The sequence below is a fragment of the Lissotriton helveticus genome, chromosome 4_1 (assembly GCF_964261635.1).
Source record: "Lissotriton helveticus chromosome 4_1, aLisHel1.1, whole genome shotgun sequence".
NCBI lineage: Eukaryota > Metazoa > Chordata > Amphibia > Caudata > Salamandridae > Lissotriton > Lissotriton helveticus.
Genome location: NC_136063.1, coordinates 225867830 through 225939918, shown reverse-complemented (window position 1 = coordinate 225939918; position 72089 = coordinate 225867830).

Genomic DNA, 72089 nt, shown 5'->3' with positions numbered 1-72089 from the left:
CCCTATGTTCTCCCCGGACCAGAAAAAAGCATCCTAGGACCAATTTCGGTTTATCATCCCTCATCAGCCAGGCTTGTTTAACTCCAGTGGCATGGCGATCATGGGACACATGTCTGGGTATACCCATCACACTTAGAGCGACAAATGCAAAAAGAACAATTGATGGACGGAATGCTGAACAATGTCCAACATTCACCCCCAATACAAGATTTGGGACTAAATCCATAAATTATTTGCTCACTATGCCATTACAGCTTGGAACCCGCCATATGCAAATCAGTCTTGGCCCTGCTCCCAATGGGCACAGCCCAGCCCAAACTGCCAGGTCAGGCCCTCCCTGAACCGGAAATAGTCATCCCAGTACCAGTTTCAGGGTATCATCCCTCATCAGGCAGGCAAACTTGGCTCCAGTGGCATCGCAAGCACGGGACCCATGTCTGACTATGCCTGTCCCACTTAGGGTGCCAAATACAAACAGAACAATTAATAGATAGAATGCTGAACAATGTCACACATTCACCCCCAGTACAGAGATTTGGGACTAAATCCATAATTTTGTTGCTCACTATGCCATTCCAGTTTGGAAACAGCCATATGCAAATCAGTCTTGTCCTTGCTCCCCATGGGAATAGCTCAGGCCAAACCGCCGGCCCAGGTCCTCCCTGGACCAGAGATTAGCATCTCTGACCAGTTTTGGGGTATCACACTTCATCTTCCAGACTAGCTTGTCTCCAGTGGCATGGCAAGCACAGGACCCATGTCTGGGCATACCACTCCCACTTAGGTTGAGAAATGCAAAAAGAGCAATTGATGGACAGAATGCTAAGCAGTGTCAAACATTCACCCCCATTACAGAGATCTGGACTAAAGATTCTTTGGTATTTTGTTCACTATGCCATTCCAGTTTGGACGCAGCCATATCCAAATCAATCTTGACCCTGCTCCCCATGGGAACAGGCCAGTCCAAACTGCCATGCCATGTCCTCCCTAGACTGGAAACAAGCATCCTGGGACTGGTTTAAGGATATCATTCCTCATCATGGAATTCCCCCAGGGTCTCTCCTTTGACGACGACATGGTATCTGAGATACTCATAGCACCACCACTACTGAGTAAAGGGCTCTACCCCGGGCAACACCCAGACTAAGGATTGGAGCACACTAACCACAATGAAAATACTCTTGTAAAGATTACATTACACGGTCTGCATTTGACAGAATATCTGAAGTGCCAACATTCCCTCTTGGGAGCCTAATCATGGGGAACATGCTACGCATCTTCATAGAGGACAGGGTCTTCAGATGGGAATGGTCCCTGGTAGCAGGGAAGTGTACCAGGGACTGTATTATCCTTATCATCAATACTGCCAAACGTTTTGCTGATGACCTTCTCAGTAAGAACACCATGGCAGAGAACGCCCTCAAAGCCACGATCCAGATCAGTGTGCAGATGTTCTGGGAGCAAAGATTTCTTCCCAAACAACTTGGCAAATGCTACTGGTGGTTTAACGCCCCCCCCTCGAATGCCCCCCAAGTTCACTGAGCTATTTATCGAGTTAGTCAGTGAACTCCGCTCCCGGTTTCAGTGCATCTTGGTGATGTGGGATTTTAACTTTCACTGGGATCAGATGCCCACAGACTACTGTGCCAAACAGTTGAATTTGGCACTGTCTACCTTGGAATTCAAACAACTCGTAAACGCCCCCACCCATGCCATTTCGGCGAGGACGGAGGCCATGCCCCTTTCCTAGGCCACGCCCCCCGACGCCACCCTATAAAGCGCTGAATACAAGCGCTACGAACCCTGACAGACCTGTGCTCTTGAGGCGGAAGCCGAGAGCGTTTTACCTTGCTTTTAAAAACATTTCTTTGTGGAAACCTGTCACTTTATTGTGTTTGCACTTGCCTCTTAGGCTTTCTTGCCGATCCCGTGCAGTGGAGTTAGCGCTGCCGCGGTCCTCACCACCAACAATATTTCCCCGCTGCCATCTCGGCGAGGACGGAGGCCACGCCCCTTCGCTAGGCCACGCCCCCGACGCCACCCTTCCACGCCTACAAATTATATGCATCTTCCAGACGCGCAGCGGACGAGCGCAGCGGGCGCGCTGCCAGCGCGCCAAAGGCGAGCCCGTCTGCGCCCGTCCGCGCCCGTCCGCGCCAGGCCGGGCCCTAGGGCACGCCATGCTAGCCATTTTATTTCATACTCATCCCAATCCCTGAGAGACCTACAATATTCTGCCACCCCGCCGTCTCCAACGGCCCTCCGCCGTATACACACAGCCGGCCTCATGCGCCCTGACCAATACCATCTATGTGGACGCACTCCATCAGCTACGCCAATCAGGAACACCGCCTCCATCAGGGTGTCATATTTGAACACTCGCTCTTTAGTGAAACACTCGGAGGACATTTTCATCCTGTTATCCAATACCAATCCTGATATGCTCTTGCTCACGGAAACGTGGTTAACATCAGAGTCCCTCCCAGATATCCCAGATATCTTGGCTGCCCTCCCCCCTGATTACTACATTCTTCACGCCGACCGCCCCGGCGATCGGCCCGGCGGTGGGGTGGCAGCCATCATATCTAAATGCTTGGCCTCTATCTCCTCTTATTCCCTCCCCCTCCCTGAGGTAGACAACTTACTCATCAGTGTGCACACTGATACCGGCATCCTTACCTTTCTCCTTTTATACCGGCCTCCTCAGTCTATGCCATCTTTCTCTACCATCTTGTGTGAACAGTTGTCTAATCTACTGACGCTGCACTCCAGCTTTGCCCTCTTCGGCGACCTAAACTATTGGTTTAATGACACCAACGCTGGCCCCCATGCCACAGAGCTCTTTAAAACTCTCAATAGTTTGAATCTTACTCAACAGGTCACCCAACCCACCCACAATAAGGGCCACATCCTGGACCAGATTTGGACCTGTAATCTAGCCTTCTCTCCGCCAGACATATTCCCTTGTGTCTGGTCCGACCACAACCTAGTTGACACCACCATCACTGTCCCTCGCACTAGGCATCGTAACTCCCATAGGTGGTTTTCCGATGTCCTTAAGCATTAGAAATTAAAAACGCGCCAGTTTGAACGTACCTGGAGACGCGATTATTCCGACTTAGCCAGACAATCCTATCTGGCTGCGCGTAAAGAATACAAAGCTGCCATCGGTCTAGCCAAAATGGAGCACTTCTCCAACAGAATCTCGTTGGCGGTCGACAAATCTAAGGAGGTGTTCAGAGTTATGAACGAACTCACTACTGATGACAGAATCCTCACAGCTCAGACCTCCACTCAAGAGGCATGTGAGACCCTCCATTCTTTCTTCTTGGAAAAAATCATAAAAATTAAAAATTCTATCCCTTCCCCTCCCCAGTCACACCCACCGGATACTTCCTCTAACAACCCCTCGACTCTCACCACTTTCTCCGCTCTAGACCCCTTTTCTTTAGCGGAACTCGCTACCCGCGTGAAATCTGGTTCCCCAAACAATTGCTGCCCGCCATATGTCCTGCGGAGTATATGTCTCAACTTGCCAGACTGTATCTTACCTTTACTCAACGGGTCACTCGGCAGCGGCATCGTTCCTATTTCCTTCAAGGAGGCTATTCTAGTGCCCCTCCTTAAAAAACCCGGCACCGACCCCGCGGAGTCTTCGAATTATCGCCCCATTTCCCTCCTTCCGTACCTTTCAAAATTATTGGAGGCCCACGTCACCCGGTGCCTATCAAACTTTATTGAATCTTCTTATCATCTTGAGCCTAATCAAGCCGGCTTCAGACCTGCCCACTCTACTAAGGCCGTCATTCTGGCAGTTCTGGACACCCTCAGGAGCAACGCTGACGCTGGGTCCCCCCAAGCCCTAGTTCTTCTGGATTTATCAGCGGCGTTCGACACGGTGGACCACAACATCCTTCTCCACCGTGTCGAGCAGGCAGGCATCCAGGGCACCGCTCTCGATTGGGTCAAGTCCTTCCCCACTGGAAGAACACAGGCGGTTCGCCTGGCACCCTACACTGCCAAAAAAATTGCCACGTCCTGTGGAGTCCCTCAGGGCTCCTCCCTCTCGCCGCTTCAATTTAATTTATACCTCCGGCCTCTGTATCAATCACTTCAGAAATGGGACATTATTGTTTATAATTACGCCGACGACTTACAGATTATCCTCCCGCTCAACTCACCTCATGCCATCAATACGTTCCACGCAGTCATGATTCACATCCAAATCTGGATGACCAGAACCAACTGAAGCTTAACCCCGGGAAAACGGAGCTCCTTCTCCCTGGACTCAGTCACGCTTACTGGGGCTCGCAGTTCTGGCCTCCGGAGCTAGGCTCTCCCCCAGTCCCGGCAAAAGCAGTAAAGAGTCTGGGAGTGATCATTGACGCCGAACTTTCTCTCAAAGTCCAAGTGGGAGCGGTAATTTCATCCTGCATGTACCAGCTCCGGAAGATCCGGAAAGTTCGTCACCTACTTCCCCCTGCTGCACTTACCCAAGTTGTTATTTCACTTGTGCTCTCCCGCCTGGACTTTTCTAAGTCCATTTACTACGGTCTCCCACAATTCCTGTTATACCGCCTCCAGGTTGTCCAGAACAAAGCGGCCCGTTTAATCCACAATACCCCCCATATGGCAATCGGCTAAACCTCTACTCCACAGTCTTCATTGGCTCCCAGTAGACCAAAGGGCAGCCTTCAAGGTAGCATGTCTCACATTTAAAGCCCTCCACTGTTCTGGCCCCACGTTTCTGAAATCTCTTATCTGCCCTCACTGCCCAAAGCGGAACCTCCATTCTGCCCACCATCACCTGCTAGTAACTCCCAAAATCAAAACCAAGAAATTCGGCGGTCGCCGTTTCTCCTTTCTAGCTCCCGGGCTTTGGAACCTCCTTCCTCTCTCCATCAAATCCTCCTCTTCACTTCAGAATTTTAGAAAATTGCTCAAAACCCACCTCTTCCCTCCCCTTAACTAGAATTCCGCTATTCTCGTTTCCACCTCACTCACTCACTCTGTCTTTTAGCGCCAGGAAGCCTCGGCGTCAGTGCGCTTTACAAATTGCACCTAAGATAAGATAAGACAAGTGTCACTCCCTCGACCTGGTTTGGACCACTCACCCATCAGCTAGCCTGACGGATATCAGTCCCTGCACCTGGTCTGATCACTTTCTGATCAGGGGCCTGATTCTGCATACTGATTGAGTGGTCCATCCTCCCCCTGAGTGCAAAGTGCTGCCTGGGTGGAAAAAAATAAAAGAATGTGACCTTGTCAGGACCCTGCGTAAATCAGCCCCAATGAGACTAGTACAGTGAAACCTTGCCCAGGAAAGTGAGTCCTTCTCACTCAGGCTGAGCAATGCCTTTACCCAAGTAGCTCTTGCATGTAGGGAAAGTGTGAGGAACAAAGGCAAAGGGACCACCTGGTTCAATTAGGCTTTAAGAGGGAAGAAACAGACACTTTGCCAGTTCGAGAGAGTCTGGCGTAAAGCATATGACCCAGAGGCTCTGTCTGAATACAAAACCGTGTTTGCAAGCTTCAGAAAAGCCATTATAGCCAGGAAAGCGGATGTTAGACGGGTGTTCTGACACCATGGGTCACCCGGATTTTTCGCTTTTTGAGCACCTAATTGTTGAGCTTTTACTGTGGGCGAGCCTCATAAGTTGGGACTCACGAACAGTGAACTCAGGATGTAGGAGACTGCATGGGGATTTTACTTGTGTCCCTGTGGCTTGACCAGGCCACTGCGCAGCAGCTGGAGTAAGGGACACCGGGCTGGTTACATTCAGACACATGTGTACATACGTGTGCACACGTGTAGGGATGCGCAGGTTAGATTCCTAGCGTGTGCAGCCAAAGAGCAGGTGCAGATAAACTAGTGTGGCAGCACTTATGCAGAATAGGATTTATACACTGGGAAGAAACATGCCAGGGAAAGTCAGTGTGTTTTACTGTTTTTCACTTCATTATTCCCCTATGGGGATGTGGAGCCCATGGATTAGATTAACTTTCCTAAGGACTACAAATTCCAGAAACGCACTGAAGTCCACTGTAACGGGTGTGAGAAGAAGTATTCTGCAGAGTCCAAAGTCCTATTTGTACTTTTGGGTCATCCGGAAATGTCACATTTCTCTGAGTCAACCTTAACCAGGGCCTGGCTGAGGGCTGACCTCAGCAGGCTAGGTTAATAACGTTTCTTCCACAAGTTAAGGCCCCCTCTCCATGAAGAGAAGATGGGTGGGTCTACAGGCTCATCAATCAGCAGCTATCACTGGGTGCCAGGCACCAGGCTGCACCAGGGAGGGAAGGCAGTGTGAAGGGAAGGTGCTTCAGAGTCCATGTGGGAGGAGACCCTGGATGACGCCATTTTGAACAAACCCAGAAGCTGGGCAGGAAGGAGGGAGCAGGGGTAGTGAAGTGATGTGTCGCTGTTTGATAGGACAAACAGAGGCTTCATGCCAGCCCCCTCTTTAACTTTTAAAAAGTGCTTGCACAGGAAGAGAAGCTCTCTCTGGGGTGTGGTCCGCAGAGGGAGAAGGTGCTAGAGCCTGGTGCAATGGGCAGTTGGAAGGAGGAAGCCCCTGACTGCCCCCAGGATCCTGAACAGCACCAGGAGAAGAGTCCAGGGACAGTGCACAGAAGCAGGGGCCTCTGCGCAGGAAGAAGAGGGGCCCAGGAGGAGAACAGGTAAAAGGCTGGTGTAGGGAGCAAGTGAAGACAGCTCCCTGAGGAACCCCTCTCTTAGATACCCAGAGGGCAATGGAGAGTGCTCCCACTGGTGGGAGAGCACCACTAGGAGCAAGAAGAGGGCAAGATCATGAAGATTGGATGCCTGGGGGCTGAGATATGCCCCCCAGAAGGTAGGCAAACTTTGACCTCTGAAGATCGGCGACAAAGCGCGTATTACTCCACAGCCCTCCAAGAAGTGCCCCCGGAGTGGGTGAGGTCCTAGGGGCTGCCTCCAACAAGAAGAGAAAGCCGGGGAGCACCGTCGCGCTCCCAGTGAAAATGACCCAAGCGAAGTATCAGGAGCCCACCCTGGCCCCCGCGGATTGTGCATGGAGGTGAGTGCTGTCGCGCCCCGCCTCAAGGAGGTTCGGAGGCCCTGGATCCCAACTCCGGCCTGCGTGGTGAGGTGGAGGCAGGGAGCGCTGTCACGCCCCCGCAAATAGGTCTTTGGGGGCCTGAGACCCCATCCCCGAAACAAAGTCAGTGAAGTTATCCCCCAAGTGGGGCCAGGAGCCCACCCTGGCCCCTGCCGATGAACAGCAGCCGGGGAGCACTGTTGCACTCCCCATGACAAGGAGGCGGGCCTGGGACCCCATCTCCAGGGCCCAAAGTGATCGGGATGGAGGGGAGCACCGTCACGCCCCCCAAAGATGTCCAGGAGCCTGGGACTCCATCCCCAGACCATGAAGTAATGAGGAGGTGGGGGGAGTGCTGTTGTACTCCCCCCAAAGAACCACCAGTGAGGGAGCAGCCTCCACGTCTGCCCACCGGAGCAAGCAGACCAGAATGCACATGCCGGCTCCCACGGCTGCACAGAAGGGTGCGGGCCAAGAGGGAGCTGGCCTGGGCAGCGGGGGTGGGGCTCCATGGGCTGCCCTCAATCCAGCAATCAGCACATGGTGCCCGGGTGGGACAGGGACCCCGCATGCAGAAGAGGAGCGACAGGGGCCCGGGTGGGACTGGGCCCCCACCACCACCCATCGGAGCGACCGGGAGTCGGCTCCCTGAGCCGCAGATTGACTTACCTTGGAGATCTGGGTGGGACCGGCCCCCCCCCCAAACCAGGAGTCGAGGCAGGATGCTGCCCAGGGCAGCAGGGCTCTCCCTGGAGCAGCGGGAGAGCCACTGCTATAATATGCACGGCAAGGGCAGAAGCACCCCATAATGCCTTGCCAGGCTTACAGAAGCTGGCAAGGAAACCTGGAGATTTCGGCGTGTGGTGGCCCCAGGACGACAGGGCCATCGCTGTGTGTGTGCCAAAGTGCAGGGACAGCTGCTGGAGAAGCAAGCACAGTCTCCCCCAGAACAACGTGAAGAAGTCCCTCCCTAAGTCTCATGGGGACTAAGAAGAATTTACCTCTCAAGGGCTCAGCCAGCATTTTAACACTTTCTGGCTGGAACTTTTGTTCTACAGCTGAGTGTGTATGGAGAAATGCATCAAGGAGTGAAGGGCTGAGTTGGGGATGCCTGGAGAAAGGCATCCCCTGGAGGTGAAGAGGTGTATTTGCACCTGTAGTGCATTTACTGATGTTTTTTCTTTTAGAGGGACTGAAGGTAACATGTGTAATGTGAAGTACCTGGGTAAGGTGATGTCATAAGCAAAGTGAGGTTATGTTGTCAGACATTCCTGCTAGGGTCTCTGGCTGTATATGCGTAATCCTGTGATTTCATCTGTGATGCCTTTAGCGGCTGTAATTGCAATGCATTCTAATGATACACAAATGTGAAGAGTACTGTCATTCTAAAGTGTTGCGTAAACATGTATTTGTGATGCTGCGCTTAGGTGAAGAACCCAGACAGCTAGCCCTTAAGATATAGAGGTGTATAATTCATGGTCAGTAGGAAATGCTCAGTTAAATTTGTAACTGTCAAATGTAAATGCCAAGGTATTTGTAGAGCGCGCTGTCACCAAGCGGTTTCCTGGCGCTATTACTCATACCGCTGTGGAACCCTTCCTGGCTTTTCCTGTGAAGTGTCCACTCCTGGGCACCCCCAGAGTGAAGCCAGGCATCCTAGCGCTGTTGGGGCCGGTGTGGAGGTTAAGCTAGCTATTGCCCAGAGTTGCAGCGTGGGGCCCATGATTAGAATAGGCACCGAGGCGAGAATTGTCAGGTCCGAGGAAATTGAGCCCAAGACCCACCGAGGCGGGAATTGAACCCTGGAGCCGGGCCAGAACTCTGCATCAGGGTCTGCCACTCTAACCATTGAGCCACACTCCTCCACAGCCTGGTGTGTGTCACCAAGGCAGGGTTACCTATTTTAAATGCTTGTTGGGATAATGGGGGGGGTCACCACTGGGTTGGTGCCAGTGTGCAGGGCCCTCGCTCCAGATTATGTTCAACTAACTGCATTGGGGGCAAGATGATGTGCATACATGGGTGTGGTGGTACTAGACCCCACCCCCCTGCGGGAGGGGTGGAGATGTTATGCAATGTCACAAAGTAATTCCAACAGCTTATGTACATTTGTAAATTGGTGCATAATTGAGTAGTGTGTGTGTTTAATAAATGTACTCTTACTTTTATAAAGCAAAGTACAGACTGGACAATCAATTATCAAGTGTTTTTTTGCGCACCTTAAAATGGCGATTACTAGCCCACCCCACCTCTCTTGAGTAAGCCTCAGACTGCTCTACAACACTACCCTCTGAGAGTCAGGCGCTACAATTGGGTGTTTGGCTCCCAGTGAAGGACAAATGTAGTCATGTTATTCGTGCAGGCCTCACAAATGCTGCCTTGTTTTTCAACAGCAGAATAATACAAATCTAGGATCCTGGCTGCCGAGAAAAAAACAAAGAGAGACCTTCCAGATTTTAAAGGAGATGAGGCAGTCACAAGAACAGAAACTCACTGTCTGCCCTGAAGACTGCAACAAGTTTCAGTCCTACTTTCTTAACAGAGAACAAACAGAAAGAGAGCTTCCAGATTTTAAAGGAGATGAGGCTGTCACAAGAACAGAAACTCACTGTCTGCCCTGAAGACTTCAACAAGTTTCAGTCCTACTTTCTTAACAAAGTCAATGACCTCTTGAGGGACATTCAACACACTCCCGTCGTCCACTGTCCCCAGGTGGCGGACCCCGTACCTCTTGCCTATGGCAAGCCACTCACCATCTTCCCAAAACTCCATCATGACATCCTGAGCCTCCTAATGGGCTGTGTCAAATCGGGGTCACCAGCAGTGAAGGACTGGACTTTTAAGAACCAGCGGTGCCAGGGAACAACACCTGAAACCTTCGTAGGATACCTGTTCGGCGCACAAGTGACAGAGACACGGGACACTTCCTTCGGCGTCAAAGATCAGCGTTTATTACTGCAGGGATGCAAAAGTCATGGGAAGTACAACAGAGTGTAGGTTCCAAGAGTCTGCTTCCAATTGCAAATGTGGATCGCTCCTTTTATACACATTTTCAGCATTCAATAACGTAACGAACAAAAGGTTACAACTCAGTTCCCACAATAAACTTAAAAGGGCTTCATTCATGGTGTCGGAAACCCGGAACATAATCACAGTAACATTTGTCGGTTCCCAACTGTAAAAGCACATTATCCTGCTGCTATGCACATTCCACTCTAGTTGTAAAAGGACGAGAGTAAGAGACAGGAACAGGTGCAAGAAAGTCAGACAACAGAAGAAGAAGGAGTGTGGAGGTAATATCGGAAGCGCAATCCCAGGATCAAAGGATTCGAGCCGAGCGCATGCAAGGCTGAAACAATAGGCCAACGTGGGAAGATTACCCAGCTGCGGAGCCATCTGTCTCTGCCGTGTCATCCCCCAGTCTTGGGAATCACAGGGTCATGAGGCGGACATTTGCCTGTTCGCTGACTACGTGAGGGCAAGAAACAAAATGGATGCCGTATCTAAAATGGAACCCGAGGGTTCAAATGAAGAAACCTGTAAATAAGACGAACCCTTCTAAGTAGCGTAGCGAAAATGCGTACACCTATTAATCTCGTCATTTACGGTTCATAGATACCACACTCGCTAGCATCGTAACGGTTCTCATTGGTCCTCAGACGCTCCTTTTGCCCTCATGTAGGCAAGCACTAGTCGGAATCATAATCAATTTCGATATTCATCAGATCATTCAAGTGTTGCTGGAACATCATCTTATTCATCAATGTCTCGCTGGTAACAGATGGCCTTCTTATACACGTTGTAGCACAAAGGCCACATAAGGCAGGACCACACTGCACACAAAGACAACACGTGAACAGAAACGTCACAACAACCCCTATAATCATCAGAATTTTCCAACCCCCAGTTGACATCAGACCCCAAAACCATCCTAGAAGCGTCCAATCTCCCTCGTCCACGTGTATGGACTCTGAGATTTTATGCAACTTCGAGATGGCTTGATAAACCGTTGGAGCGTTATCAGGTATGAAAATGCAGCAGCTCGAATGGATGACCTTACACACACCACCTCTGTCTGCTAGTACTACGTCTAGAACCATACGGTTCTGTAGCGTCATAAGCCTATCCGCTTGAAGCTCTGCTGTCAGATTACCAAGGGCGCTTGCAGTTATGTTAGCAGTTGCTTCCACTACACGAGTTAACTGTCTCAGATTCCTGCTATTGACCATAGGGCCCCAAAACGGTAGGAAACCCTTAAAGAAATCTCCTGCTTCTTGACCGGCAGTATCTTCTTTACTAATGACACCTCTCACAACTCTAGTTTTGTGATAATCTGAGGCAACAGTGAAAGTCGGAGGCAAAAGATTTGCGATATAGCAGGTACCCGAGAAGTCATGAGGTAACCACGTATATGCGCGATCACAACATACAAAATAGGTACCCTTGGCAGTCAGAAAGACAGGGGAAGAGAGCATTGGTAAAACGTAAGTATCAACACAAGCACTCTTCCCAAGCTGAGCTCTCGGATTGCGACCAAGACCTTGCAGACAGAAATGACCGAGATGAGGTACGATCCAGATTGGAGATGAGCTTTTAAACTGCCTATCATTCACTGATGTACTATACCCGACCTCACTCAGATCCTTATAAGCTCGCACCTCTTCCTCTGGGATAAGTGTTGCGTCAAAAATATCTCTATTTAAATCTGCAATTGCTATCGCCAAAGACTTGTGGTAAAGGCCAGGACCGAGGTCTGCAGAGCGAGGCTCTCGATGGGGGTAGGAATCTAGTGCACTACGGAACATGGTCTGGAATGCTCGAGCTGACCCCTGGGAGCTATAAGGAAGAACAAAATACGGAATACCCTTATCCATGGTATGTGGCATTAACCCACATACCCAACAATTGGTAGTGTTCATCACCAACTGATGCTGATGTAGAAGTTGAACAAAAGAATTGTTCATAAATTCCGCACGTCTGACCTGTTCATGTTGGGGCAGAAGATGAAAGGAATGTGGAGACATAGTGGAAACAGAATTTAAATCATGAGAAGGAGGAGTAGGTAAAGTAGAAGGCAGCAATGATTGAAAACCAAAATATACTCCACCCACCAGCAGCATAGAAACAGTTAGGAAGAACATAAAAACCTGTAACAAAAAACATTTTTTCCGAAATGTCTTGTGCAATTTGGATCTTTGCGTCACCATTTTCTCAATTTCCAACAGCTTAGAAGACTCCATCTTCTAAAAACCGTCCGTGACGTTCTTGACGCACTTCGTTCTGAGTAGCGATTATCAATCCCCAGGAGTTCCCAGAAATCGACAAAAGTAATCGACCTAGTGTCAGATACCTGCTAAACAGGAGGAAGTACCCGCACGGCCCTACGGTTAACCCAGATGAAAAGGTTTTTAATATGGCAACAATAGAGGTGATGTAGATTCAAAAAAAATAAAAAACAGAATTTATTAGTCTGTTAGCGCGGTCGAAGAAAGTATTGACTTCTTCCGGGGCGAGTCTGCTCTTCAAACAGTGGATCAGACGGCAAAAGAGTGTTCGATTGTCCACGCAATTGTTCAGAACTTGAATTCTCCAATGCTGCTGAAAGAGGGTTAACTTCGGATGGTTCAACAAGGGTTTCGGGTCTTACTGTGTTATCTCCTACAAGCTGCGCGTCACTAAACGGCACGTAACTTAGAGGGACGTAAGTTTCAGATGAGCCGAATCCTTTTCTGATCCAACTATCTGCTGGCAATGGGAGCGGAACTTTCTTGGTGTGGGTGGCATGCACCCAATGTTTTCTCCCTTCCAGCCGAACCGCAGTCCTCGTTGCCAGCAACACCTGGTAAGGTCCCACGAACCTTGGCTCAAGATTTCGTTTTCGTCCAAAGTTGCGGGTAAGAACCCAATCACCTGGTTGGAGCCGATGACCAGGACCCTCTGTTTGTGCCGGTAGAGCCTCAAAGACCTGTTGATGAATCAAACTCAATTTAGCAGTCAGATCATAGAGATAGTCAATTAACATTGGATATTCAAGTCTGTCAAATTCTTTAGGCCTCGGAACTCCCCAAATGTTCGCAGGACGGCCGAACACAATCTCATATGGGCTGAGCCCTACTCGAGAGTGCGCAGTCGCCCTGGTCGATAAGAGAGCTAAAGGCAAAGCGTCGGGCCATGATAGACCAGTCGTTGCCTGGATTTTGGCAAGTTTCAGTTTCAGAGTGCCATTATATCTTTCCACTAAACCCGCAGACTGAGGATGATTAGCACTATGAAACTTCTGATTTATGCCAAGACCACGACATACACTCTTCATTACACTTCCCACAAACTCACTTCCGTTATCTGACCATACAATCCGCGGCATTCCATACCTGGGGAAATATTCTTTGAGTAGAACCTTTGCTGTGGACAGGGCAGTATTATCCTTTAGGGGGTAAGCCTCAATCCATCTGGAGAACGCACAAACTACAACCAAGACGAACTTCAAAATATTGCATCTCTCCATGTGGATAAAGTCTAACTGAATAATTTCAAAGGGACATGTGGGAGGAGCAAAATGACCACGTGGAGTGGGGGTGCCCTTGCCAGGATTATACATCAAACATACCATGCAATTTTTAACCACTCTCTCCGCACATTTAGTAATTCCATCATTCTTCCATACGGGCGACAGCAACTTACATATGCCTTTCGTATTAATGTGTGATGTACCATGAGCCATAGTAACAACAGCAAGCACGTATGCATCTGGTAACATCCATCTCTGCTTTTCCGACAAATCAACCCAACATCCATTCTCGTCTAACTTTCCCGTACTTTCTTTCCACTGAGTCTTTTCCATCTCAGTAGCTTCATTCTGCATCTTCTTCACACTCGCAACTGTGTCCTCACACATACTAGTCTCCGCTGGCCATCTTACTGAACTCGCAACGTACATTCGATTTGTCAGATCTCTAGCCGTCTCCTTCGCAATCTCATCCGCAAACGCATTACCGCGACCAACATCATCCGTCACCTTCCGATGCGCACTACATTTGATTATTGCCACCTCTTTAGGCAATGTAAGTGCGTCCAAAAGGTCATTCACAAGCTGTCCGTGCTGAATCTTCGTACCATGCGACGTCAAAAATCCTCTTTCTCTCCACAATCGACCAAAACTATGCGCCACACCAAAAGCATACTGGCTGTCTGTAAATACATTCACCCGCTTCCCTCTGGACAACACACACGCTCTCGTCAAGGCGATCAACTCAGCCGCTTGGGCCGAATTCTGACTCAATCTCGCAGATTCCACAACCGTACTCAATATTACTACAGCATACGCAGTCGTCACATCACCATTTGGTAACTTAAAACATGAACCATCCACATACAAAGTACCATCGGGATCTACCAATGGAGTGTTTTTCAGGTCAATACGACCCTTCGTCTCCTCTTCAGTTCTCAAATAGCAATCATGTGGTGTTACATCACTTAATTCCATGTCGATCGGCAAAAACGTTGCTGGATTCAACACATTACAACGTTTTATTCGTATATGACTTGCCAAAAGTGTCAACTCATAACCCGATAATCTTGCGCTTGTCAGGTGTTGAGTTTTTGTTCGATTCAAAAGATTGTCAACTGCATGCGGGACCATCACCGTGAGCATATTATCCATGACCAGACCTGCGGACTGTCGAATAGACACCGCAGCTGCCGCTGTTGCTCTTAAACAACTCGGCAATGCTCTAGCTACTGGGTCTAAGGTCAAAGAAAAATATGCACATGGACGTTGTTTGTCGCCAAATTGTTGCGTCAAGACACTCAACGCACAACCATCCCTCTCGTGAACGTATAGTGTAAACGGCTTACTGTAGTCAGGGGTACCTAACACAGGAGCCGAACACAACGCATCACGTAATTCAGAAAAACCTTTCTGACACTCTTCAGTCCAAGGCAAAGGAGTCGGAACATCCTTGCATGTAAGAGCTAACAATGGTTTCGCCAATAATGAAAAATTTGGAATCCATTGTCTGCAGTATGACGTAATACCTAAAAAAGGCACGTACATCTCTCTGGGTTTTCGGCACAGTCATTCGAGCAATCGCTGCGATTCTTTCTGGGGTCAACCTTCTCCCTTCTTTTGACAATAAGTGACCTAAGTAGGTTACTTCTTGACAACAATATTGTAGCTTAGAAGGTGACACCTTGTGATGTAAGTCACATAGGTGCTGCAACAATGATACTGTAGCGGTTTTGCAAATAGCCTCTGTATCAGCTCCCACTAATAGGTCGTCAACGTATTGAACTAAGGCTGCGCCTGTCGGCAACACAAATGCATCAAGCTGACTTTTAAGTGCTTGGCTATAGATCGATGGACTCTCACAGTAGCCCTGTGGTGCGCGTTTAAATCTAAAACTGCGACCACCCAGTGAAAATCCGAATAGGTCTCTGCTTTCCTCAGCGATCGGAATACTAAAGAAAGCATTCTTTAGATCGATTACCGTGAACCAGGAGGCAGAAGCCGGAATCAGGGTCAACAAAGCCGTGATGTCAGGCACCACAGGAAACTGGGGAATCACGATTTTATTTACTTCTCGTAAATCAATTACAAAGCGGTACACAGGAGGTTTAGTTGGATCTGTGCGTTTCAAAATCGGTAACACAGGACTATTACACACATTGCCTCGAGTTTCTTCAATGACATCCTTTTCGATCAGGTCATAAATGATCGCTAATAGTGCTCGCTCACCATCAAAAGAGATACGATACTGTGGTATACGTGGGAAACGCACATTCGATTTCAACTGAACCACATAAGGTGGGATGTTCAATAAGCCTACATCATTGGGACCCGTAGCCCATAACGACGCAGGAAGGGAACTCAATTCCGGTGGGAACTTATCAATTGATAAGTACATAGGAGAGATCGCTCTCTGACCTAATGTAAGCTCCACTCCCGCAGGAGAGCAGTACAAAGTCGCATATAACCGTTTTAACAAATCCAAGCCCAAAAGATTCTCACCACAACCAGTAGATAAAATCAATGGGGCCTCTAGCTCATGAGGACCAATCGTAAGGGACAAAGGGCTAGAGACAGGATTGCTAACAGGGGCGCCAGAGAATCCAATGGAAACATTTGTTAAGCCGGACAAAGGTGCGCCAGGGAGTTTCGAATGCATGATGGAACTTTTCATCGCACCAGTGTCTAACAGAAAAGGCTCAACTACGCCAGATGTAGCAACTGCGACGTAAGGCCCACTCTGATCAACCGGAACTGATACTACTCCCTCTCTCTGTCGGTGGCTGTCCTAGTAGTGGTTACCTGCATCAATCTCATGTTCGACGTAATAATCGTCCACATGATACTGTGCTGATTTATCTGACCTCACATTTCGTTGGTCAAAATAATTATTCGCGTCTGATGGGGTATGAGGGCGCTCATGATTTTGATTTTGAAGGGCACCGCGGCCTCTACCTCGGGGTGCTTGTTGAGGACCACCACGACCCCCTCGTGCCGTGCCGACACACCGTTAAGCCGGTCACGCAAAGCTGGACAATCATATTTTATATGGCCCTCTCTTCTACAATATGCACACTGATTATACCCAAGCGTAGATCTAAAGTCGGAGAAGTCAGATCGTGACTGCATCCTGGAAGATTGTAATTGTGGTCGATATTGCTGTTGCAAATCATTTTGATTTGAACGTGGAGGATACGCTTGCTGTAACAAAACCTTCGTTTTAAGCTCCTTCGTTTTCTTGTCTGAACGATCACTTTCTTCCTTTTCCCTATTCTCATAGTATTGAGCTGTCGCTAATATTTGAGCAGTAGTTGAAACCGCCCAAGCACTTTCTGAATTTTTCAATTTGTTGCATAGCTCAGGCAACAAATTCAATACAAATTTATCAACAAATAACCGTTGGCCTCCCTCGGTGCCCATATCCTGACCACTCTGATCGACAAATGCCTCTTCGAATCTGGTAAGGAAATCGGAGACACTCTCGTCCTTCTTTTGCTTACAAGCTGCTAATTTATCCCAGTTCACCCTCATCGCTGGCATAATCGTTTTCATGAACGTAATGATTCTTTGGGGCAGATCCGTAATTAACTGCTCAGGCTTAGCCCCACCCACTTGTCGGCCATCGGCCGCTATTATTGCAGCCCAATCACCGCCTAACTCATTCGCATGGTTCTCTTGGCGAATTTTCGCCCAAATCGGTTGCGGTACGACATTGCCAAACAGCATGTCGATGTCCGCAAGATTCATAATAGTAGCGTCTACCAGTTGAGACAACTCCTTATAATAACCCGCCGGATTCTTGCGTGGATCAGGCAAGGACTGCTTCACCTGTAAGACTTCTGATCGCTTCCATGGGAGGTGTATCCAAACTCTTTGGAAATGTGGCAGAACCGCAGGATTTCCACCAGGATTACCTGGCATCCATACTGGCGGAACCTCTCTCATAGGATACTGACCAGGAGTCGCTTTCCAATTGTCGGAGTCGTCATCAAACGACACTCGAGGAGGCACTGTGGATCTATAGGCTAACAATCGCTCTAAGGCACGTCGTACCTCTCCACCTACTATCGTACCGTTCGAAAATTGACTCTGAAGTTCAATCATATCGGGCGGTACATCATCTAAATCATCACTATACCATTGTTCTCTCAAAAAGTTACACATTTCTTCGAACACGAATCTCTGCGTAGGCTCATTAAACTGAGAAAACGTGTCGAAAACCATGCGTGGAGGGTAGTTAGCAGGGTGTCTTATCCACCTACGCGCCATATTCGCTAACGTTGCACTCTCCCTTCCACCAGGGATTTGACTTCGTCTCTGGGGAGTTTCAGAAACATCGGATGGAAATAACTGCCCAAGAAGTGGTGAATAGAGGGTAGCAACAGTATTAGGGATACGGTTACGAACAGAAGGAGAAGAAGAAAAAACAACAGGAGCAACAACATTAGAAGTGAAAGTAGGAACAGCGGGGGTAGTCAAGGTAGTTGGAGTAGCAGAAACTAGAGGCTGAGGAGGTACAGGCAAAGGAGCAGTTGGAATAGGAGTAGTTGGAGGGACAAACACAGGACCAACAACGGGTTGAGCAGCAGCCGCTTGAATAACGGGAGGGACAACAGGAGGAACTATAGGAGCCGTAGTATCCTGTGCATAAGGAGGTGGTGATTTCAATAAATATGCTCGCAAAGGATCCTCTTTCGCTTCTTTCGCGTCTTCGTTCTTTTTATCAGAACTAGACGATAAAACCGGATAACATTTATCCACCTTCATATGATGCAGTCTGGTGGAAATTTCTATCTCTTTTTCTACTTTATCCCGCTGACATTGCTGCACGACTTGCATTATCGGAATGATACCCTCTCTTCGATTCTTCTTAAGCTGTTTGATTTCTTTCTGCTTGGCCTCTTTACGCCATAACCGAAGGGAATCAAACATAGCTGGCCTAGCTTTCTTCTTAAATAATTTAGTTTCTAGATTATCTAAAATCTCCATTTCAAAACTTCCGTGTGGTGGCCAACTAAGGACACCATCCTTTCTCGTATAACGGACCCAACAGTCATTATATATAATAGGGCCCACACCATGTCGACTATAGAGCTCATATATCGGAGTTCCAACTGGAGGTATCGGACACGAGTCCTCCAACCGGGAATCCTTGTTGCAACATTTGAAGAAACCAATGAAACCACTACGGCTAGGCATCATGCACACTAACCAAGTATCAAACTTCAAGGGTTACCAAAGTACTAAATCTTCGTGAAAGACAAAACCCTCGGTTTTTGGCAATTGCAACTGTCAAATAACAACTAAGGACCAACAACTAAGCACCACAAATGCAATGGAACCATGCAAACAACTAAGCACCAACAACTAAGGACTGGGAGCGACCCACAAATACTTAACTGAGAGCTCGATGGCGTCACCAGGAAGGCCCGTCTATCGTCTCGCCATACAAAGGACTACGCCAGGCACCAAAACAGGTCGACAGTCAGAGCATCGATCCGTTGCAGCCGTCAGGAGGCGGGAATCTTTGCGGGAAAAATCTTTGGACCACTTATTTCGACAACAGGATCGATGAAGCGGGGTGCACCTTTTCCTCGGAGATTTCACACGAAGTTCCTCGCAATCGTCAGGTTTTGGACCGGTACCGCTGATGTCGCCCCACGTTGGGCGCCAACTGAAGGACTGGACTTTTAAGAACCAGCGGTGCCAGGGAACAACACCTGAAACCTTCGTAGGATACCTGTTCGGCGCACAAGTGACAGAGACACGGGACACTTCCTTCGGCGTCAAAGATCAGCGTTTATTACTGCAGGGATGCAAAAGTCATGGGAAGTATAACAGAGTGTAGGTTCCAAGAGTCTGCTTCCAATTGCAAATGTGGATCGCTCCTTTTATACACATTTTCAGCATTCAATAACGTAACGAACAAAAGGTTACAACTCAGTTCCCACAATAAACTTAAAAGGGCTTCATTCATGGTGTCGGAAACCCGGAACATAATCACAGTAACATTTGTCGGTTCCCAACTGTAAAAGCACATTATCCTGCTGCTATGCACATTCCACTCTAGTTGTAAAAGGACGAGAGTAAGAGACAGGAACAGGTGCAAGGAAGTCAGACAACAGAAGAAGAAGGAGTGTGGAGGTAATATCGGAAGCGCAATCCCAGGATCAAAGGATTCGAGCCGAGCGCATGCAAGGCTGAAACAATAGGCCAACGTGGGAAGTTTACCCAGCTGCGGAGCCATCTGTCTCTGCCGTGTCATCCCCCAGTCTTGGGAATCACAGGGTCATGAGGCGGACATTTGCCTGTTCGCTGACTACGTGAGGGCAAGAAACAAAATGGATGCCGTATCTAAAATGGAACCCGAGGGTTCAAATGAAGAAACCTGTAAATAAGACGAACCCTTCTAAGTAGCGTAGCGAAAATGCGTACACCTATTAATCTCGTCATTTACGGTTCATAGATACAACACTCGCCAGCATCGTAACGGTTCTCATTGGTCCTCAGAAGACCCCTGTCCCCTTAGGGTGTTTATAAATTGCACTCCCGGTGGTAGAGAGCGAGGTCCTTAACTTGATAAATCGGTCACTTGAAATTGCAATGTCCCGACCAACTTCAAGGAAGCTAGAGTCATTCCTCTGCTGAAAAAAACAGGGGCGGATACAAAGAACCTTAGAAACATTAGGCCAATCTCCCACCTTCCTTTTCTGTCAAAGGTGCTGGAACAACATGTGCTGACAACCTCATCACACCACATAGAGGAGAATCAGCTACTCCAAATGAAACCGGCAGCTTTCAATTGGAGAAGCTGGCAGTGACGGACAAACTAAGGCTCATAGTTGACAACAAGAAGCCATGCACCCTGGTCCTGCTAGAACTGTTGGCGGCATTCAATATGGTCAATCACGGGCAACTGTTGTTACGGATCTTGGAGTTGGGCATCCAGGGCCCGGCATTCCAATGGTTTTTGACCTTCCTGTCAGACCGATCCCAAAGGATCCAACTGGCTGACCAGGGGTCTCATACCGGCAAGCTAACGTGCGGTGTCCCCCAGGGTTCGGCGTTGTCTCCCCTTCTTTTCAATGCCTATCTTCCGCCTCTGGTGGCCGTACTGACTTGCATGGAGTGCCAAGTTTTCAATTATGAGGATGATACCCAAATCATCATCCAGATCGACAACTCTCCCACAACCCACGCACGGATGCAGAATATTCTGAAGTACACAGTCAACTAGATGACATCCAACTCCCTCAAAATCAACCCCGATAAAACCGAGGTACTCGCCATTATCACGGATATCAAACCTTGGAGTGACCTCTTCTGGCCACAAGAGCTTGGCATTACTCCCAAGCCAGCCCAAGTTGTAAAAGTCCTAGGCATAAAAATCGATGCCAAGCTCTCCATCTCTCACCAAGTATCTTCTGTGGTGGGAACATGCGTGGGCCTGCTAAGACAGTTAGGGAGACTCGTACCCCTTCTCTCATTCACGGCACTCTGAATGGCAGTGTCTGCAATGATCATGTCACGATTAGACTTTGAAAACTCTCTGTATATTGGCCTCCCGGAGAAGCTGCTAATGAAACTCCAGGTAATCATGAATGATGCTGCCAGACTGGTTTTCAGGCTCCCAAGGCAGGCCCACGTCACCCCCTACTGCAGCAGCTGCACTGGCTTCCCGTCAAGCAGAGAACCAGGTTTAAGGGTCTACGCATAGCCCACAAAGACATTCACGGTCAGGCCCCAGCATACATTAAGAACCGGCTGGTAAACTACATGCCAGGGCGGTCCCTCTGTTCCTTGGATGCTGGCCTGCTGGCTTGCCCGTTTTAATTCTTCATCCAAAGAGGGCAGAGCCTGTTCCACAATGATTCCTCAACTAAGGAACCACCTACCTGCAAGTCTTTGTAAGGAACCTGTCCTCCTCCCATTCAGGAAGAAACTAAAAACACTCCTTTTTATTGAAGCCTGGGGCCCAACCTAAGCCAAGTTTCGATGCACACTCCTGCAGATGTGCCGAGGTTAGGAGCTCTCTCATAGCACTTAGAGACCTTTCAGTGATTATGAGCTTTAGAAATCCCAATTGACAATAAAAAGAACAATCTAGCAGAAATTAACACGGAAATCAACGAGAACAGAGACTATCTACTCAAACAGAAGATCAACAAATTACAAAAAGATATAAGAAAGTTCGACAAGGAACTAGTCTACCCCTACTTAAAGGAGCACTACATGGGAACTAGCGATGTGTCGTCTGATGAGAGTAATACAGCAAGGAGGCGATACTCCTCAACCAGCAGCAACTCCAGCTCCGGGAACAGGGATTATGATGGAAACCGCAAAAACGCACACCAACTTCCTCCATTGTTGGGCTACAGTGGGCCACCTTAACAAAGCGCCCTGCATGGATGGCACTCCTACCAGATGTATCCACCAGGACCTCCACATGCCTTCCCGCTAACTCTACTTTGCCACTCCTTTTTTTGGGCAGAGGTTGGGGCAGAGGGAAAGGAAGAAGAGGCACACAACAGAAGCATGTACAGGGGCAAACTCCAGAGTCGGAGACCTCCCGACCAACCAGGAGCCAGACGACTGGCAAGAAAAACTGATCATCAATCTACCGAGTCCTCACTGAGATGGAAACCACCATCCTCACAACTACATTGGTTCTTTAGAAAGATACAACTTCATGCCTTTTTTCTGGATAATCCACATATGGATGCCACAGACTCAGGCCTATGCAGCCCCTCTATCTTTACTCCCACAATGAGGATGGTTCCGCCCGAGGTCCTTACCTTCAAACAAGCAGTCCTTAAAGATGTGGCATGGCATCCCCGTAAGAATGCCTTCTCCAACATGTCCAAGGCTCAAACAGTAGAGATGCGTCCCATGGGCAGCGACGAATCGATAACCATAAAACCGGCCGATAATGGCGGTGCCATTGTCATCCTTAACACCGTTGACTACAGCATGGAATGTGAATGACAGCTATCGAACTATGATTACTACGCTCCCATTAGGGAAGATCCTACAGGACACCTCAAAAAACACGTTATTTCCATCATCCTTGCAGCAGAAATACAAGGGTGGGTAAGTAAAAAAGAATCCTCTTTCTTGGTCAATTACAATCCCAGAACACCATACTTTTATTCCCTCCCCAAGATCTACAAAGTGACTAGGCCAGCACCAGGGAGACTAATAGTGTCTGGGATTGGGTCAATTTTTGAACCCCTGTCACAGTTTTGTGACCACTTCTTGCAACCTTTAGTTGCCAAAACCCCGTCTTTTCTTAAAGACACATCTGTAGCCTTTAACCCCCTCAAGAGAACCTGGAGGACACCTATGTGGACATTCTCATCACGCTTGATGTAGAAGTCCTGTACACCAACACACCCCAGGAAGCCACCCTGGAGTTAATAGGAACAAGCCTCAGGGCTGAACCTTGGTCCTCAGCCAAACCGATAACTTTAATCATGGATTGTGTCACACTAGCTCTCAAGGAGATCTACTTCCAATTCAAGGACAAATTGTACCACCAGACCCAGGGCACCTCGATAGGAAGCACCTTCGCTCCCAGCTTGGCCTGTCTCCACTTGGCTGACTTCAAGCAGAGACACATCCAGAACAGTGACAACACCTACATGACAAACATTGTTGTCTGGCGTAGATACATCAATGACATCCTCATCCTATGGCAGGGCTTGCGTTGAGTTATGTAAATGGATGAATACCCTCAATCGCTTTCTCAGATTCAGCAGTAATCTATCCACGTCAGAACTACCCTTTCTCGACTTGCTAATCATCCTCCACTAAGGTAAAACATCAACCAAAACATACACGAAAACCACTGATAGTAACAGTTTACTCAGGTACAACAGCCCCCACCCTAAGTATCTGTGGGACAACCTCCCGTTAGGTCAGTTTTTATGACTCTGCCATAACTGTAGTACCCTCAATGAGTACAAAGATTAAGGCCAAGCTCTAAAAACAGACTTAGTAGGCAGACACTACCCCCAAACCATAGTACAAAAAACTTACAAAAGAGCACGCAACAACAACATGGAAGGCCTCCTCAAACATCATCAGAGAGTCCCCTGTGGTGCCATCACTTGTGTCACGTCCTTCACCCCCAATCCAATATGTTAGAAAAAATAATCAAAAAACATTGGCTCATTCTCCACACTGGCGAGCTGTCACCAGCTCCACCATGCTCCACCATCAGATGCACCGCTAACATTAGGGACAACATTGTCCATACTAGACCACTGCCAAAACGCCCTCCACGCCAACTCCGCCTGTGGGGTTACCCCCGATCACAGGTTACTACCCCTGTGGGTCACGTAGCATGTGCCCCCTTACACGCTTCTCCAAGGAAATCATACTGAGTCCCTCTGACACTTGGACCCAAAAGCACCACTCCAACTGCAATACACAGAACTGTGTTTACCTTATCACTTGCCCATGTCAGAAAAGATATGTGGGGACGACGACCAGGGCGGCCAGGATTAGGATCACTCAACACCGAAGCCCACATCAGGTGGGGTAGATCCACATCGAAAATTCTCTCCCATTACATAGAGATGCACCACACTCCTGACGATATACACTTGACGATACCCGAGTCCCACCCCAACATTAGGCATTAAACTCTTTTCAGTAAAGAACAACGTTGGGTTTTCAGACTTGCTACACACATCACATGGCTCAACGTTGATATCCCATGGTTCAAGGTAGGACATTGACAATCTGCATACCCTGACATTTAGAACTCTGGTTTCCTTAATACCTCTTGCCCCTTGATTGTGATTTTTACCTCTAGCTGAATATTGACTGTTAGAACCCAGTCAATATGAGCCACCTCAATGCATCTAGACACACCGGGCTCTTTTAGCTTACCACATTCCGCTTGACCTGCCAGTCCTTTCCTGGGATTTATTTCCACCCCACACTTGTCCTCCAATTACTCCCTGTGTATACCCATGCTCCTCAACATGACTCCCAGTGTGAGCCTTGTCCCAGGTAGCATATCACTGACTGCCCGAGTCATGTCTGCCTAGCACCAGACCTTTACTGCCTCAGCGATGACTGCTACACACCCCACATCCCCACCCAATGGCTCTTAATCTACCTTCTACCCTTTTCCTATTAGGTACATTAGTGAGGGTTTCTATCATTTTGTCTGTGCTGCACCGCTGTTTACACCCATCATGGCGGCCGCTCCATGCCGACATCGGTGAGCCCCTCCTCGGCACTAGTTGCTCCCAGGCAGTACTTAAGACCGTCCCGCCACGTCCGACAACACCCCCAATATCCGGACGTGGTTAGGAGCCATGAGCAGGAGCAGCTAATCCCTAGTAAGTATGGGCCGGGACCTTCCTGGGCCTGCTCTCCTTCCTCGGCGATGACTCTCGTAAGGGCCCACGTGCCCTGATATTTCCCTGTTCTTGGACAATTCCCCTGATTCAGCACCTGCGGCAGCGCTCTTCTGACGGCCCATCTTTGCCTGCATTGGCACGGCCCCTTTCCCTGGCCCCCCATGCTGGACCCTAACGCTTTCTGCATGCACCATACCTTACAACCTCCCCCTCTCCTTCCCCCTCTCTGCTCGTGAGCCCCTTCCTTAATAGGATACTATGGAGGACATGTATGGATACAGCAGCTCTTGTGGCAACACCTCCCCTCTCTGCCTACAATCCCCCCGATACTGAGCTCTTGTGACCACCCTCCCGCCTGCCTCCAACAGGCATTTCCTTTTCACCCTTCCACTTTGTCACTCCCTGGGGACTCTATCCGCAGCACCCCGGACACAAATTCGGGTGTTCCCCTTTCTGCTCTGGGGCCTTCATGCCTCTACATCTACACATTGGCAGGGTAGAGGACAGCTTTCTAGTATCACCACACCAACTGTGGTCATGTCAACGGGGGCATTGCCCCACCATTCCCCACAGGTAAACCCCTGACCGAAAATTGCTCACAGTATGAGGACATCTCTGACTCAGGCTACACATGCTCGCAGTATTTGAATGTGCATGTTTTTATCCCTCTCACAGTTGTGGCATGGCACCCTTGTCACCATGTCACCATTAACTTGTTTTTATTGCAGCGTCTGCTCTTTGCACACTCCTTGAGGTATTGGGCCACTGGCCCTCACAGTATGCTATATATGTGATTACTGACCCTTGTTTGTACCCCTTTCTTTCCTCCTCCATGTGTTACCAGAAGGTCGATGGTTTTTTATTCCCACTCTCCTTTTGCACCCTGAATTTGATATTCTATTCTGCATCCAGGGACGGATCCTCTATGTACAGTGACTTGACTGTTCTTCCTTTGCAGATTAGATGAGATTATTTTCTCCCCAATACTGATGAAATGCTAATTATCCGTATGGAGATTTGAGGCATGAAACATGTCGACCAACTGACCACTCTCGTACTTCACCTTCACCTTTGGCTGCAGCTGGTTTCATTCTCCTAGCCAGCCAAGACTCACATTGTCAGTTTTAACCATAGCATCAGCGTCCAGAGAATAAAGTTATTGTGGACCCTCATAGCTATTTTTAGACACACTCACTCCCACTCTACTCATCTTGCACATGCTCCAACACCCCTTCATCCGGTGTCCTCCGGAAAACAACACTGAAGACCCCTGGCAAAGCGTCCCCCGCCCTCCTGCGGGCCCGTTCGGCATTGCAGCGCCGACCTAATGAGGAGCTGCCCTATGATGAAGCATGACACCTCTTGAGGTGTGTGAGGGCGCTTGTCCTTATAGGAGCTCTCCCCCGTCTTCCTTCCTTTGCCTGAAGCACCCCATTCAGGTCTTCCTCCACAGGATCTGCATACCCTGTTCTGACCTCTATCATCCCTCATCAGCCAGGCTAGCTTGAATCAAGGTGTGTGTTTTAATTGAAAATATATCTATATATGTTTTTAAATATTATTAAAATTATTTCATTTACATTATATTAATGTTATGTGTTAAAATATTTAACATTACTATTTCATATTATATAGACAATGAAAATCTATATTTTTACATTATGTTTACCAATATAAGTGTAAATGATATGTTTGTTCTGATATATTTGTACTTACATTTATACATATAGGCAGTCAATATGTTTGGTATCAATATTTTTGACTCAACATTTGTGAGTTTCGATATTTGTTGTTCCAATATTCTGTCAGACATCCGGGTGCTTTATGTAGAAGCCTATGGTAACCTTTCCCTGTGGAACATATATTTTTCCCATTCCCTCACTGCATTGTCGTAGTTAGGCCTTAGGCCGCCCGAGGCGGCCCCTGCATTTACCGCCTGCTGCGGCCTGATTGAATAGCGGGGGTGGGTCGATAGGGAGGGTGCTGCCTATTCATGCGGCCACGACCGCCGCAGGTAAGAGCGGGGGTGGTCGGAGCAGGTTTCAGGGGGTGTTGCTGATTCTTGTGGCCACGTCAGCTGCCTGTAAGAGCGGGGGAGGTGGGAGGGGGAAAGGCCGCTGTCCCTAAAACTTGTGCCGCCTGGGGCAATCCGCCCCCACCGCCCTCCCCTAGCTACGCTACTGCCTTGCTGCATCCCTTTCCCAATGCACAATATGGCAATACCACAGTCAGCTACTGTTGCTGGTCATGCGTTTGGCCTTGTCAATACTTGTTGAATTGACTCACATCGTTTGGAAAATCCATTATCATTGTCTGGGCATCTGGAATAAAGAAATACCATTCCAAGATGGCTGCCATGCATGTCCATACAGTAGCTCATTTTGTAATTGTTTGTTAGTAAAACATAAGAACATCCACTGCAAGATGGGCGCAAAGTACAGAGGTTCATGAAGGGCATTGATTTTGTAAATGTATTTCATAACATAGGAAAATGAGTTACAAGATGACTCCATGTATGACAGTCTGCAATCCATGGCCATCGGGAACAAAACAAATTGGCAAAGTCAGAAAGGTGGGCACCTGGTGATCAAAGGCAAGCCTTTTGGGATTGCCAGTGCTTATTAACCATTCTGTCTAGCCTACTGGATACCCAAAGTATTAATAGATTGTTCTGGCCCTTCGCAATTTAGGAGTTTGCAGCTATTACGTTACACCCAGAGTCTGCAAATCTTAAACTCCCATAATACTTGTATTGCTTTCATCATTTGTGTATGCAGCTTGACTCCTGAGACACCCCACACCTTGATAGGAAAGGATAAACTCTAGTGTTATGGGATCATACGAGCTTTTCGCAAGACAGTGGTTCTACTTTAAATGTTTAAGATAAAGAATATTGGTGTATTGCTCTTTATATTTAGTTGTCTTCACTTTTCTAATATCTTGAAGAATATCTTGAAAATGTTGAAGAATTTTTTTAATTAAGTATTGTTTTTGTTATGTTCTTCTTTTATATTGTTGCATATATTGGGAACTTTTTACGGGATTTCTACCTGAAATAAAATATTTGTGGTCGATTAAATTTAATAAATAAAACTAAATTAAAAATTGCCCTCTAGCATTGTTTAACTCTCAAATATATTGTTGTTTACAATATTGTTGCTTTACATACTTTTCACACATCTTATAAAGGTCATTTTTTAGACTGTCCAAGCTACCAAAATTTTGAGATGGAGAATGCACGTAAGGGGAACTTTGGTGTGTTTCAGTTGGGTTTTCGGACAAAGTTGTGTGGTAGCTAATTTATTGCTCAATTTAAAAATTAGGCCTAACCCTTAGTCTGCCACATACATTCCTGAAAACACCCCTCTAAAAGTGTTTTAGTAAATACTGTCTTTTCAATCCTAAAAAATGATCTTAAACCACAATTCATGTAATTCCTAGATGAAGTATGACATTAAGGTACAGCTTTAGGCGAGCATATGATTGTTGGTTGTTTGGATGAACTATTTGACATGGATGAATACTTTTCATGTTACAGTTTTAAATCAGAGTCACAGAATAATATAACATAGCTAGGAGAGTACATATAACCCTTAATGGGTCCCCGCTAGAGGTGGTGGAGGAATTTGATTACCTGGGAGTCAGGATTAACAGCAGAACGAAATGGGACTCCCACGTAGCCAAAATGCTCCTAAACCTCAAAAGAGCTTCTGGAGCAATTCTGAGGAATCAGCGCATGTCCATCAGTAGACCCATAGCTCCGGCCCCAGCTGTCTATTAAGGCAAGGTGCTGGCTGCAGCGGTCTACGGTTCTGAACTTTGGGGCTGCGAAAGCATTAAGGATCTAACAAGAGCTGAGAACAAGTTTGTCAGGGACTTAGTTTCCCTTACTCACTCAACACCTTTGAAACCCCTTTTTAACGACACAGGTAAACGCCCAATTGCAGACATAGTACGCCTCCGACCCTTGCTGTTCTGGGTGCGCCTGAGAAGGACACTAGAACTGGAAAACTATGCTAAGGTCCCGGATGAATTGATTGTCCTGAATAGCTCAAACAAGATACCGTGGCTTAATAAACTGAGGCAGTTGATCGTGACCTTAGGAATGGGCGAATTTTGGCATTCCCAGTACCCCCCCCCCCACACACACACAAGCAAATTGTTAAAACAAATTATTGGGAGTGGGTACAGGCTGAGGATTTAAAGAGCATTAAGTGGGGAGTGCTTACTACCAAATTCCTAGAACATAAGCCCACCAGAAAGCTAGAGCCCTTCCTAGACTACATCCAAATCTCAAGAGATAGATCCCTATACTTGAAAATGAGATAATAAATTTATAGAGGGGTGGAAAAGAATGAGGGACCATTGTTCCACCTGCCCAGGATGCCCTTGTTTGAAGGAATCCCTACCCCATTTCTTGTTTGCTTGTAAGGCATAGAAGTAGCCATGAACAAGATGGCTAAAACCAGTATGTAGGGAGTAGGAGTCAGAGACTTTAGGATTGCCCTACGGTTCCTTCTAACAGACATATCATCTCTGTATATGTGTTTGCAGAGTTTCTTGCCAGTGCTTGGTTTATACGCACAAGGCTGTTAAATGACAAGAAAAACTAGATCATGCCTCAACTTTCAATTTATATGTACATTACTGTGATTGCACTTTACCCCTTTGTAACCATTCCTTTTAAACTGTACATAGCTTTTTTATTGTTTTTATGTTATGAAATAACCTGAATACTTTTATATGTAATATTTTATGTTCAGAGATGTTTGTACTTTTATGATATGTATATATCGAATAAAGTATTACAACAATATTACATATCCCTGAATGTAGTTCTATTTAGAAAACAACACAAAATAGCTCGGAATGTTACTGGCAATTACTAAATGAACTCTAGTCATGCTTCAGCTTAATTAAACTACAGAGAATTAAAAGTACAGACTGTCAACGGCATGGGCGTAACGGAGACCCCCCGCAGCTCCCGCGGTGCGAGGGACCCCAAATGTGCCTTGTTTTGGAGCCCCCCACCCCTTCAGCCCTTAAGCCTTCCCATTGCATGCTGGCAGTATGAGTGCAATGGCATGAAATATGAAACAGCACTGCCCTCCCGAGCGGAAATAAACAGAATTGCAAAGCTAATTACTAAATATTGCTGGCAGACAGAGGCACAGCGAAATTGCATGGCAGGGGCGTAAGACAGGCAGAAGTTAGAGGTGCTAAAATATAGGACACAGCAATGTTAAAAGACTTCTCTTTTCAACACTTCTGCTCTATAGCTGAAGCCAATACTGTAACCCGGCAGCGTGGTAATATTCAGTGTTTCTGATTCTCTCTCTTTTGTCTTTACCCTCTCTAGAATTTTACTTCTAAACCACAAATTTTTGGTTTGCTAATCAAGAAAATATTTGTTGTACAAGTTATCAATATTTACTTGAAGTTCTGCTCAGATCTAGCTTTATCTCGCTAAATTCAATTTCAAAGACATGGGTGACCAAGTCATAAAAACTAGTTTTGCACACCTTGGGGATATTCTCAAGAGCGTGTGATAACAATCGCAAAAATTAACTTAACGCAACTTTCAACATTGCAGGAAAATTACGCCGTGTTAACTAAGTATTCACAACACAGCGGTACCATGAGATAGTCACCAGATAATGCATCAAATCAATGCGTTAAAATCAACGCGATGCTGCAAAAATGCGAAACACGCGCACAAATCAGCAAAAACCAGCTACAGGCCTGCAATTCACACATGGCAAGGGGGAAAAATCAACATAAAAGTAGAAAAAAACAAATGCCAAACAACAGCGAAGCACAATGGATGTTGCCGGAGTAAGTACGGAGGACAACCAGAACCCCATAAGTCCCCCCGGAGGACCTTCATGGGACCTTTGGGTCAGGGAAGGCCAAGGAGAAGAAGAGTAGGAAGAAGTGGTTCAGTCCGCAGGAAAACAGGATCCTGATAATGGAGGTGGTAGAACACCATCAACAACTGCTCGGCACCTCCACTGTGTCATTGGCAACCAAAAATGGACTATGTCAGTTCATCGTGGACAAGGTGAATGCAGGGGGAGTGCGGAAGAGGACAATGGAAGAGGTCAAGAAGTGCTGGTATGATGTCAAGCACAAAAGCAATCTGAAACTCGCCAACACCCGGAATGCAGCAATGCAGACTGGAAGTGGGAGTCCTGCACCACAGGAGGAGCTGGATGATATGGAGGAAATGGTGTCCACAGTCATTAGTGGGGAGACGGTGGAAGGCGTTGGGGGACTGGGCACTGCTCAACGTGACCGGACACAACAGCATCAGGGTGAGTAACGACCAGGGACTGAAGGGACTGGGGGAGATGGGCACAATGGCACACATGTGCATTTGAGCTGAGCACATCTGCTGACAAACCTTGCCCGAGCCCCCACTCCCACCAAAAGACCAATGTACCCAAGTATGCAACATCTCAGCACTGCATAAGCACAGAAGTCAAAGGCACATCACTTGAAATAGAGAAGGGGTAGCAAAATCAGAGCTGCATGGGCGACTCCCCCAAAATGCAGCACGCACACATAACATGCAGAGCATATCAACACTGACAAAAATGTGGTACAAACTGCCACATGTCCACAACAGAACACAAGACACAACTGGCTGTAGACACTGGCCAATCACATTTGGCATTGCGACCTTTGACCCTCCTCACAAGCATGTCGCTCCCCACGCCACCACACGGCCGCCAGCTGCCTCGTGTCCTGCTTCCTGCCATCCGCTGTTTCCTGCCGTTTCCCGATCCTTTCCCGCCACTGCGTCTCTGCGGCCCCGCCCCACTGCTCACCATTGGCCACCCCGCTACCGCCTCCCAGCTGCTCCTCCCACCCTATCCCCCTCTTAAGGTGGCCGCGCAGTGGCGTAGGAGCGACCTTTGACCCTGCTCGCTGGCAGGTCGTTCCCCACGCCACCACACGGCCGCCAGCTGCCTCGTGTCCTGCTTCCTGCCGCCCGCCTGTTCCTGCCGTTTCCCGCCGTTTCCCGATCCTTTCCCGCCGCTGCGTCCCTGCGGCCCCACCCCACTGCTCCCCATTGGCCACCCCGCTTCCGCCTCCCAGCTGCTCCTCCCTCCCTATCCCCCTCTTATGGAGGCCATGCAGCGGCTAAAGGCAAGCCCGTCTGCACCCGTCTGTGCCCATCCACGCCTGGACTGTGCCCAGTGCCAGAACCCTGGACCCCGCGAACCCCGCGAATGCCACAACACCAGACTCTGCTACGATGCCAGCACCCTCCACGGACTCAACACCGGCCCAAACCACACCGGCTTCCAAGCCACCCCGAAACGGACTCACAGACCTTTCTCCTGCCACACCTGCAGCTTCACCTGCGACAGAACCACCAAACCCCGAAGGACTGGACCCAACCACCTCCGCTGCATACTCCTCAACAACCGCTCCGCAGGTAAACACGCTGTCGAGCTCTGGGATCTGCTCGACATCTCCGCCCCAGACGTGACCTTCCTGACCGAGACCTGGTGGAACGACTCCTCGGCCCCCGACATCGCCATAGCCATCGCAGGGATCGCGTCAACGGAATCGGAGGAGGAATAGCCATCGTCCACAAGTCCACCCTCAAGGTCGCCACCCACGCAGATGACACTCTCAACACCGCCGAACACCTGCACTTCCGGATCCACACCGACCCCAACACCACCCTCAGAGGAACACTCATCTCCAGACCACCCGTACCCTGAGCCTAATTCAGCGACTCCATCGCGACCTCACCAGCACCCACGCCTCAACGGATTACATCCTCCTCGGGGACCTGAATTTCCTCCTCCAGAACAACAACGACGCCAACTCCACCACCCTGATCGACAACCTCGTCAACCTCGGCCTCAGACAACTCATCACCGCACCCACCCACGCCGCTGGCAACACGCTGGACCCCATCTTCTCCACAGGCAGCCACGTCGCCTTCAACCATACCACCGAACTCCACTGGACCGACCACCACTGCATACATTTCACCTTCAACAAACAAACCACGCACCACTGCACCCAACAGCTACCTCGCCGCTGCTGTAGCAAAGTCACCGAAGACCAGCTGAGCACCACCCTTGCTCAAAACCCACCCACAAACCCTACCAACCCAGACATAGCAGCCTGCAACCTCAGACAGTGGATCGACGACTGCGCCAACACCCTCGCCCCACTCAAGAAACCCTCCAACAACCACGCCAGCAAGAGAGCCACCTGGTTCACCGACGAGCTGCAGGCCTCCAAACGCGCATGCCTGGAAACTGGAGAAGATATGGCTCCACGAATGCACTCCGGACAACCACGCAGCCCACAAGAATGCCACCCGCAGACATCACCACCTCATCAGATTATCCAAGAGATCCTCCTTCAAAGACCACCTGGACAACAACGCACATGACAGCAAAGAGCTCTTCAGCATCGTAAAGGAACTCTCCAACCCCAGCGCCAATGCCATACCACCCTCACAAGAACTGTGCGACTCACTAGCCATCTTCTTCCACCACAAGATAGCTCACATCCATGACAGCTTCAACACCATGACCGTCCCGACTACACCAGACCCCACCTCCCTCGCACAAGTGGCCGGCCAGCACGTACTCAAAATCATCTCCTACGCCGACAACACCCAGCTCATCCTCTAGCTCACCAAGGACCCGCACACCGCCAAAACCAACCTCCACGAGGGAATGAAGGCCGTCGCCGACTGGATGAGAAACAGCCGTCTGAAGCTGAACTCGGACAAGACGGAGGTACTCATCCTCGGACCCACCCCTCTCATCCTGGGACGACTCCAGGTGGCCGACCACACTGGGAACAGCACCAACACCCACCGACCAAGCACGCAACCTAGGATTCATCCTCGACTCCTCCCTCTCCATGTCTAAATAGGTCGGCACCATCTCTTTCTCCTGCATGCTCCCCAGGATCTACAAGTGGATTCCGACCAAAACATGAAGAATGGTGACACCGGCCCTCGTCAGCAGCAGACTGGACTACCTACAATGACTACAACGCATCCAAATCTGATCGTCAACGTCCCCCGCCGCTGCCACATCACCCCCACCTGAGAGACCTACACTGGCTTCCGGTCGACTAGAGGATCACCCTCAAGCTCCTCACCCACGCACACAAAGCACTCCACAACGCCGGACCAGCCTACCTTAACAGCAGATTCAGCTTCTACACCCCCACCCGCCAGCTCCGCTCCACCAGCCTCGCCCTCGCCGCTGTCCCCCGCATCCAACGAACAACCTCCGGTGGCAGATCATTCTCCTACCTCGCCGCCAAGACCTGGAACACCCTCCCTACCCACCTAAGGCAGACCCAGGACCTGCCCGCATTCAGAAGACTCCTCAAGACCTGGCTCTTCGAGCAGTAGTGGCACCCCCTCCCCTCAGCACCTTGAGATCCTCAGAGGTAAGTAGCATGCTTTAAAAGTACTTTGATTGATTGATTGATTGATTGATTGCAAGGAAACGTGAGTCGAAAATGTACAAGTGCAAACACACATCCGTTATTCTGGCAAAATGTCCACTGACCCCCATCAAATAGGCAGCCCCTCTCAAACAGGCAAAATGTTGACAGTCATGCAGTCTGTATGAAAACATGTACAATGCGACAACATATATGTGAACACAATGTTAAACTGCATCTCCCCTTCACATTGCAGAGGGAGAATCAATACCTCCTGCCTGGCAGCCCGAACCTCTCTTCTCTGATGATGAAGAGGACCACCACAGCTTCGACTCTGACGCCCTCCAACAGCTCGTGGACGGCCTCAGCACCACACCTCCAGAAGCAGGGCAGCCCAGCTGCTACGAGGAGACCCCACCCCCTGCACAGACCACACAGCAGGGATCACCCACCACCACGGCTGCCTCCCAGGACTCCCACAAAGTACACATGGCCTTCCAACACCATGTGTTGTGGTGCCAGAAGGATCTGGGTGAACAGGTGCAGGTGGGCTTCGACCTCATGGCAGCCCAACTAGATGCCATACGTGGAGGTCTAAGTCCCATCAGGGACCACCTACGATCCCTAACGGACACCCACAGTACTCTCCATTGCACCCCAATGGACCATGGCTAACATTGCTGAAGCCCTAACTCAGAGACTAGAACAACTGTCTAGTCAGAGTGGCTCTAGTGATGTCACACAGGAGTTGGGAAACATGCGGAGGTTAATGGAGACCATGGAGCTGACGCAGGCAGAAAGAACGGCTGCCACGGTTGAACACCGGCGAGTGGTAGCTGGGTTCCTCAAAGACCTCAAGACCATCCTCATGGCATCGCTGCCACATGGCCTGGAGCTGATGCATGCTGCTGCTACCACTACATCCACATCTCTGCCCCCTGAAGTGTCAGTTCCGCACAGTGCTGGAGAAAGGCAAGCACCACCCACACGTGGGGCACATGAAACAGCAGTGGACGAAGATGCTGATGATTATGCCTTAGTGGTAAGAAGGATGCAGCAGCATTCATCTCCGCCACGTGGCCTGTTTCTGCTTGGTTCTGCCCTCTGCATCATCACCTTCCGCTGTCCCCCAATACACTCTGCAACACTCACCTTGGACCTCAACATGGACTGCCATATTCTGTTTGATTACCAATGACAGAGCAATCAGACTGCGGACTGAACACTTCCTCTTCCTTTGGACTTGTCATTCTCTGAAGGACTCTGGCTGGCCCTCCACGGGCCAACATTGTAATGTGGGGTTTGCATGGCCCTGTACTGCTCCAGATGCAACACTCCACTGAATGTGCATTAAACATTCATGATCACACAGATGTGTTGTGTCAATGGTCTTTCAAGTGTGGGAGTATGGATGAATGTAGGGTCAGTTATTCCCCCTTATGTCCATGTTGCTCATGTTGTGGGACTTGGGTCACAGAGTGAAACATTGCTGATTGCGCTTTAGCTGGTGCTGACACTACAACAGAGACACACGCATTAGTTACATCCTTGTCCAGCCTGGGACAGAACCATGCACAGAGTCCCGCGGTCATTGTTCAGACCCTTACGCTGTACTGGCATACGCCAGGCCAGCCCACTCCACTTATGCTCACAGGGAGGGATGACAATGCTTCCTGTCCAAGGTCTTCGCTGTCTTCTGCTGGTCACAGTTCTCGTTGTCAGCATGCCACAGCCACTCCCTCACGGCTGGTGTACACCCACACCACACCCATTCAGCACACGCATCACAGGACATGTGACCGTGCCAATAAGAAGGGCACACGTGCTTGACGCCATTTCCACTCTCTATCTGGGTGTATCCATGTGGTGTTCATGTAGGCATGAGGGCCTAGTGCCCTGCTACATCACATTCCTCTGGCCTGGAGGTGATATGCTGTCGTTTGCACCACAATACTCAATCATACGGGGTCCATGACTTGCGGGGCACAGACTTGGCGTCATCGGATACACTGCATCTGGTACAGGCACACCTCCACGGGACGGTTATTTTCCGTGCAATGAGGTAGGGGCATCTTAAATGCTGAGTGGGTGTGCAGCCTAAGATGATGCAGCGTCCTGGCGGTCCGGACTACTCAGAAATTGTGTGCCCTGCTGGACTGCAATATAGGGCAGAGCCTGCGGGCAGCAGGGGCCTATCGCCACGTGGCGTTGCCTCCCGGATCACAGAGTTAGTGGCACCTCAAGGGCTGAGCGGGTGTGCAGCCTGTGATGTAGCCGGGTGCACCGGTATGTCCTCTGCCATGACGAAATCAAGACCCAGAATCAAATGTGAGACCTGGTGGCCCGAGGAGCAAGGCTGCATGATGTGGAGGGTGCCATGTCCGCGGACCCAGGCTTGCACCGGCACATGGTGGGCCCTCATTGCTACACCCCGGTGGCGGAAGGTGAGCAGTAAGGCCTGGATGGGCAGGGGCAGGCATGCACTGCTGGGTGGCAGGACGGGCTGGGGTGCAGCTTCCCGGGTGCGCAGGGGCGTGCAGGTGAAGATGCCTTGTGCAATTGTATGTAGTTTGCCAATTTTTGTATATGGACTCTGTTTCAGATGAGGGATCTGTTTCAGATGAGGGACCTGGTGAAGTGCACTACATACCAGCACGTGGTTGGAGACACACCAGTAGCAGCAGGTGAGCAGTGAGGCCTGGGTGCGCAGTGTCAGCACTCTCTCTCCCTGTCCCTCTCTTCTTCCTCTGTGTCTCTCCCTCCCTCTGTTTCAGTCTTCCTCTACCTCTCTTTCACTCTCTCTGTATCTCTCTATCCTTCACTCTCTCTCTGTCCTTTGACGGCCGCATGACACACCTTCTCATCTGGAGGTTGCAGGCTGAGTCCTACAGATTGTCCAGAGGAGTGCCGCTATGAGTCTTTATTGATGTTCGTTTGTGTTTTTTTGAATAAAGTTTTTCTTGTACTTTGAAGATGATTGTGTGACAACACAGGCATGTTACATGTGATTGTGCGACATCAATCGAATTTTTGGTACATGATTTCGTGGAGTTGATTTGCCATGTCTTTGCCCGGAGGAGGGGGTGCCCAGGGGCGGGGTCCTGGGGGTGGTGGCGGTGGGTGTTCCGGACGGGAACACCTACTCTGCATCTCAGATGCAACATTTTTGGCAACTGCACACCAATGCACACACACTTGCATCAAAGTGCAGGGGTGCGTGCATTCTCTGAAGCATAGGTTTTGCTTTGGAAAGGGCCCCACTACGCAAAACTATGCTTTAAGGCTTTTCCTACTTTGTATGTGTGTTGTACAATGCAGAACACATGTACAGTCGATAAGTGAGGCGAATGAAAACATTTCTCCTCGTTATACCTGCCTCAAGCAGTCATAAGATTTTGTCACAAATTCTTCTCTTCCAATGTTTGTAGCTATCGATTAATGTTAATAGCAATGAGTGGTTGCATGGGAACACCCATTCACTAGCCATAGAATGCCCGCTTGTCACACAATAACACAAAGCAGTGCCTAGTGCAAATTTGCACAACTTTGGGATTCTATCTATCGCAAATCAGGATTTGCTTTGAATAGTAAATCCCATCCTAACATTTGGGGATAGGATTGAGGAGCAAAAGTGCAGAACATTAGTAAGAGTAGGATATAGAGTGGATGCAAGTGAGTGAGAAAGAATGAGTATGAGTGTAAGGGAGAGTAAGAGAGTGTCAGTGGGCTGTTACGGTCATGTAAAATGCCTTTTTCTGGAAAAATTAGGATTACGGGTCATACAAAGTCACTTCCTGTGATGTCATTAAGGTCGATGGGTAACTGATGTCACTTCTGCTACACCTGGCATTTTTGTGAATGAGCACCGCTGGACTTTGAATTGGGTTTATGTAACAAAAGTAACACAAACCCCGTTAGCAATCCTTACCAGTGTTTGTAAATCTGGGCCTCAGCTCTTCAATTACTAATTTCTGTCCCACAGCTGGGCTACAAAACTCTTATTAGATATGCACTATAAGCTAAAATATATGCCATTCAGTGAATTGACAAACGTATTGCTCTTGCCTCAACTAAATAAACCTATTTAAATAAACGTGTAAAAAAGTAAATGTGTCTGAAAGAACAACTTTGGATGTCAAATGTTCTCAATCATATTTATTAAAAGTTACAGAAGTTCATTAAGTGAACCAAATTTCATGCACCTAGAAGCCCACAGATGGCTGACCGTAATATATTAGAATATTTGTCTAGACTACATGTGTTTTTTTTTAACTTAAACTGTTTATTTCTTCAGGCAAAGGCATGGAGAAAATGTGCAATGAAATAAAGATTGATGAAATTCACATAATACACCTATAAATCCATTTATATGTGTGTGTTTGTGTGTCAACTGGGATGAGCTATTTGCAACATAGAAATCACATCTATTAAAAAAAAAAAATGGCCTCATGATTTGAGAAGTTGACGAGTTATTCTGAGGGTGCCTGTTAGATATCTCCTGACATTTTAACTTGTAAAAGGTTGTCTAAAATATAACTTTTGTTGGCTTCCAATTGCAGCATAATAATAAAATATAATAATCCACAAGGAACAACAAAAAACACATTATAACGTTTTTGGAATTTAAAATAGCATCCTGGAAATGGGTTATGTGAAAACCCTCAGAGACTTCTCATACGAATTACAGAAACCATGCGTTATCGATAATACTCTGGTATGCCCTTATTTCTTTGATAATATGGAGGCCATGACCCCAATATTACCACAGATTTAGGAGACAACAAATCCAGTTACTGTTGTTAGGTGGGAGTCAGTAAAACGTAGGGCCTGATTACGAGTTTGGCGGTCCCAGGACCGCCAGACTCATGGGGTGTGGTGGTGGTGTCCCAGCCACCGCAGCACACTGTATTACGACTATGGTGGTCAGACCGCCATTGGAATGCCACAACTGCCAGGGATCAGAGAACCCTGGTGTGGCAAAGCGATCTTGAGGCTGCAATATGCTTGGCGGGATCACAGTAGTCCCACCAAGCATATTACAAGGTTCCTCCTGCCATGCTTTTCATGGTGGTTCCTACTCCATGAAAACCATGGCAGAGAGGAAACAAAGGGGGGCCTACAATGCCCCCTTGTGCCTCAGGGTCATGGGGCGAATGCAGGTGGGTACATGTTGTGCACCCTGTGTGCATGCACCCCAGTAACTGCAAGGGTGGATATCACCAGTCCATGCCGTGCAGGTACTGTCTTTGGCGTTCCCATTGTGGTGCCTATTTCAAAGGCACCACTGTGGGATCACCAAAGAACTGTGAGTCTCTGACAAAACAAATCGTAATCTGGTGGGGCGGTGCGCATACAGGTTTAGTGGAGCGAGACCAGCTGCCGGCATGTGGGTACCCCCCTTAGTTAGACTCTTCATACCTGTGTCAAACTTCTGCATTCTGTTTTAATCAGTTCTTAGAATACTTGGCTGTTAGAAATTGGGTTTTTGGTTGGCACATGCTTACACCCTGCCCAAGCAGGAACCACAATCCTACTGTGGGTAATTCAGATATACACTTGAAATTAACCTGTGCTCACCCTCTGGTAGCTTGGCACAAAGCTGGCAGACTTAACTTGAGAGGCAATGTGTAAAGTATTTGTGCAACACTTCTAACAGTAACTTAGTGAAAACACCATAAATAACTCTAGACCAATTAAAAAAAAAACAGATTATGATGTTATAATGAAAACAAGACAAAACGTCAATAAGTGGAAGTCACAATATGAATTTTTAAAGATTAAAAGTGTAAAAAGCGCTTAGAAGAATAAGCGCCTATGGGGGGATTATCTGGTCAAGATGGGCCACTGGAAAGTCAAGGGTCACAATGGAGTGCAAGCTGGATACAGGAGCCAGGCAAGGCCCCCTGAACAAATACATTGATCATGGTCGCAACAGTGAGGTGCGGGGTGCAGATAAGCGATGCATCTTTGTCGATCCCACAGTCGTGGTGATGCGTTGGTTTTTCTCCATGCAACAATTGTGATGCGCTGGTTTTGCAGACAAATTGGCGGAGTTGAGACACATTAGTTCTGAAGCCAAAGAGCACATTTTCTCCACTCAGTCAAGGGGTTGCATCAGTCATCTCTCACTGCAGCAGTAGTGATGCGTTGGTTCTGATGCATCGGTTCTGGATGTGATGCCCTGGTTCCAAGAGCAATGCGCCTGTTCTGTTCCCACAACAGCAACAACCATCGATTCTGCTTCACGCAGCAGAGGATGCATTGTTTCTACTGCAAGCACCGAGATCCACTTCTAGGCACATGAGCAGGAGTTGAGACTTTGATATCCCTGAGTCTCGAAACAGGAGGCAAGCCAGCATTGCATTGGAGATCATTCAAGATTTAAGCAAGAGTTCAGTTCGTCCTAAGCAGGGACAGAGGGTAGCAGGCAGTAGGGGAGCACAGCAGAAAAGCAGTTCTTCCTGAGCAGCAGACCATCAAAATGGCAACTCTTGTAGCAGGACAACAGTCCTCCTTACTGGCAGAGATTCTTTAGAGGTGCCTGGTTTGGTGTGGGTTAAGAGACCCAATACCCAGACCCAGACCCAGTAGTCCCTTTGAAGTGGAGGTGACTTCAAAGTGGGGCTCTGAAGTGCACAGAGGTCCTCCCTTCCCAATGCTGGCTCCAGACTCACTACAAGGGGGTATGCAGCCGTTTGTGTGGGGACAAGACACTGCCCATTCCATGCCATGTTGGCATACTATTGTTTCATTCCTTTCTCTCTGGCCTTTAAGTTTTCAGCAGCTTGCTTTAACAACATGGTCATCTAGCTCCTGAAGGCCAGCATGTATCTAATTACATCCTAGGGTGTTTTCCTGGGAGCTTGCTACCACACTTCCTTCACCAGACTGCGATGTCCCCTTACATTATGACCATACAAAAGCTCAAATGGGGTTAAGCCAACCCCCTTCTGTGGTACCTCTCTGTAAGCAGGGAGAAGGCATGGCAATAGGACATTCCACTTATACCTCAAGGCCTCAGGTGGGTCTTTGAACATGTCCTTCAGGGTCCTGCTGAATCTTTCAACATTCCAATTGTTTGTGGATGGTTGGGGTAGAGAACTTATATGTAACTACACACTCCTTCCACATTGACTTCATGTAGGCAGACATGAGGTGGGGGCCTTGTCAGACACCACATCATTGGGGAAACCCACTCTGGTAAAAATCCCCATTATGGTCTTAGCCACTGCAGGTGCATTTGCAGTCCTCAGAGGTATGCCCGCTGGTTATCTTGTGGCATGGTCTACCAGTAACAGGATATGCCTATTGCTAGAGGCTGTCTGTGGATCCCTAGGCCCTACAATGTCGATGCCCACCCTCTCAAAGGGGGTGACAATGACAGGTAAGGGATTAAGGGAGCTTTCGGCCACTGCCCTGGCCTCCCTCTGGCCTGGCAGGTCAAGCAGGTCCTACACAAGTTATCTGAGGAAATCTTAATATGGGGCCAATAAAAGTGTGGGACAAGTCTAGTAAAGGTCTTGTCCTACCCCAGAAGTCCTGCCAGGGGCATCTAATAAGCCAGGTCTAATAGGAAGCTTGTACAGAATTGGGGAATGACCAGTGCTATTGTTGCCCCATGTACTGGTGCCTTAGGCTCACTATACAGGAGGTTTCCCTCCAAAGAAATATGGTGATTACCAGAGGCATAACCTGCTGTATGGGTTTCAGGCTGTTGCCTCATGCTCTCCAGGTTTGGGCACACTTTCTGTGCCTTACAGATCTCCTCCTTCGTGGGTCCCCCCTCCACTTGCCAGCCAGCAATTTCAAGTTAATCACCAAGAGAGGCAATGTCCTTCTAAGTGAACTTCGGGCAGCCTCCTTTGGTGCACCATCCACCTCAGCTGACAGACATTCAGGGGCTGGTTTCCCATACCCCTTGTCCCTCCCTCTTTTGGCAGATGTCTGGGCCATCCTTCCAGGCTCCATCCCTCCTTGACTCTCTTCATGGGCAGCCATGGGCCTGGTGGTAGCACATATCCACTCAAAAACCCTAACATGTTCAGGTGTGTCTTAAACTCTACTTCCTTGCAAGTACTGTACTCATGGCCATTTTGTAGCAAACAGCCCACGGGCATGACAGGACTCACTGCAACTTTCAGAAGACCTGAGACACTTACCCCACTCAAATGGAACAAGGGCCACTGGATAGTGACCCTCCCAGTTGTCAGCCACCACAATCTGGTGGAATACATTGGGTATAACCTGCTCTGGGGCCACCAGGGGACTCCTTACCATAGTCATGCTACCACAGGTGTCCCTCAGAGCATCAACACCTTGTCCATTGATGGTAACCCATTGCCTATACTTTGTAGTATTTGAGGGCACATGGATTATAGGAACCATCTCATTGTCACACATGGACCCCAGGGTAACCACACTCAACTCTTCCCCCACTTACTCGGAGAAACTCCTCCCCAAGGACTATACTTGCCACCCTTGGTATCTTACCCCCAGTGGGAGTCTGTGTTCTTTTTGGGCACTTGGGATCCCCCTTGTAGTGCCCATACTGAAAACACTCACAGCATTTGGAATTCTTTGGCTGACTCTTGTCAGGGAAGCTCTTCTGGAAGCCAGATTGGGAATGAGACCCTTTTCCCTGTGAAATATTTTATTATTTATTATTACATAATTGTCAAGATAGGACATAACAAGACATTGCCTGTGTCATCAGAGGCAATGTAAAACACCTCATTCATATTTGGAGTGGTTATGCAGAAGTGTTTGCTGATGCATTGTTTCTAAACACCAGAAGGTATCTCGAGCTAGCAGCAATAATGTTCATGATTTGTTGTTCCACGTCACTAGAGTGTCAGCTCCTGTGGTCTTCAAAGAACATTTGCATATATATTATTGTGAGGTACAAGTATTTTTTCTTAAATATTCTGATGTCACTAATATTGTGAGTCAGAATAGTGCAGTTAAGATTATCATCTTTTAAAAATATGTTTTAATAGAGTTGGAAAACAAATATTGTTGTGTTTGGTACCATTTTAATTTATATCATTTTTAAATCTATGTTTTATTGTTTTAGGTTTAATATATTGTTTTTGCTATTCAGATATTTAGTATAATAATTCAATGTTTGGGATGTTGGATTGATAGGGAAATAGAGGAGGAAGTATTTTAAAATGCTTACATTTTTAAGTTTGCTATTTTTAAAATTGTTGCTGCATTATGTTTTTTTAAAACAAATTAATTATGTAAAATTCAAATGTCAATCAATAATATTTTAAATTTTTATTACAGAGTTTTCCAATAATGTTTTTTGTTATCTATTTTGATGAAAGTTTTTGCGACCTGGATAACTAAATATATAATTTTTTTACATTGAAATATTTGAAGTTAATAATTCTAATGCATTTATTGGTTTTAAATGTAGGTGTTTTGTAATTTGTATATTTTTTTTTACTTGGCAATTTTAAGCGTATGCATTCCAATTTTATAATTAAATTTTTTTTTATTTTGTATACCTTTTTGAAATGTAACTTTTTTCTAAATTAAAGTTCTGAATTTGAAAGTTATAGTAAATATTTATATTTTTTTATTTTTTGGTAGTCCTCTCAATTTATTTTTTTATGTTGTGTGTGTCATATGGAATTATTGTCAAAAACAGAAAGCAAATAGGACTGAAGAGATACTTCCTTACCTCTTGTAGTATCCTGAGGGCAGTGGAAACCTGCCCTGCCCTCCGGATGGGGCGGGCCCACGGGGGTAGGCAAGTCTGCAGAAGAGAGCATTAAAAGGGGTGTGCCCTCAGATGGCATTGTACACTGTTTTAGTTGCAGCATCTGATAAGGTATCTCGATATTAGTGCTTGGTTCTATCATATCAAGATCAATAAAGTACAGTCAACCCTTCCCCTGAATCGATGCTCAAGACATATTCTATCTATGTTAGTGCTTTCAAAAGACTGGAATTGAGTGCAGCAGCTGAGAGGTAGAAAAGCTGCAAAGAACCTCCTTATTAAATAAGTAAAACGTAGGGCCTGATTACGAGTTTGGCGGTCCCAGGACCGCCAGACTCATGGGGTGTGGTGGTGGTGTCCCAGCCACCGCAGCACACTGTATTACGACTATGGTGGTCAGACCGCCATTGGAATGCCACAACTGCCAGGGATCAGAGAACCCTGGTGTGGCAAAGCGATCTCGAGGCTGCAATATGCTTGGCGGGATCACAGTAGTCCCACCAAGCATATTACAAGGTTCCTCCTGCCATGCTTTTCATGGTGGTTCCTACTCCATGAAAACCATGGCAGAGAGGAAACAAAGGGGGGCCTACGTTGTGTGTGTCATATGGAATTATTACAATGTAGTCTTTAAAGTTTCATGTCTATTGTAAATGTTTGATAATTGTTCATTTTAAATCCTAAAACTACAGCATTTTACCAATTGTGTTTACATGTGGAGTGGGAATAAGAAATGTAACCACCACACAAAGTCCACCGCTTTCCCTAATGTCATTAAGTTTAGACTTAAAATAGTGAAATCAAGCACTTTTCCTATCGTGGTTAAGTTGGAATAGGAATCTGGAACCCACAAAGACCACAAAAACATTTATCTTCACAAGCACCATAAACAAACACATGGAACAGAATGTGGAGTGACTGCAAGTGACACCATGCCACCACAGCACCAGTTACAGCCTCAACACAAATGCATGAGAACTGTGCTCAGCAATAACTCAGTAACATTTTCCCGGTGCTCCCAGTGTCAACTGCAAACTGGTTTGCACCGAACAAAATAAAACTATAATGAGCCTTTGGAGTGAATACATAGTTCAACCCCCTTCAGAAACACTTAAGTTACTTCTTTCTCTACAGGTTTTATTTGTGTTTCTATTTGCTCCCTCAATATTTTTATTCTATTTGTATCCTCTTCTATAAATACAAGTGTCTGTACTAAATATAATTGATTAATTAACTCTTTTACATGACATATATTGTCCCCTTTATTTCTAGTACCTCCTTTCAAGGGTTGATCTTCAGTTGAGTAAGCTGTCAAAAACAGAAAGCAAATAGGACTGAAGAGATACTTCCTTACCTCTTGTAGTATCCTGAGGGCAGTGGAAACCTGCCCTGCCCTCCGGATGGGGCGGGCCCACGGGGGTAGGCAAGTCTGCAGAAGAGAGCATTAAAAGGGGTGTGCCCCTTCAGATGGCATTGTACACTGTTTTAGTTGCAGCATCTGATAAGGTATCTCGCTATTAGTGCTTGGTTCTATCATATCAAGATCAATAAAGTACAGTCAACCCTTCCCCTGAATCGATGCTCAAGACATATTCCATCTATGTTAGTGCTTTCAAAAGACTGGAATTGAGTGCAGCAGCTGAGAGGTAGAAAAGCTGCAAAGAACCTCCTTATTAAATAAGTTATGTTTCCTAATATCCAGCCACGTGCAGACCTTTCATCTGCTTTGACAAAGCCAGCACAGCCTTTGGAAATGAAGTCTGTAAGATATCAGATTTTTCATTTAGCTTTTCGCTGCACGCACGGTTTGATCAAGGAATTTTACTTTTGTCTGAAATGTGCCAGGGCAACTACAGTCAGATCACAGACTCATCAAAAATGCATGTTTCCCTGTAATAAAGCAACAATGCTAAGAAATTGCAGAGGGCACCTTTTGCTTTTTTTGGAAGCACAGCAAACCGTTTGGACATGAATTATGTACAGAGGAATGGGCTTTGACAATTGCAGAAAAAAATCGCTCACAATGAACTGATGTGATTCGCTTTTAACTCTGCTTCCTTTCAAGCAAGCAACAGGAGAAATAATCCCTGCTGAAAGCCTTTGTAACAAGACTGAGCGCCTCAGAGGCCAGCGGGAACTGAGTTCTGCCACACGTGAGGTACTCTGCTGCACTGCTGGACCCATTTAGGCGCGCGAGGCTCAGCGACCTGTTCTAGGCAGCACTTAGTAACCGCAATCCTAGCTTCCTGCAGTACAAAGGAAGGAGCAATGCCACCGCCACAAGCTTGTCCTCCTCATACATAAGTGGCTGCGCTTGTAGGTGCAGCAGAAGGGACCTTCTAAATGAAGTCCTGAGATGGCTCTATGCAAAAGTTGTCAAGATGGAGGAACATTTACATATATAACTGCAGACACTTAGCATGCGGTACTGCTATGAGCCTGCAGGGCCGTAAGGGAGGCCCCCGCAGCCCCCGCTTTGTGGGTGGGCCCCATGCACCTTAGAGGTCAGAGGGGACCCCGGGCCCCCTAAAGATCCAGCAGACGAGAAAAAAGCTACAGAGGCCGGCCAGGGGCTCATCATTAGTGGCAGAGGTGAATGTAAAAGAAATAATTCACTGGAGTGCCTTTCGTTGGAAACTGAGGGGCTGTTGGAGGGTTAACATTTGTTTGCTCTTTTCCTGCTGCACTTGTACATACAGGGCCTCTGCATCTCTAAGACAGGTCAGCCTCTGCGTTTTTTTTAAGACAGGTCAGAGGACAGGGGAGACAAAGCAGCCTGCGAAGATCTTTGTGTGCCCCACATTTTTCAAGGCACAAATTTAACAGAAAGCTAACTCTGGTGAATAATGTACTTGATGGATAGAGCTGGTTTTTGTCTAGTCTGGTTTGGCTTATTAAGTAGCACAGAAGGTTTAAGGAGCCTGCTGCAATTGTGTAACAAGCAGACCACAGATTAGAATGTTATGGTGATGGCTCAATAGGCTACTGCTTTTCTCACAGAGAATGTGTTTGGTACTTGTTTTTGGTACTTGCAGTTAGTAAGGTACAATCCTCATAATATAGCACAGTGAGTTATGTACCATTATCAAAGAGCGTCATGCAAACTGCAAGGCATAAGCTTTGAACCTCATTTGTTCTCAAACTTTTAGGTATTGTAAGGTTGCTAAAAGGGGGTCCTTTCAGTAGTAAAACACGTCTCGTTGATATATAAAACCCCAACCACTGTTAAATTTCAAATTCTGAGTTTGTGTTTCTCCAGAGAAATCACTCTTAACATATAGGGCCACATGTAGCATAATTTCAACCAGCAATTACCCAATTGCAATTCTCTGTGAATCACAGTTTGGCAATCGCTATTTGAATGAGTGAAACTCCATGAGTTTCAGTTAGCGTTTCCTAAAAGGGTCGCAAATCGACATACCTCATTGATATAAATGAGGCAGGTTGCAATGTGTGACCCATTAGGAATCTCAAAAACCACAGGGATGGTGGCCTGCTGGGGTCAGTAGACAACCATGTCTGTGATTGCTTTTAAATAAAGCAATAATTTTTTTAAAATGTAGCTTGTTTCCCGTAAAGGAAAGCGGGTTGCGTTAAAAGAAAGAAAAATTAAAAGTTTTCTTTACATTTTGTTTTAAGAACAGGCAGTGGCCCTTGGGACCACTGCATGCTCTAAAAACATTTTTATGAAGATTTACAAAGAAGAAGGCCATTTGTGAATGGGTTACCACCTACTTGAAGTAGATGGTAAAATGAGAATGTTTTGCAACTGCATTTCAGTCGCAAAACATTCATACATGCGGCTGTGATTTACAAATAGGAAGGGATGCCCTGAACACGCCCCTTACTAAAACCGAATCGGTATGTATTTGCAATTCCAAATTGCGATTCTGTAACATGTTACTAAAGCGCAAATTGAAATTCATTGATACCGGAAAGCATTTTACTGGTCTCAAACAGCCCGATTCTGTGAATCAGGCCATTTGCGACAGGTAAAATGCATGATACATGTGGCCTATAATGCCTATCAGTAAGGATGACATGATTCTTACATCTTGCTGCTCACATTGTCCTATGTAACATTTCCTAACATTCATTTATTTATTTGTATGATTTATTGTCTCTGTGTACTATGTGTTTGTGACATAAAGCGTGCTCTAACACGATACATTGGGGTTATGAGGTGTGCCGTTGGAGGGAGGTAGTGAGGGAATCCATGGAGAAGCAGATCATTGGCAGTGGGCCGGAGTGCCATCAAAGATTGCCATACTGGGTGACTAATGCGAAACCCAGCCCTGGGGGTTTGTGTCATCTGCCCTGGATTCAGAAAGCGAGACACAGTGCCAATCACCTATCCGTATTTCATTTACCAAGGTGCAGAATCCCCTGACTTACCTCTTTACTTAGATCATTGTCAACTCTCCAAACTAAGGGGCCGATTATGATGGCGGACGGACCTGAGTCCGTCTGCCACCATAGAGCAGGAGGGAACCTCCCCATTGCCTGCGGAGTTCCCTCCTATGCAATTAGGATGTGACCGCCACCCTGGCGGTCACATCCTCTATTTTTACCATTGCGGCGGGTGCGGCTTCAAGCTGCATCTGCCGCATTGGTAAAAAGGCATACATTGCATTTGTATGCAGAAAGTGACAGGGGGTACCATAGGTACCCCCCATGTGCACCCCCTACCCCTCCTTCACCGCAGTGAAGTTACACATGCTTTTCCACGGCGGAAAACCCGCCGCGGAAAAGCATTTTTTAAAGCCCTTCCTAATATGGCGGACGGTGTCTGAGAGACACCGCCACCATATTAGAGCTTTTCCACTGCGGTTGTAAGCCAACCGCGGCGGAAAAGCTGCGGACGGAAACCAGGACCCACCAGCCATCCTAATGTGGCGGTGGGTCTATGGTGGGTCCGCTGCGGTTTTTCCGCATCCTCCGGGCCGGCGGTGGCTACCGCCAGCCCGGAGGATGCGGAAAAACCGCAATCATAATAGGCCCCTAAGTTTTTTCTTGTTCATTTAAGTGGCCTGAACGGACAAAAATAATATACAGATAGCAAAAAATACATAGTGAAATGGTACTCAGGCATGCCCCATTAGGTGAATTAGAACAATTGGTAAAATAAAAAGAAAATTTCTTAAAAAAGCATATTTGATCCTGCCGGTATCTCTAAAACCTATAAATTATAACTCTGAAAGCTACAAGATAAAAAAAATGTTTCTTAAATAAATAACCCAAATGCACCTGATAGCACACTGAGGTTGTATATATGATCACATTTTACTATTCGTGCCTGGCAAATTCGACATAGTGGTATGTATGTATTCACTTACACCCACACTTTCCTGCCATCATATGGGAAACCTCAGTTGGTCATAGCTTTTTATCCAAGATCACTGTACATTCTTGAACTTGTAGTTTTTTGTTTAGCTTGGGATCAGAAATTCTTGTTTGCACTGTGATTTGGAAAAAAATGCCAGGAATGACTGCTGGTGTTGCATGTGACATATTGGCACCTGTGCACACCTATCCTTTATACTTCATACTTGATCACATGTTTTGTCACATAGGCTTGCTCTGCTGCTGTGGTGTTTTACCTGTTTGGGTGAGAGGAATTGGCCTAACGGCCAGGGCGCTCGACCTTGGACCTGGGGAACTTGGTTCGAATCTCAGGATTGAGGCTAAATCTCCTGTGTTTTTGGGCAAATCACTTAATCTCCCCGTGCCTAACAAAAAGGAATGGGTGTCCTGATGTAACGTAACTGGTGCTATGTAAAGCGCTCTGATACCCGATTCGGATTCGGGTCATGTTCGCGCTATATAAAACTCTGAAGAAAAAAAAAAAAGAGAGATGCTTGCATAGCTTCTGCCACAACAGTACCTCTCTAATGAAGGTGCCTGTCATTGCTTCGAGTTTCCCATGGTGTATCGCTCTTGTAAGGGATGTTTGCAGTACTCATGTTTCCTGTGCTGTATCTGTTTCTTGAGGGCGACCTCCACAGCTGATGCTCATATTTTTCATGTTTAGTGCGAGAGAAGCTTTCACTTCTGCTGCCCATGCTGGACTTGTTTTGCTTGCGAAGCTTGCACTGATACTCACAGTAACATACTGATGTGATATTGATTTGAATGCTGATGTCCACGCTGTATCTTTTCTGTGTGAGGAAAGTTTGCAGTGTTGTTGCTTGTGGCATGCCTGTTCTTTGTGTGAAGGAAGCTTGCACAGAAGTTGCCTCTGCTATGCCTATTTTGCATCAGGAAAGCTTGTATTACATTGCTGTGCTATTTCTCTTTTAAATCAATCAAGCAGGGGTTTATAAAGCGCACTACTCACCCATGTGGGTGAAAAGGCGGGATTTCAACTCTAGAGTCTGCTTACCATTCTCCAGAATCCCGTCACAGGTCGACTGGACCTTTTTACCTGTCATAGAGTGAATTTAGGTAATCTAATCACAGCTAAACAGTTCAAATACAAGATACCAAAATACTTTCCCCAAAGAACCACTGACTAAAGACTGAATTTAAAAGGTTTATTACATAACCAAAAATAGCTGGAGATACAGGCACCTCAGCAAGAGGTTCAGGAGATAAACAGGTACTAATACAAACATAATCCTACGGAAAAGTCTCAACTGGCTAATGAACAGAACGAGAATCAATTCCAGAACCATTAAACTAAACAGAATAGATATAACTTGAGTTCTGGTACTCATCAGGATATAAGACATTAATTCAGATTAGTCTGTCCCTACTCTATACTAGATGACATCCCTACTCAACAATAGCCCAACCTAACCAAAAGGTGTCAGCCGTGGTTACTTCCTAAGAAGTTCACCACCTTCTCTCTTAGACTAGAATTTCCATCACCGCTGCTAAGCTCCTTGCCCATGCGACCGCTCTCTCTAGCTCCTCAGCCATCTGCTCTGCCTCCACCCTCGGGGTGCTGTCCCTAATACGAAACCCCACAATGTTAATGACACGCCTATAGGTACCCCCCTCTAGAAGGTGTTGGGTTCTGTAAAATTCCATATGGCGTGGATCCATCTGTGTCTGTTCAGCCGGCCTTGGGTCTCAGGCTATTCATCCTTTCAAGTTGCCTCCTTGAATTCCGGGACTACTCCTCCATGTCTAGGTCTAGCATCCTAACATACACACACAATGGGCCCTTCTACTCTACTATCTGCTCTATGAGGTGCCTGCAAAGGAATACACGCAAGTAGCTCACAGTCTACGGATATTTCAACATTTTATAAAGGTCATTTATAAATCATTTCTACAGTTATATGTCAAGCAAGGCATTCTCCAACAGGCCTACACCAATTCCAAAGGAACTAAGCCACTGCTTATTTTATAGGCCCAACGCTTCACATCGGCATTCCTTCTTCTTAGTTTGCTAGGCCTCCAACCTTAAACAGCAAATGCATTTTCTACTTTAAGCAAATCATTATATATATATATGTAGACCGTTACGTTTCAGATAAAGCGGATCTCAAGTTCAATTGCATTGCTAAACACACGTTGCATAAGAAGAAGGTTTCATTTTAAAAGCATCTATTTTCAGCAAGCATGGATTGCACCTTGTAACGTTGGCTCTGCACATTTTATGATACCAATTTACTTTAGTACTCTCTCATACATTGCATCTAAACATGATTAAAAGGCCTCTACATATGCGGGTGCTGACTACTTGTACATATGCTGCACCCCTACAAATTTCACTTTAAATGGCGCTCTCTCAGTTCCCCCCTTTGATGACCTGTGTCATCACCACCCTCACATCATCCTCAGGGTAAGAAATAAGCTAAACTGAGCTTGTGGCCATTTTTCCCCTCTTGAGCATCTCCAATGCTCTCAAACTGCGGTATTGATTATCTTGCAGTCTTTCCATTCGCATCTCTTGCGCTCTCATTGATCTCGCCAATCTATTCGCCCTGTACCACCTACCCAACCTCACTAAACCCCACAAGGCGATCACACATACCACTGCTATGATAAGGGGTTTTAGTACGAATCCAAGGAAACCCTTTCCTAGGTTGGCAAACCAGTTTCCAACCTTTCCAAATCCCTTGCCAACGGTCTCCCATGCATTCTCTTGGGTCAAATCCTCGATCTCATAATGGATTGCAGTAATGTTGGTTATATATGTCTCCAGATCCTTAGAGTTGTCTGGTATATAAGTGCAGCATTCCTGAATCTTCAAACGCTTACAGACTCCGCCCTCTTTTGCTAGGATGACGTCTAGGGCAAGACGGTTCTGTAAAACCATTGTCCTTATCGACAACATCTCACCCTCAACCAACACTAATGACTTGGCTGTATTCATTGACAGCTCATCCACTACAGTTGCTAACCGCCTTATCTTGATGTCATTCAAAATGACCCCTAACATAGGTATCGCTGCTCCAAACACATCTCCAATTATCGCTCCAGCACTCTCTCCCCGCTTCACCCTCCTCTGGGACCCTCCCTCCAAGAGAGCAAAATCCTCAGTATGATAAATCTTGGGAAAGATAATTGCTAGGTAACACGTTCCATACCACTTCTCTGGCAATCTCACGTACGCATTCTTTCCACATACAAAATATACAGTAGGGATCACCTGCACCACACTCTTCAAGAAGTCCTTTGTATAATACTCTAATGTGAAGGTGTGTTCGCATGTAGTATGGCCTACATAGACATTCTCATAGTATGTCTGTGGTCTGTGGAGGCACAGCTTCCCCTTCTGCACCTCATCTAGAGCTATTGGACCATAACTTCCCCTTGACTTGTGCTTCTTCTCTTCTTCGGTCCAATCTACCTTTCCTTGTCCTGAATCTCGCAACTGTTTTTGCTTCGTGTATCTGTCTTCTACCTGCTCAATGAACTTCTTTTCCACCTCTGACAATGAACAAGTCAAATTGTGTCGGTGTGCATACGGGGTGTCTAGCTCTTGTGTAGGAATGAAAAAATATCCCAGTCTGTCTTCTGATTTATAGTAGTCCCACTTATTCAAGTGCTTGTAATTTGGGACTTCTGGTAACACAGCATCATAATTTGAAAAATAATATTCAAAATGATTTCTACCATACAATATGCTAATCAACAAACTACATGAAATTCCATATGTCAATGGAAGGTGATGGTATCTAATACCCTCATCTACTGAAGCTGGCCATTGCATACACACATAACAGTCTTTCGCATCCATTGCATCAATGTATTCATAGAGCAGCTTTGCATATGCGTTCTGCCCAAAATTTCCCTTAGACAGATCTGTATGCAACCTACGACTTTCTGCATCCAGCAAGGCCTTTTCTCTCTTTTCCCTTTCCTCCTTCTGACTAGGGGTGTCAGGTGCCTGTGTCCCCTCAGCCTTCTCTACTTGTTCGTGTGGTGCAAAATAGGAAACTGAAACTAATATAACTATAAGGAGAATCACTCCTGCTAACAGGATGCCTACTATGCACTTGGCTCTACGATTCGGGTTTCCAGGCGCCATGGTCTCGGCTCAAGCAGTTCGTTCTCAGAAAGCACCCAAAGTCTCTTTTCTTTGTTACTTGAGTTTCTTGAACCACACCTGGCAACAGAAGTTCTTGTTTCAGTTCTTCTTTTCAGACAGCCCTAACCCTTCTCCGTCCTCTGTGGAAAGTCCCTAAATTTCTTCTTCTTCCACTCGGCTCTAGGTTAGTTTTAACAGCTATTCACAACAGTCTTTTCAAAGTTCTTTTCAAAGCAAAGCACAAAGTTAATCGAATTCAAAGTTCAAAGTTCAGTTCATGGCTCTTAATAGTCTATGATTATACTTGATCCGATTGCCTGCAACACATAATCCAAAAGTTCCATGCGAAGCACAACTACATCATAGGCTGGCATGTCCGGAACAAAGGTAGGAAAGACCAGTATTTCCAGGAGTAAATCACGTATCTTGCTTAGGAGAGGGGGATAAGGAATGGTGAGTGTCAGGATACCTTCAATTTCAAGTCCAGGTATCAACAGCACCACTTGCAGCTTAACATTGGGGATTGTGCTGGTCACTTCCACTGACCTCACCCTCCCGGACCTCAGTACCCCTGGCATTGGCAATCCTAACATTTGTGAAAGGATAGGTCCACTCTGGAGTGGCATATCTTTGGCACGGTACTCGCACCCTCCTTGACCTTCTCGAACTACTCTGCGCAGCTCCTTCGTTTTTCCCTTCCAAATCGGACTCTTCGGACACAGGGGCAAGTTCTCTTTCGGAAGCCAATCTCACATTCATTCGCCTCCGTCTTTCGGGCCAATGAGCTTCTGCACCTTTTGCTCGCCGGCCTCTTATTTGCACTCCCTGTTCGTCTTCCCCATCAGTTTCTTCTGTACTCTGATCACCTTCTCCGCCACTTCCGTCTTCTGGGGCGGATTCAGTATCGCTGTCGTCGTGATCATACACAGCTTGATCAGGGGAGTTCCCTACTTCTACCGGCACCCCCACAGCTTGACTTGTTCCCTCTTTCGGATCCTCTTCGTCGTTATTGTTCTCATCCACGAGAGGAGCTGTTCCTTCTTCAGGTGCTGGAGCTCGTCGGGTGTGAGAAGCATGGACCCAATTTGGCAATCCGCCACACTTCACGGCAGTAGTGGTTACAAGTATCACTTGGAAAGGTCCTCTCCAGCGTACATCCAGGCAGCTCTTCCTCACGTGCTTTCTCACGAATACCCAGTCACCCGGGCACAGGTCGTGACAAAGGTCACTAGCAGCCGGAACTTCAGCATCCTGCACCTGAAGGGACACAGAACGGATGACATCAGATAGTCCCCTGCAATAATCAAGAATCAGGTCATATGTGATATTCAGCAAGGCAGTTGTAGGAATAGATGGCAGTCTCATAGCCCTCCCCATTAGGATTTCATGAGGAGAGAGCCCTGTCCTCCTATCCGGGGTACTACTCATACTCATTAATACCAATGGCAGTGCATCGGGCCATTTCAGGGACATGGATGAGCACACCTTTGCCATTCGAGCTTTTAGGGTACCATTGATCTGCTCTACCATGCCAGAAGCCTCTGGACGGTAGCTACAATGCAGTCTTTGATCAATATTCAGAGCAGAGCAGAGCATCTTCACAATTTCGCTATTAAAATGTTTTCCTCTGTCCGATTCCAGAGAGGTCGGAACCCCGAATCGTGGCACCAATTCCCTCAACAATAGTTTGGCTACAGTGAGTGTATCGCACCTACGAGTGGGATATGCCTCAACATATCTAGAGAACACACACACAATCACCAAGAAATACCTAAGGCTGTTACACTTCGGCATTTCAATGAAATCTATTTGCATCCTGTAAAAAGGTCCGCCGGACCTTCCAATGTGACTCAGTGTAACTGGTGTTCTTTTCCCAACATTTATCTGTTGACATGTCACACATCTCTGACATACTGCTTCCGCAGCCTGTCTAAATTTGGGATTGTACCATGTCTGTCTGAACACGCGCAACATCGCATCCCTTCCCAGATGCACAGGACCATGTATCTGTTGTGCCATCGCACTCACCAGCTCATTCGGCAACACAGCTCTTCCATCAGCTGAAACCCACATGTCCAAATCTCCCTTGACACAACCAGCCGATTCCCACACCTTTTTCTCATAATATGACGTCTGACCTTGCATGTGTCTCAACTCTTCCCAGGTATCTGCCACCTCAAGCATCATGCTTAGCTCAGTTCTTTCCCTCGGTCCCTCAATGTGTTGTTCAGTAAAGGAGTATCCCTGCTCTGCACACTAGCGTGCGACTTCATCAGCATAACGATTTCCCATTGTCACAAAGTCTGTGCCTCTGGTGTGAGCGGTACATTTTACCACTGCTATTGCGGCAGGACCTTGCAACGCCTCCAGCAATAACCTGACGAACTCTCCATTCCTGATTGGGGAGCCTGATGATGTCATGTAACCCCTCTGAGACCACAACTGTCCGAAGTCATGAACCACCCCAAACCCATATTGGCTGTCGGTGAAGATGGTAATCCGAATTCCGTTGGCTGCCAGACAGGCACGCGTCAACGCAATGATCTCAGCCACCTGAGCGGAGTGCACTCCTTCCAGGCAGGCTGCTTCAATTATTCCAGAAATAGTACAGACAGCAAATCCTGCTCTCAACTGACCAGTATTGTCTCTTATGCATGAGCCATCGACAAAATAAATTTCATCGGGGTCTGTCAATGGCACATCAACAATATCCGGCCTAGGTTTGGTGCACAGTTCAGTTACATCAATACAATCATGGTCTTCCCAATCATCATCTATATCATTTGGTAATGGCAACAAAGTAGCAGGATTCAAGACAGAGCACCTCCTGAGGGTCACATTCTCTGCAGCAAGTATAACCTGCTCGTAGAGTGTGAGCCTATTGTTGGTCAAGTGCTGCGTCCTGGTCCTGGTCATCAACAATTCCACAGAATGAGGTACATGCACTGTCAGTGGATATCCCATCACTATGCTTTCACATCGTTCAATGCTGACACCTGTTGCAGCAACGGATTTGAGACATCCGGGCAACGCTGCGGCTACTGGGTCTAAGGTAGCCGAAAAGTAGGCAACTGGTCTACGGACTCCTCCATGATCTTGCACTAGAACAGCTAAAGCACATCCTTCCCTCTCGCAGCAGAATAATGCAAATGATTTGTGGTAATCTGGCATCCCCAGAGCCTTAGCACGACACAAGTTCTCTCTCAGCTCAAGAAAAGCCATCATACAATCTGTGTCCCATGGTACCGGATCAACCACGTCCTTGTGCGTCAGTTTCTGCAAGGGTTTCGATTTCAGGGAAATGTTTGCAATCCATTGTCGGCAATAGCCAACCATGCCCAGGAACATTCTAACCTCTCTCTGGGTCGAGGGCACAGTCATTCTCATGATCGTTTCAATTCTGTCAGGCGACACCTTCCTCTTTCCCTGCTCTATTCTGTGACCCAGATACTGCACTTCTTGCAGGCAGTACTGTAACTTGTTAGGTGATACCTTGTGTCCATTCTCTCCCAAATGGTTCAACAAGGCGATGGTGTCAATCCTACAAGCATCTTCGGTGTCTGACGCAACAAGGAGGTCGTCTATGTACTGTACGAGAACTGAGTTCTGTGGCAGTACCAGACTCTCCAGATTCCTTTTCAGCAACTGATTAAAGATCGATGGGCTCTCTGTATACCCTTGAGGGATACGGCACCATGTTAATACGCGACTCTCTATTTTGAACGCAAAAAGAAATTGGCTTTCCTCATGCAGTGGGATGGAAAAGAAAGCTTGACACAAATCAATCACAGAAAACCACTCAGCTTGGAACGGTATCTGAAACAGTATTACTGATGGATTCGGTACCACTGGGCAACATGGGACGACTATGTTGTTAATTTTTTGTAGGTCCTGCACTATCCTGAACTTCCCACTTGGCTTCTGCAAGCCCATTATCGGAGAGTTACAGGGACTGCCCATAACCTCCTTCAGAATCCCTTGTCTAATCATGGACTCAATCACGGGTTTTATTCCTTCCAATGTCTCTGGAGTCAGCTTGTACTGTGGTGTTCTAGGAAAGTCAGCATTCTGTTTCACTTGGATTCTGACAGGTTCTACTCCTTTGATCAGTCCTATCTCCTCCCCCGTAAAGTCCCACACCTCCGGTGAGACTGAATCTCTCAAATCCCAGGGAAGTTCTTTCACTGTTATGGCAGGGTACAATTCAATGCACATGTGCGTGTTTGCAACTTTAAAATCAGCATCATCATCATTAGTCTGCAATTCTACTCCCTTGGGGGTACAATAGATGGTGCAATTGAGTTTACACAAAAGATCTCTTCCTAGCAAACATACAGGACTGGAATCGCACACTACAAATTGGTGTCTATCTCTGAAACTTCCGATCTTTACCGGGACTGGCTCAGTCAGGGGATTTGTCATTCTTCTGTTTGCAACCCCTACCACTTGAATAGTCTGTCCTGAAAGGGGCAAATTTGGGACCACCGCAGACCGCACAGTAGATCTGGAAGCACCAGTGTCGACCAAAAAGGTAGTGGGGTGCCCGTCTACGTCAGCCTCTACAAAGGGTCCCCTCTGATCTACCTCCAGCACTGCTCCAAGGGTACAGTCTTCCTCCCCATTCAGGCACCGCCCTGACACTGGATCAAAGAAATAGTGCTCATCTCCCTCGACTATGAAGGGCATCTGCCTGTAAACCTTGTTCCCTTCTGAAATCGTAGGTGGTTGAGGAACCGGAGCCCTAGGGGCCGATGTCCCCCCTTTTGTCATTTGGGGCTTGGTCACTGTCACCTTCCGTATCAGAGGGGATTCGACTTCCTCCTCCTCCTCCTCCTCTTGCACCTGATTGTCCGGATTATGGGGGCACTCGCGTCTCCAATGCCCGACCTCATGACACTGATGGCACTTGGTCGTCTTTTTCAGAGTCGCTATGTCTATCCTAGGTCTCGGACCTTCTTCGTTGCCTTTTTTCTGTCCCCCTGTCTTCCTGCTCATGGTGCCATTGCCTGACTGGCCCTGTCCTCCCGCTTGCATCTGGACTAACATCAGTTTATCCTTAAGCTTCTCTGTCTTCGAGTCTATCTCATCACTGCAGTACCTCGCATACCTCAGAATCTCATCTAAGGCTTGTTTTGCCAACAGATCAAATGTTGCTGTATCATGAGGCAGATATCAGGCCTCAATCCCAGCACGAACTTGGATACGAACTGTCCCATATCTTTTGGATCCATCACATCTAATCCGCTGTACTGTTTAAAAATCAGCAATAGCCTCTCATAGTACTCATGCACCGTCTCTTTTGGTTCCTGCCTAGTCGGATCTATTTTTACCCAGTCTATGTCCTGTGGTGGTACCTTAGTCTTCAGCCACGTGATCGCCTGCTCGTATTTTGCCATTACCCTAGGTGACGGCCCGTTTGTGGCTGTATCTCGCTCTAGCTCCGCTGTGGGCCATTCGACACTGACTTTGCATGCTATCCACAAATCACTTGGAACCACAATGTCAAACAGTGTGTTTAAATCAATCCACAGCACCTTTGAGATTTTAACGAACCTCTCTACCTGCTTGTACCATTCCACTGGGCTCTCTCGCAACTTTGGGAAAGTGTTAGTAAAGGCAGCCAGATCTCCCCTGCTCCAGGGTACATGTACATATCCCCCATGGGCCACCTCCCGCAAGGGGTATGCTTCGGCATGCATCAACCCTCCTCCCGGGGGTGTCCCAATAACACTCCGCCTAACAGTCTTTTTCTTTGACCACCTTTCCTCCCATCTCTCCAAGTTGGACCATGTTCGGATTCCCATGATCAGCTCCCTGATATGGGTTTTTAACCCGATCACCCTCTTTTCTTCCAGGTCTTGATCTGAGTACTGTAACCTATGGCCCCCCTGCAAAGCTTTTGTCTTTGTCAAATCCACCTCATACTTGTTCGCTAATTCTGAGAGTTTCTCATGAGCAGTCCTAGCCTTCCGAGTGACATCCTTTGCCACGAACAATAGCTCATCTGGTTCGTAAAGTTCAATTATTTCTAGCGGCAGTGTACCTTCCACTATTTCCTCTACTTCCGACTTTAGTCTCAGCACGTCTAACCTTCTTGCCTTTATTGCCGCTCTCAGTGTGCCTTGGCTAGAAGTTTCCTTAGAGTCCCTCCCGCTGCCGTTCTGACTCTCTCTTCTGTTCTCTTCAGGTGTGTTAGGAGGAACCCTTCTACCCTCACAGGTCTCGCAGTCCCACTCCTGCCTGCTGTTTCCAGAGGTGTGGTGGGACGTCCCCCTGCTTCCCACACCTCCGCGTTCCCATTCTTGTCTGCTTTCGCTAGCTGCACAGTGAGAAACCATCCTATTCTCCTGGTTCTCCGACCCAAACACATTCCTCGACCTGTCGCTCTGGGTATCCACAACTGTTTACCAAGTTCTCAAATCTGGCCTTAACTCCCTCATCGACTTCGGCCTTGGTCCTCTCAGATCCATCGATCCCCTCCAACCCCCTCTGTCTTCCGAAGGGTCTGCCGATGTTACCAAAGGGGTGCTCCGTTCTACAGGTCTAGGTAATGTCTTCCACCCATCTGTCACCTGAGTTCTGCCATTGCTTGCACTCCTCTCACTCCCCATCTGGGGTGTGCTCTCATTATGGGTCTGTTCTGGATTGTGCACTGATACTATGGGACCTATGGTAACCGGTACTGTAAGGGCATCTGGCAGTTTCTGAGAATGGACACCATCTTCCACCCGTACCTTCTGTATTGTAAATCTTCCCACTACTCTCGCTACCGGTGAGGGTGGAGGTGCCTTTTCTCCCTTATCTGGGGTAAATTTGTCCCCTGGGGTTTCCCATCCGTTCCCCATTGGAACTCCGCCTTCCCCTGTTGGGGTTTCCCAGTGATTTCTCGATGGTTGCGTTCCCTCTAGCTCTGGATTATATGGGGGTGGCCTTTCTGACAACAGCCTCTCTATTAGACTGTCGTCCGTCTCACTATCTTCATCCTCTGTGCTCTTTTTCTGCCCATCCCCTGCACTTTCCAGCAACGGATACAACTTATCTACTGCAATGGTCTGTACCCTCCACCTCTTTTTCATGGCATCCCATCTCGCTTCTTGAACCGCCCTTACCGATCGTTTTACTCTTTCCTGTCTCCTGTCTCTGTTCTTATCGTGGGCTGCCCTGATCCAAGCATTTAGTGCTTCAAACTGTGTTGGTCTGGGCAAAGGTCGCAATGCAGCCATAATCGCTTTCAACTGGTATAACACTTCTAGTCTAAACGTTCCATATTTAGGAAAAGTCAATTCCTCATTTCCATATGTCATCTTACACCAATTATCAAGCCACAATATGGTATGCAACCCAACATTCGCTGCCATATAATAGGCTGGAGTATCCTCGGGTGGAGCCTCCTCCCCGCCCCGGGGTTCTATCTTGTTTTCTCCTTTGAAACATTTCGGCAATACTTTAAAACATTTCATGATGAAACCCACAACGTTTCCTTGTTTACAACCCTCGTTTACTTCCTGATGACAATCCACCAATCTCAGCGCGGCTTCACACTAACCGCCCTATCCCAGCGCGGCTTCACACTAACCGCCCTATCACAGCGCGGCTTCACACTAACCGCCCTATCACAGCGCGGCTCCTTCTGACGTCACTCGCCTCCGTTTCGCAGCAGTTCCCCTCCTTTCTCCGATGTCTCGCCGGTCACGCATGCGTCCCAATCATACACTAGAAATGATTACTTCCGACCAAGCAACCACTTCTTTGACTGTACGGCCACAGTCTAACTGTAATTGTCACCTTTCCCGGCAAATGCCTGTCCGCGAGCAAACAGACAATCACCTCAACTGTTCAACACCCGGTAACTTCCGTCCAGCGTCCGTTACCCACACACTCCTTCGGGCGATCAATGGTACCTCATGACCCCCTTTCACAACAGTCGACAATTACTTTGGATGTTCGATACACCCGAACCACTTAAGCTCTCCTTGAGTTTAAGATTTTCACCGGTTGCGCGCGCTCACAACCTGATCTCCTTTCACACTACAGGCATTCAGCTCCGCAAGACATTACAACACAATGACACAACATGACACCGCAATCTAGCAACGCATGACCCTTTTCATACTCACTCTCCTCCGACCTGCTGCTTTCTGCCGCACTGTTACTCTCCGTCAGTTTCCGTGGAACGCCATCCTCCGTCCGTGACTCTCTGGACACTCTTCATGTTCTACTCTATGGGCCTTGGGGAAATCTCAACCTACTTCTAGATTACCCTTACTCCAGAAGAGAAACCATCCTAAACTGCTACCAACTGAAAAGGCGGGATTTCAACTCTAGAGTCTGCTTACCATTCTCCAGAATCCCGTCACAGGTCGACTGGACCTTTTTACCTCTCATAGAGTGAATTTAGGTAATCTAATCACAGCTAAACAGTTCAAATACAAGATACCAAAATACTTTCCCCAAAAAACCACTGACTAAAGACTGAATTCAAAAGGTTTATTACATAACCAAAGATAGCTGGAGATACAGGCACCTCAGCAAGAGGTTCAGGAGATAAACAGGTACTAATACAAACATAATCCTACGGAAAAGTCTCAACCGGCTAATGAACAGAACGAGAATCAATTCCAGAACCATTAAACTAAACAGAATAGATATAACTTGAGTTCTGGTACTCATCAGGATATAAGACATTAATTCAGATTAGTCTGTCCCTACTCTATACTAGATGACATCCCTACTCAACAATAGCCCAACCTAACCAAAAGGTGTCAGCCGTGGTTACTTCCTAAGAAGTTCACCACCTTCTCTCTTAGACTAGAATTTCCATCACTGCTGCTAAGCTCCTTGCCCATGCGACCGCTCTCTCTAGCTCCTCAGCCATCTGCTCTGCCTCCACCTTCGGGGTGCTGTCCCTAATACGAAACCCCACAATGTTAATGACACGCCTATAGGTACGCCCCTCTAGAAGGTGTTGGGTTCTGTAAAATTCCATATGGCGTGGATCCATCTGTGTCTGTTCAGCCGGCCTTGGGTCTCAGGCTCTTCAACCTTTCAAGTTGCCTCCTTGAATTCCGGGACTACTCCTCCATGTCTAGGTCTAGTATCCTAACATACACACACAATGGGCCCTTCTACTCTACTATCTGCTCGATGAGGCGCCTGCAAAGGAATACACGCAAGTAGCTCACAGTCTACGGATATTGCAACATTTTTATAAAGGTCATTTATAAATCATTTCTACAGTTATATGTCATGCAAGGCATTCTCCAACAGGCCTACACCAATTCCAAAGGAACTAAGCCACTGCTTATTTTATAGGCCCAACGCTTTACATCGGCATTCCTTCTTCTTAGTTCGCTAGGCCTCCAACCTTAAACAGCAAATGCATTTTCTACTTTAAGCAAATCATTATATATATATATGTAGACCGTTACGTTTCAGATAAAGCGGATCTCAAGTTCAATTGCATTGCTAAACACACGTTGCATAAGAAGAAGGTTTCATTTTAAAAGCATCTATTTTCAGCAAGCATGGATTGCACCTTGTAACGTTGGCTCTGCACATTTTATGATACCAATTTACTTTAGTACTCTCTCATAGATTGCATCTAAACATGATTAAAAGGCCTCTACATATGCGGGTGCTGACTACTTGTACATATGCTGCACCCCTACAAATTTCACTTTAAATGGCGCTCTCTCATGGGTCTCAAGGCGCTAGGGGGAGGGAGGGACAGCTTCGGATCAGTCAAAGAGCTAGGTCTTGCGGTCCTTCCTGAATGTGTGCAAGGTTGGGAAGCATCTGAGGTTCACGGAGAGCTCGTTCCAGGTCTTGGCTGCGATGTAGCAGGAAGCTCTCCTACCTGTTTCTGCGGATGCGGGGGACCTCTGCCAGGGCGAGGTCGGTGGAGCAGAGGTTCCTCTTGGGTACATGAAAGGATAGTCTCTCGTTGAGGTATTTGGGTCCGGTGTTTTTGAGGGATTTGTAGGTGTGGGTGAGGAGTTTGAAGGTGACCCTCTTCTTGACGGGGAGCCAGTGGAGGTCTCGTAGGTCTTTTGTGTGAAGAAAACTTACAACAGTGCTGCTTGTGCATAACAAGCATGTGGACATTTTCCTCTCCTTTGCAATGCTGCTACCTGCATAGTACCTGCTCTGGGTGTGTGAATGAAGGTTACACTGCTGCTACCTATGGACAGCTTTTTGTGTGTGTGTGAGAAACTTGAACTGCTCATGTTGATGCTGTACTTGTTGTTTGAGTAAGAATGTTGCTCTATTGCGGCTGTGGCTATTTCATTCTATTCCAAGTTTTGAAAATAAACCTATACACTTATGCTCATAAATAAGTAACCCAGTGTGGAGAAGTATGTGACAAAATTGAGGGTGTAGGAGTAAGGAGTCAAGCAATAAGAGTTAAAAGAAAGAAGAGAGAAGAAAAGGAATAGTGAAGGAAAAGGAACAATCAAGTGGAGGCAAAGGGAGGGACAATGAATGGGGAAATGAAAAGTGAGGGGTTGAAAAAAGAAAAAGAATGAAAAACACCTCTATTGAAGTGAATGAAAGGAATGGGGATAACACATGAGAAAGAAATCATGTGATTAAGGAAAAGCAAAAGAGATATAAGAAAGGGGGTAATAACTAAGAAATAAAGATGAATAAGAAATCGGAAAGAAAAATGAAGGGGACAAAAATCCAAGATGAAGAAAAGTAAGGGCAGAAAAAAATTAGCATAGGGTGGCTGTAAAACCAGGAGAGATAAAGGTGAGTGCAAAACGTTAGAGGTATAGTTTAGAGAATTAGAGAATCAGAGTTGAAGGTAAGCAGCAAATTGGAAGAGATAGAGTGAACTAATGAGAGACTGAGGTGCAAAAAAACCCAAGAGGAATGAGCAACGGGCGAAATTGTCAGAACAATTAGGGGAAGTGTGAGGGATCATGACAGCTGCATGAGAATGAGGGACATAATCTTGTGTTTAAAGAGGAAACTTAAATAAATTGATGAAACTGGAAGATAGAAGTGGCATTAAGAGGACTGGAAATATGAATGACAAAGGAAAAATGGGGTGGAGGCCTAATTATGCTGGAGAAGGGTAGCAGTGCTGGAAGAATAAGAGATCAGATGAACTGTTCAAAGCAGAAAAGGTGTTGAAAGAATGAGGGCTAAAGATAAGAGACTGACTGGGAAAGATTGAGCGAGAAAGGTGAGAGATTAAAATGACCGGTAACATGGTCCATTGGTGCAATGCAAATGCAATTCTCAGTAGCACGAAGGCATCACATTTGCTCACTACAAACTTTGAGATGCTCCTAGACCTACGGCTGTGCCCTGGGATCCCTTCATGTCACCAAGCATTTCCCCTTTTTCCCCTATGCTCCATTTTGTAAGTCAGTAACACCAAAAAACAGTTTTTATATACCCTACTGTCTCCCTGACTACAGAACTTGTTGATTTCCTTGAAGCCATTTGTATCAGTGAAAACCGTGATGCAAGCTTTGAGGTAGATTATGAGGGTGATGTGCTTTGAACCGGCGGGTGGTAAGGTGATCAAATAAGGGGGCCCCCTTCCAGTACATTGCAGGGGGGCTCCTAAGGTTTTGTTAGGCCACTGCTATGAGGTTTCTGAATTAGCAATTATTATCCCCCCAACAAACCTGAAAGGACTATTTCTGGTTCAAATGACTTGAACATTTCGCTGCCCAACCTATTAAATCACCATTATCCAGACTCATTTCATGCATATATGTTTCTACCCAAAAAGTATAGATTTATATAGACATCAATGTGTGATGGGTGATGTCATCTCACTGGCAACTTCACGGATAATAAAGCCAAACTAGGGATGTGATAATTTTAGTATGCATTCTCATTATGAATACTCGTTATCAATGGCAATGAACTCACTGTGCTAACAACATTTTAAACAATGCTAAAAATATGTGCTAATTATGACTAAGCCTTATTCATTGCAATACAGTCAGTTATTATAATATGTTTCTGTTACACCTTAAATAATGTTAGAACGCTTTACAAATCTCACCTAAATTAGAGCCGCAAAAAGGTCTGTCTCTCAGATTTAGATGCTGCTGGTACTTGCATTGCCAATAAATGCCTCTGGGCGCCCAAAATGCTTCAGACGCAGAGTTTGATGGGGGAGGGTCATGGATCACAGGGTCATAAGCCTAACAGAGCAGTTTACCTTCTGACACTGAACTGGAATGAACTTGAATCCGAATACATATAGCCAAGAGGTCATTTTCCCATGATATTCTAGTGTGAGGAGAAGGGTGGGAGAGGAACAGTGGGCAGCTCACCAGTGCTCTCAACCCGGCTAGCTTCTGAGGATGGAACAGTGGAAGAGTTTGGAGGGCCCGGAATCAAGGCCCAATTCGGCAGCATCACAGGGCCTTACCTTAAGAGAAGGACACCAGGGAATTAATTGCAAGCCCTGTGCGCTGCCAGAGAGTCACTTTTTGAAGTTCTGGTGGCGCAGAGTGTAGAACCATGTCTACGAGGCAACACAAAACCACCCTGTGTGGCTTTTCATGGCCTCGTAGGTATGTTGTAAAGCAATGCAGCGCAAATTGCTATGTTGCCTCACGCTGTGTCAGGGAAGAGTGCTATGGCCATTGCGGTTGGTGTTTCCACACAATGCCCATGGATTTTGACGCATTCCAACAGTGTAAATCTCATAATATGTAAAAACCAGGCACCTCCACATGGGTGTCGTAACGAGGAGAAATACCTTTATTTTATTGCATTCTGCAGCACACATAGACAGAGGAAAATGCCTCAATTGGTTGCTTTTGTGCAGGAAGGTGTCTCTTCCTGCACAAACCCCCCCCCCTACAATGCGGACACACTCGCTCATTGGTACAAGGGTGCCAGCTTTGGCACAAGGTAGCAATTTGTGTGAGCGCGCAGAGAAAAAGGACAGGAATGCTTCATATCTCATAGATATGGCACACTTCAACCCTTTTCTTTTGACGCAGGGTAGCGCTGCAAAAAGCCTTGTGGCACTGCTCTATGCAAAAATGTTGTAAATGTGGCCACTGGTGTTTCCACAAATGTGCTGTCGGGGGGAGGAGTACAGCAGATCCTCAAGACCAAAGGCAGGCGTCCATGTCTTCCCCAAACTCTGTCACTAGCTTTTGAAAGGAAGGGCAGGTTTCCGCTTCAAAGTGGGTGGAGCCTAGCTCCTACTTCCTGCACAAGCCACCAATCCCTTCCCTGGTCAGAGATACTGGTAGACCAAGGAATAGCCCACGGAATGAAAAGATGGGATTGATGGAGAGGGGTTGGGGGCTCACAGGGGAATTGCAGGTTTTTACAGGCCTCTCATGTTAGCTGGAGTAGTGAAGATCGCCCTGACAGAAGGTGTCATGATTGCTGTTCTATTTCTTGCACCAGGGTGTTTGGGAGTGTGCCACAGAACAGAAGTCTTCAACCATGAGGGACCCCTTGAATGACCAAAGTGCAGCATGTTCACCAATACTAAACCTATAGTCAGTACATGGAAAGGCTGTCCTGCACACAATGCTTGTTGAGTCCAAAAAATTATGTTGAGTTGTATGGCCCTGATATAAAGATGCATCCATAGTGGAGTACGGTGTCATTTTTAATTGTCTTACTTCTGTCTAAAGTGACTGCGTTGTGTCTGATCTGTCTGGATGTCCCATCATGATTTAGACCCTGCTTCAATGGGTGAGGCAGTTTCTTAACCAGATGATTTGAAGTCAGACAGCTCTTTTCAACTTAATCAATGCTTCGATTGTAACCTTAACAAAGGACAAGCCCTTCCATCCCTAAAATAAGACCGCCTCTGTCCAAGCTGCAAAGCCAAACATTAGCCAACCACCCACCTCCCATTCATAGTATAGGCTCTGCCATTCATATTTAAGTACATATAGATGCAAATCACTTCCGACACAACTATCACTCAGGGTCACATTGTGTTGAAGCACAGTAATAAACCATCTAAGTTGTAAAATACACACTCCTTAGCATGGAGAAGAGCAAGCCAGCCCTGCTCGCCTTGTAAAACTGCATCCCTGTGGGCCATCACCACTATCCACTCAGTATGCATCGGATTTCTTTGATCTGCGTCCTGCCTCTCTTTCACTCACAAAGATTTGTTTAAAAATCCATGTTGCAAATCAATAGAAATATGAGGAAACACACACACACAAGGCAGTTCCCCGCACACTCTGGATGATAAATTGCCCATCGTTCTAAGGGCATATGTAGTTTGCTCAGAGTATATTTAATCTAAGCTTTAATGGTGGAATGACAAAGATGGCTGGCTTTAAAAACTGTAAAACAAAAATGGCAGAGTCTAACGTTATCCTGTGTTATCCACAAGGGCAAATATAATGGGTTGACCTACTTGGAGTCGATCTTCTTTAATGGAGTGTGATTCCATCTCTAAACTGAAATACGACGTAACCACTAAGACATTCCCTTCACGCAGGACAATATATCAACGCGTGGATAAGCAAAATATTATGTTTCAAAATAGTGAACTTTTTGAATGTACAGAAAGAGAGCTCTTGAACACGCGTACCTTAATGTATTTAGCTGTATCATCAAGGCAAACATCAGAATGTCTTCTTTTAAATATAGTTATGTTCTGGGAAAAAGTTGTCACATGATGATATTTTATTAGAATAGTAAACATTATGGGGCATATGTACAAGCCCCTATCGCCACAGGAACGTTACTTTTTGTGGCCTTCCCATGGTGATAGGGGCCTTGCCTTATGTACAAAGCAGCGTTAAGCCACTTACGCCTTATACATAAGGCACCATTTCACGCTATGTTTAGCATAAAAGGGGCGTGCAGTGGGTGTTGTAGTGGGCGTTCTACCGCAACACCCATTGTATTTGACGCTGCCCTCTATGTACAAGGGTGGCGTACATAGGAGGCGTGCCTAAATGAACACCAGGAAAATCCTGGTCTTAAATTGGCAAAACGAGAAGAAATGCATTATTTCTCCTTGTTTTTGCTTTTTCCATGTGTGCTGTCTTGTGCAGCACACATGGAAAAAGCAAAATGCCATGGTTTGTTTATGTACAGGAAGGTGTCCCTTCCTGTACAAAAGCAAATCTTTAAAAAAAATGCAATTTTGTAACTTTTATGTGTGTGTGCTGTATGAAGCAGCACACATAAAAGTTACAAAATGGCATTTTAGGATTGTTTATGTGCAGAAAGGAACTCCTTCCTACACATAACAAATCATCCCCTGCACACAGACAAGGGTGCCTGCATTGCTAAGTTGTTAAACTTAACACCATCGCTGGGGGAGACACAAGGCTGCACCACATTCTTGTGTATATGGGGCAGCCTTGCGTTTCCAAAATGGCAGAGTGTGTTGTTAAGCTAAGGACGCTAAGGACACGCTTCGCCACTTCATTTTACATATCCCCCTATGAGTTCTAGACGGAATCAAGGAAGTGTCTTTAATCCTTTCTTATCTGCCCACAGAACAGAAAAGGAGAACGCCAAATGGAATATAAGCATCTGATATAAAAGAAAGGAAGGCATGGACGCTCCACACAAAATGGGATCCGATAAGTCATTAGGGCCATTGTTTAACTATAGGTTTACTACAGCAGTACACACTGGGCTGGGATAAAATCATTTTGGTGCAGCGAACATTGTGTATATCTGTTTTTTAAATTTTCTCATGGCTTTGACTCGACTTGGCAGTGCAGCAATACATTTGACAAACATTTAGCCTTTTCATCTTCGTTTTGCTATTTCACTATTTCGAGTTTGGTGCAGTTTTGTAAAGGGCCTTATAGCTAAAGAAGGATTTAAAACCATTTTGATTGGCTAATACCATTGAATCCATTGATGAACCTACAACACTTGAGCGGCTATCTTGGCTTCGAGACTGCTGATTTGCACGGTGAATATGCCACAGCCTGGAGATCCAAGGGGTTCTACCTAATACTGCTGGATGGGGCAGTTCTTTTAAAAGAAACTCCCTTACACTTGGAAGCACATTAAGATATGCGGACATAAGACTGAACAGTCTACCTCTCCAGGCGCAGAAATTATAGGAACCCCTTTCGGTTTGGAATTATCACCGGAACTCGGACATTTCTTGAAACTGACCTCAGCCCTGAAGAAATCATGAGGTAATACCCTGTACCAGTGACAAAACACGTGTTGGCTAAGAAGGCTTAAGATCTTGAATTATAGAAATTTGAAAATACAAAGACATGCATATTTGTGATATATTATGAAACTTAATGTATTTACATGTGCAGAGGATTTGTATATATCTTGGCTTTGATATTCCAAGTTCCTCGTAGATCCATCAAAGGCGTGGAAGGTTGATGTGCTTTTATTCTTCATGAGCCTGATGTACAACTGTTCCTAATAAAAAATTGTAAATTGCATAAAATAACGATTTGCAATTTGTGATTTTCTGTTAGGAATCTACTAGAATGGTTGAGGCAGAAGTGGGTACAATTTGCACACCGACTTCTACTGAAAGCATTGGTATTATGTGAACCAATCTATGTTTTAATGCCGATAGTTTGGTAACTGAAGGGACCGTGTGAAAGAAATAGCCATGATCTACTTCCTGTAAACAGAGACCACATTGCAAGGGAAAAGTTAGTGTACAGTGTGCTTGGTGCACAAGGGGCTAGGTGAAAGCCGGACCTATCAATTACAGCTGCATTCCTTGCAGAGCAGGCTCTTGTGTTAGATATAGAGAAGGTTCTATAGAGATGCGGGATGTACCCTGAACCTGCTGCCCACTGAGGAAGTGAGCATAGAGATTCAGTGGGGGTATGGTTACAATTCACGCCCTGTGAAACAGATCCCTATCCAAAGTCAAAGGTTGTTCACATTGCTACAAGCAATCAACAGTACGAAATGGCCAACATTATTAAAACATATTGCTAAAAATCTTCAGTTGAAGAGGCATTGTTGCTATAATACCCTATCTCAAAAATACTTAAATCCACCAGGTGTTAGGAGCACATGCAAGCAAATTTACCCCAAATGCACTGCTCATGGCCTCTCATGTGATACGGCTCACTAGGCATGCCCGGACACCAAAACAACTCGCATCTAGGGGTATGATGTTGATCACAGGATCCGGCTGAAAATTAGGCCCTGCCCAAAGTGTGGAAGGCCACTCAGTATGTAAGGACAACTACTGCAATCAGAGCCCACTAAAGAGGTATTATATGCCCTATACAGTCACAGTTAGAGCAGATATATTGAGTGCAGGGTCTGGCCATCAGTCAGTACTCTGTCGCTGACATGATGGGTACTTTGAAGTTAGCTCTAACCTCACCTAGGTTGTATATATGTTGTGATACATTTTATTAATTATTAATACATGTATTAGGATGCTGATATCTCCAGCAACCTTTCACTTTCAATTAGGTCATTATCATGACAGTGGGGAGTTACAGCTGAGTTGCTCAACATAACTGGTAAATTTCACAATTTTGGGGGTTTTGTGACATATCATAATGTCCTTTCAATTGATGTTGACAGTACTCGTCAACGCTGCACTAGTACGGGTGCTGTGCTCTCCCTACTATCCGCTTAACTCTGCTAGAATGTGACTAACAGTGGATTTGTGTATTTGTGTCCCATTAGTCCATATTTTATGCTTAGGCCAGATAAATCATATTTTGATAGCACTCATCAGCACTAACTTTATTATGGTCATTATGGAACTGTGTCCCACATTTCATACTGCCACTGGAACCAAACTGGAACCAAACTTGAATGCTAAAACCCATCCTCTTTTGAGCAAATCACAGGATTAAAATAATTTGAATAAGGGTCTGAGCCTCAGCATGGCCATTCCAGATTGTTTTTGGAACTTCAGTGGCTGGTGGACTCCCATTTAGCTGGTTGCATTAAAATATTTTGAAACCAACTATATCAACATCACTCATACTACAACATAGATTTATTTGCATCCGTTTAAAGATATTTGCTAAATATATCCTGTCCAAGTTTCAATACTTTACTGAACACAAGGAGACACTCTTTTCAATACAAGTGACAAAAGAGGTTAGAAGGGTCTATCAACTGCCCGGGCGTGGCTTGGAGGGCCATTATGGTGGAAATGTAAACTGGTTTTCCTGGATCAGAGCTCTTTTCATCCGCCTGAGTTCCTCCTAATATGACAGATTTTCTGGCTCTTGGATGGCAGTCCAATGGAGGAGAGTCTTGGGGACCGGCTGCTGTTTGCAGGTCCACTTCGTGCCATAATCCAGGACTTTGCTGATGCAGCTCCTACAGGACAGGTACTCACCAAGCCGGCATGCCCAGCGCCTGCCAAAGAGTGATACTGTAGGACATTGTGATCCTTCTCCTGGGCATCGACTCAGCCGGGGGGATCCAGGGAAGGACCCGTGACAGACAGGGGAGCCCTCCGTTTCCAGGTACTGACACGTATGTATGCCCAGAGGGGTGTCCTTGTGACACTGACACTCCAGTGCCTTCAGACCCC